The 72,089-nt window shown below is 45.4% G+C and overlaps 1 long non-coding RNA gene across 1 annotated transcript; it reads right to left on the bottom strand.

The window, feature by feature from the left end:
• Positions 1–15,695: 15,695 nt before the first annotated feature.
• Positions 15,696–52,565, bottom strand: LOC138299343 (uncharacterized). Its single transcript, XR_011204738.1, has 3 exons — positions 52,285–52,565; positions 49,467–49,553; positions 15,696–18,504 (listed from the first exon to the last, which is right to left on the bottom strand). It is a non-coding gene; the product is annotated as an uncharacterized lncRNA (long non-coding RNA).
• Positions 52,566–72,089: the final 19,524 nt, after the last annotated feature.

A 72,089-nucleotide genomic window follows, 5' to 3' on the forward strand; every position in this document is an offset into this window, starting at 1 on the left:
ACTTACTCACCTTACCATTCTCTAAAGGTGGATTTGAAGCACTGGATATGGAACTGTACTATCTCTGTGCCCAAGAACACCACATCACTCATTGATACAAATCTACCCCTTATATACCCCAAATTCAATAGCTAAAGATTATATGGACCCCATCCCACCGACACCCTACCTAGGATCACTAGCCATCTCTGCTGGACTGGTGGATTCTAGCGTGGCATGCACATCCATGGCATGGAGCAAATTAGCCAACAGACTCGGTAAATCATTATTGTCCCCCCCTTCTCCTGCTGCCCTATCATCCACTCCTGCCTGTTATGCATGAGTAAACATGCCGACAACTTCTTTATATGCGGGGTATCACCACTTGGGGCATCGTGATGGTTCATTCATAGACTGAGACACTTTTTTTGCAAACAAATCGACTACTCCACTCGAGTTCTTTCTGTACATTTGATTACAACATAACGTTAAAGCTGTTACCCACGAATTTCCACATGAACCCCCTACTCTAAATACTCTACACACTTTGCTTGGGTCTGAAAGTCCAAGACACCTCATTTCTATCCTGTATCGAATGGTCCAAATGGAGATGCCTTACTCGGCACAAAAGGGCTGGGCTAGATGGTAAATGGATATGGGGGGGTCATCTAATACAGATGAATAATAGCTCTACTGTGGTAACCAAATGGGGTGTATTGCCTCGAGTAGCAGATTAGGCACTATATGCTATACATTCTTACATATAATGTATTATACCTGTTAGGCTGCACCACTATAAACGTTATCCGGATGATTGCCTCACTAAGGGCCAGATGCAGCAAAGGTTTTTACCCATTCTGTGTCTATGGGAAAACGTGTTCGTACATATGGCCCTAGGTGTGGTCAGGCTGGGGCTGATTTTCTCCATCTGTAGCACCATACAAGCGTATTTGGGGGGACATTTGCTGTACCCTCACTGAAATGGTGGTCCAACACCTGACACTCACTCCCCTCATAGCCCTTCTAGGACACACTGGAGAAGTGGAGTCATGTTACGTAAAGTTTGTGGCACTAGGCCTTCTCCAAGTGAAACATAGAATAGCATGCAGATGGGAACAGGGCAGAGTGCCTAAATTCAAGGAATGGCTGTCAAACTTCATTTATTACAAGGGTCAATTGACCACATAAGCTGGACTACTACCTCCACGATCCTGGCTCAGTGATATATGGGATTCACTGCACACCTACCTGCTTCAAAGGAAACATGATGCAGATGATGTTCATACCACAGGCAACTGAGAATAAACATCTCCCTACAGACCCTCACCACTTCTCTAGGCACATTTGCGTTGTCGTGTTCAGTCACACTTGCCCTTTTTGGAACCATGTAGGTCGTAGTCTTCCTATCTATTTTCCCCACTCCATATCTGCTGTGGCAATGCCCCGAGGGGTGGCATCCCGAGCCTGCCTGGACACTACCCTTTTGGCCAGCCTTGCTTTCTCCCAATTGTGTACCTGAAACCCTGCCACAACCTGTTAGATGCCGTGCGTGTGATATGTATAAGATGTATCCTTACTTATGATGTGACACAATCTTTTGTTTTGTCATTTTTGCTTCTGTTATGTTCTAGTTATTCTATGTTACCGGAGTGGTAAAATTACAAACACATTTTTTTAAAAATGTTTTTTTTTTTTTTTTTTAGATCACGGTTAGAATGCTATCCTTTTTTGACATGGTTGGGGGAGCATGTAGAATCCAGTATCCACCTGCTGCAAAGTGATGCGGCTTCCTTGAGACCTATATTTGCTCTTGGAGGAGAACTGTGTCTCCTTCAATTTAGTGATAAAGTAAGCGATTTTCCTCCTATTTATAGAATGATTCATAACCTTCATATTCAGTCAAATAAATTTAACCTTAGTCATGTTAATTACTCACGCATGTATGGTGAGTCAAGCTAGGAGAATTTTTTGGGGTGCAGACTTACAGACTGATTTGAGTAAGTTTACATTTTTGAGTAAGCTTACTACTTTTCGGTATTCACAAACTGTACTTTTGTAGTAATGTACACTTTTGTAGTAATGTACACTTTTGCAGTAAGTGCAGCACTACACAAGGTCAACCACTGGTACTGCAGTACACTCCCACAGCAAATAACAGAGGTAGGGATTTGAACTAAAACCCCATGGAAAATAATGTTTCACTAAATTATTTACAATAGTTAAAATATAAATGACTGTTGAAAAAATATAAAAATAGTACACATTCCTTTGCCCAATTATAAAGTATTTAATAACCTATTTTCAGTTCATACTTTTTTAACATTAATTTTGATTTATTTACAGTTTTAACTTTTTTAAATAATTTAATTTAACATTATTTGCTATGGGGCTTTATTTGAGGAATTAGGTAAGGAGTAAGTGGCAAACATTTTTTCTTACTGAGTGAGAGGCCAACATGCTGCCTTCCTGCTTCTTATGAACATATCTCTCATAGTGTGGCATCTTCCATCCGACCAGTGCCTAAGTATTCCCTACTTAATCGTGGAGTAAATTCTGGATTACGGAAGAGGGCACATAAAAGTAGGGAAACGTCATGAATTTCTGATTCTTTGCGAAGAGTTCCTATAGTGGGTCGCAATATTTTGATGACATATCAGACTGGAGACCTAGCTGCTTTATTTAATCAGGGAATAGCCCATGGTGCTATCCCATTATTGCTGCATCCATGTGTATCCAATGTCTTACAGACTTGTGGGTGGCCCATTTGAACAACACTTGTGAGACTCAATAATAGTTTTTCACACCAGGCAGTACTAGTCCTCCTGGCTTTCTATGGTTTCTGAAGCCCCTCCTTGAAACTCTTGTTTGATCTCCTTCTTTGCCCCTTCCTCCGTCCCCCGTACAATTGTCAGTGCCTGTCTTTCATGCTTGTCCCTGTCTGGGATTTAACTGGGAGAGCTTAGAAAACATAAAGCAGTCTGAGTAAAATATCAAACTTAACTGCTTTTATTCTCCTAAGTATAGTTTTGCCAGGTCTTGTGTGAGTCCGTACAGATGTAAGGGCAAGTGTGGTGAAAGCCTATTTGTCAAACTGGGTTTGTGTCATGTTTTTAAGAACGCTGTTGGCCTATATGCCTCAAATTTGTCCTCAGGTTTACCTGCCTTATGAATTGGGCTCCTGGTTTTATGGTATTTATTTTTTTAACATTTCCGTCTGTATATATCCATATTTATTTTTTAGCCTTCATATTGGTATTTATCCATATTTATTTGATGTTTTGCAAAGAATTTCCACATTCATTTTATTGATAAACATGCACTCATACTTTGATGCCTGTCGTGTTTTATCAAATTAAGCAGACAACTATAACAAAACACTACACGAGAAGGTAAATATTAGCATTATATACAAATATATGTAATTGTAATTGTAATTGTAATCGTATTTATATAGCGCTTACTACCCCTGACGAGGCGTCGAAGCGCTTTTCGATGAGTAGCACGCTACTCCGGTACCCAACAAGAATTAGTGATGGATTAGTATAATTTAATAAGGAGTACAGTTTTAGTATTATTATGAGTTAATTTGAGTTGCAGATATGAGAGTTTGTTAGTTAGATTGACTGGAGTAATGGAGGGGTGGAGGAGGAAAGAAATCCAGAAGTGTTAATTGGGAGTTTATCCTTCATTTACTCAATCCAAAGGCTTGAGATGAATAATAGGGGAGCGGAGGGAAAAGAGGATGTGGATGGGTTAGGGAGAGCATAGAAGTAGGGTGAGAAGAATGCAGGAGAATTTAGTAGGGTTGTGTGGGAGGTCACAGAGGTAGAGTGAGGTTTGGTGAGTTAGATGTGGAGGTGGAGGGGAAGAGCTTAGGCAGAGATATTTAGGAGATGAAAGTGGTCGAAGGGATTTGGGATGAGTCCGAGTGAGAATGGAGGATAGTTAGATAGAGACATGACATAAGAGTGATGGGTAGATAAGTGTGATAAAAAGAGAGCAGAAATTCATAGATATCAGGAGCCATGCAATGATCCACAAACATGCCAGGCACAGAAACAACATATACACATACATACACATATAGATATATATTTATACACACACACACATGAATAAAACACACATATGCACATACAATACATAATTAGAATCATGGGTAAAAAATACTTAGTCAGACAGGTTTAAAGAGTGTGTGTGTATTTTATTGTTATTGGTTTAGTTTCTGTAAAATGAGCATCGTGGCCTACCCAACCGGAGTATTTTCTACGAGTATGTCAGTAAGCGTTACCTAGCATGTTTTATACGCCCCGTTTATATTGTACAGTAAGAGTACGTGATGGGCCATGGGGTAAAAAACATCTCCAGCAAACCTTGTGTGCCATTGGCAATGTGATTGTTACTAGTGCGTCTTTGTGGATATGTCCTCGTGCTTCTGAGCATCAACAACGCACCACCGGAATCGGCGGTAAACGCAGTGGGGTCGTTTGGAAAGCTGTCCATCATCGTGGTAAAAGGCGGGGAATTCCTTTACCTACTTCGAGGGTGGGCGGGGTGTGGCTCAGCGGGCGGAGCTTACAGGTGCTTTATAAAGGGAGAAACTTTCTACTCTGTGTCTCCAGCAGAGGAAGATAGAACCTGCGCGTCACAGTCAGATACAGATTACGCTCTAGTACATCATCAGTTCACCTCCAGGATGGATTCTAGATCTTTTTCTGCTATGGGATCTCTGAGCGCACAGCCTTGCTTTATCTTTGCCAAGCCCAAGAGTTAGGGTGGCTTGTCCTTTCCAGAAGCTGAGCTTCAACTGCGGCACCTGCTACGATTATATTTGTAAGTGCTTCTTTTGAGGTTTAGTTTCTGTAAAAATTGAGCATCGTGGCCTACCCAACCGGAGTATTTTCTACGAGTATGTCAGTAAGCGTAACCTAGCATGTTTTATGCGCCCCGTTTATATTGTACACTAAGGGTACGTGATGGGCCACGGGGTAAAACGTCTCCAGCAACCTTGTGTTCCTTTGGCAATATGATTGTTACTAGTGCGTCTTTGTGGAGATGTCCTCGTGCTTCTGAGCATCAACAACGCACCACCGGAATCGGTGGTAAACGCATTGGGGTCGTTTTGGAAAGCTGTCCATCATCCTGGTAAAAAGGCGGGAGTTCCTTTACCTACTTCGAGGGTGGACGGGGCGTGGCTCAGCGGGCGGAGCTTACAGGTGCTTTATAAAGGGAGAACCTACTACAAAAACGATTTTGTGTTTATATTGTACACTAGGGGTACGTGATGGGCCACGGGGTAAACGTCTCCAGCAACCTTGTGTGTCTTTGGGAATGTTATTGTTACTAGTGCGTCTTTGTGGAGATGTCCTCGTGCTTCTGCGCATCAACAACGCACCACTTGAATCGGCGGTAAAACGCAGTGGGGTCATTTTGGAAAGTTGTCCATCATCCTGGTAAAAAAGGTAAAAGGCGGGAATTCCTTTACCTACTTCGAGGGTGGACGGGGCGTGGCTCAGCGGGCGGAGCTTACAGGTGCTTTATAAAGGGAGAACCTTCAACTCTGTTTCTCCAGGAGAGGAAGATAGAAACCGCGCGTCACAGTCAGATACAGATTACGCTCCAGTACATCATCAGTTCACCTCCAGGAAGGATTCTAGATTGTTTTCTGCTTTGGAATCTCTGAGCGCACAGCCTTGCTTTATCTTTGCCAAGCCTAGGAGTTAGGGTGGCTTGTCCTTTCCAGAAGCTGAGCTTCAACTGGGGCACCTGCTACGTTTATATTTGTAAGTGCTTCCTGTTGAGGTTTAGTGTCTGTAAAAATGAGCATCGTGGCCTACCCAACCGGATTATTTTCTACGAGTAATTCAGTAAGCGTTACCTAGCATGTTTTATATGCCCCGTTTATGTTGTTACACTGAGGCTACGTGATGGACCAAGGGAGAAAGTCTCTAGCAACCTTGTGTGCCTTTGGCAATGTGATTGTTACTAGTGCGTCTTTGTGGATATGTCCTCGTGCTCCAGCGCATCAACAACGCACCACCGGAATCGTCGGTAAAACGCAATGGGGTCGTTTTGGAAAGCTGTCCATCATCCTGGTAAAAGGCGTGAATTCTTTTACCTACTACGAGTGTAGACGGGGCGTGGCTCAGCGGGCGGAGCTTACAGGTGCTTTATAAAGGGAGAAACCTTCAACTCTGTGTCTCCAGGAGAGGAAGATAGGACCCGCGCGTCACAGTCAGATACAGATTACGCTCCAGTACATCATTAGTTCACCTCCAGGAAGGATTCTAGATTGTTTTCTGCTTTGGAATCTCTGAGCGCACAGCCTTGCTTTATCTTTGCCAAGCCCAAGACTTAGGTTGGCATGTCCTTTCCAGAAGCTGAGCTTCAACTGGGGCACCTGCTACGTTTATATTTGTAAGTGCTTCCTTTGAGGTTTAGTGTCTGTAAAATGAGCATCGTGGCCTACCCAACCGGATTATTTTCTACGAGTAATTCAGTAAGGGTTACCTAGCATGTTTTATATGCCCCGTTTATGTTGTACACTGAGGCTACGTGATGGACCAGGGAGAAAAACGTTTCCAGCAACCTTGTGTGCCTTCGGCAATGTGATTGTTACTAGTGCATCTTTGTGGATATGTGCTCCTGTGCATCAACAACGCACCACCGGAAACGTCGGTAAACGCAGTGGGGTCGTTTTGGAAAGCTGTCCATCATCCTGGTAAGAGGCGGGAATTCCAATACCTACTACGAGTGTAGACGGGGGCGTGGTTCAGCGGGCGGAGCTTACAGGTGCTTTATAAAGGGAGAACCTTCAACTCTGTGTCTTCAGGAGAGGAAGATAGAAACCGCGCGTCACAGTCAGATACAGATTACGCTCCAGTACATCATCAATTCACCTCCAGGTAGGATTCTAGATTGTTTTCTGCTTTGGAATCTCTGAGCGCACAGCCTTGCTTTATCTTTGCCAAGCCCAAGAGTTAGGGTGGCTTGTCCTTTCCAGAAGCTGACCTTCAACTGGGGCACCTGCTACGTTTATATTTGTAAGTGCTTCCTTTAAGGTTTAGTGTCTGTAAAATGAGCATCGTGGCCTACCCAACCGGAGTATTTTCTACGAGTAATTCAGTAAGCGTTACCTAGCATGTTTTATATGCCCCGTTTATATTGTACACTGAGGCTACGTGATGGACCAAGGGAGAAAACGTCTCTAGCAACCTTGTGTGCCTTTGGCAATGTGATTGTTACTAGTGCGTCTTTGTGGATATGTGCTCCTGCGCATCAACAACGCACCACCTGAAACGGCGATAAACGCAGTGGGGTCGTTTTGGAAAGTTGTCCATCATCCTGGTAAAAGGCGGGAATTATTTTACCTACTACGAGTGTAGACGGGGCGTGGCTCAGCGGGCGGAGCTTACAGGTGTTTTATAAAGGGAGAAACCTTCAACTCTGTTTCTCCAGGAGAGGAAGATAGAAACCGCGCGTCACAGTCAGATACAGATTACGCTCCAGTACATCATCAATTCCCCTCCAGGAAGGATTCTAGATTGTTTTCTGCTTTGGAATCTGAGCGCACAGCCTTGCTTTATCTTTGCCAAGCCCAAGAATTAGGGTGGCTTGTCCTTTCCAGCAGCTGGGCTTCAACTGGGGCACCTGCTACGTTTATATTTGTAAGTGCTTCCTGTTGAGGTTCAGTGTCTGGAAAATGAGCATCGTGACCTAACCAACCAGAGTATTTTCTACGAGTAAGTCAGTAAGCGTTCCCGAGCATGTTTTATATGCCCTGTTTATATTGTACATTGAGGCTACGTGATGGACCAAGGGAGAAACGTCTCCAGCAACCGTGTGTGCCTTTGGCAATGAGATTGTTACTAGTGCGTCTTTGTGGATATGTGCTCCTGCGCATCAACAACGCACCACCGGAATCGTTGGTAAACGCAGTGGGGTCGTTTAGGAAAGCTGTCCATCATCCTGGTAAAAAGCGGGAATTCTTTTACCTACTACGAGTGTAGACGGGGCGTGGCTCAGCGGGCGGAGCTTACAGGTGCTTTATAAAGGGAGAACCTTCAACTCTGTGTCTCCAGGAGAGGAAGATAGAAACCGCACGTCACAGTCAGATACAGATTACGCTCCAGTACATCATCAGTTCACCTCCAGGAAGGATTCTAGATTGTTTTCTGCTTTGGGATCTCTGAGCGCACAGCCTTGCTTTATCTTTGCCAAGCCCAAGACTTAGGGTGGCTTGTCCTTTCCAGAAGCTGAGCTTCAACTGGGGCACCTGCTACGTTTATATTTTTAAGTGCTTCCTGTTGAGGTTTAGTGTCTGTAAAAAGAGTATTGTGGCCTACCCAACCGGAATATTTTCTACGAGTATGTCAGTAAGCGTTACCTAGCATGTTTTATACGCCCCGTTTATATTGTACAATTAAGGGTACGTGATGGGCCACGGGGTAAACGTCTCCAGCAACCTTGTGTGCCTTTGGCAATGTGATTTTTACTAGTGCGTCTTTGTGGAGATGTCCTCGTGCTTCTGAGCATCAACAACGCACCACCGGAATCAGCGGTAAACGCATTGGGGTCGTTTTGGAAAGCTGTCCATCATCCTGGTAAAAAAGGCGGGAATTCCTTTACCTACTTCGAGGGTGGACGGGCGTGACTCAGCGGGCGGAGCTTACAGGTGCTTTATAAAGGGAGAACCTTCTACTCTGTGTCTCCAGCAGAGGAAGATAGAACCCGCGCATCTCAGTCAGATACAGATTACGCTCCAGTACATCAACAGTTCATCTCCAGGATGGATTCTAGATCTTTTCTGCTATGGGATCTCTGAGCGCACAGCCTTGCTTTAGTTTCCAAAGAAACTATAAATGAATAGAAATATACATATAATCTGGAAAAAATAATTATCCACATAGGCATATGCAGTTCGTAGTTGCTTGAAAAAGGTGGTTATGAAGGAAAGAGCCAACTCTTGAGTAGTTTCCTGAAAACAAGAAAGTTATCTGTGGCTCTTATAGTTGGGGGTAATGAATTCCATAGTTTGGCTGCTTGGACGGAGAAGGATGTACCACCTACAGTCTTTTTCTTGTATGGTGGTGTTCTAAGGCGGGGTGCCAGTCTTGAGCGGAGGGTTCTTTGTTGGATGTATTTGGTAATTTTTTTTCTGATGAAAAGCGGTCCTGTTCCATGTATAGCTTTGTGGGTGATACAAAGCAGCTTGAAAGTGCATCTTCTGGCAACGGGTAACCAGTGTAGTGCTCTCAAGGCAGGGGAGATGTGGGCTTGCGGCTTTATATGTAGTAGTAGCCTGGCTGCGGAATTCTGGATACGTTGTAGTTTTTTCATAACAGATAGAGATGATCCATGGTAGAGGCTATTGGCATAATCCAGTTTGGATAATACAAGTGAGATAGTAGCTTGCACCTTGTGTGGAAATCCGAGGTGAGGGAAAATGCGTCGTAAAGTCTTTAAGGTGATGAAGCTTGTGCGTGCTAATTTGTCTACTTGGGCATTCATTGTTAGTTTGGAATCCATGGTGATTCCTAGGTTTTTCACTTCCTTGGATGATTGAGGAGGTGGTTCGAGATCGTCAGGCCAGACGCACAGAGGGTCATAATGTTTCCAGTCACCACATATGAGTATTTCAGTTTTGGAGGTATTTAGTTTGAGATGGCTCCAGGTCATCCACTGATCAACGGCTCTGAGGCAACTGAAGATTTGGGAGTTTTCAATGTTTTTGGGGTCTTCTAATTGAAGTAGTATTTGTGTGTCATCAGCATAGTTGTAGCATGTGAGATGGAAATCATTGATCAGTTCTGGTAAAGATATCATGTAGATGTTAAAAAGCAAAGGTGAGATGATTGACCCTTGGGGGACCCCTGTTTTTGTGGGGTAGGGTTCGGATGAGAAGGGGGGTGAGTGGATGATATTCGCTCTTTTTTGGAGATAGGAAGTAATCCAGTCGAGCGCAATCCCTTGTATGCCGGCTTCGTGGAGTCTTTGAGTTAGGGTGTCATGGTCAACCGTATCAAAGGCAGCTGAGAGGTCCAAGAGAAGTAGTGCAGCAACTCCATTTCGGTCAACTGTGTTTTTAAGATCGTCCCAGATTGCCATGAGTGCCGATTCAGTGCTTCTTCCTGGGCGGAATCCAGTTTGGGAGTCTGAAAGTATAGAATTGTCTTCAATGAATTGTGACATCTGGGCGAATGCTGCTCTTTCTATCAATTTGCCCAGGAAAGGTCCATTTGTGATAGGTCTGTAGTTGTTGGGGTCTTGTGGGTCTAGATTTGTTTTCTTTAATAATGGTCGTATGTATGCCTTTTTCAGGTCTGTAGGAAAAGTTCCTGAAGTTAAAGAGTTGTTGATGATTCTTCTTACAGGTGTGGCAGCGGAAGTAGATAGCAGGATGTTCTTGAAGATCTGTGGTGGGCAAGGGTCAGAAGGGCAACCAGAAGGTCTGCTTGCTTTGACCAAATCCATAAATTCATCCTGGGATATTTGTTTGAAGGACTGTAGAGGTTGGGATGGTTTATTCTTAAAGGGTATTTTAGTAAAGGGGTTGGTGCTGATGGTTTTCTTCTGTTTTAAATAGGAGTCCAATGTGTCTGCCTTGGTTGTGTAGTGAGTTGCCAATTTGTTTGTGAAATCTTGAGTGGTGGGATGACTTCCTTCCATGCATGTGGGTTTTCGAAATTCATTGAGAATTTTGAAAAATTCCTTGGTTGTAGATTGAGCATTTAGAATTCTGTCTGAGCAGTATCTTTTTTTAGCTTTTTTGATTGATGATTTGTATATCCTGTTAAGTTTGTGTAGCTGCAGTTTGTCTTGACTATTGTTTGTTTTGAGCCAGGTCCGTTGCAGCTTTCTGATTTGTTTCTTTATCTTTTTAAGTTCTGTGTTTCTCCAAGGTGTTGGTTTTCTTTTGTCATGTTTAGTTTTTCTGAGTGGTATTAGGACATCAAAAGCTTCCTGTAGCCACTTATAAAGTTTAGGTACAGAATTGATTGTATCTAGATCTGTGTTTGCTGTTAGTTGTGTTTCTAAGTGATCCAAATTGAGTTTTCTCCATGGTCGATAGGTGTATGTATGTAAGTGGTTGTGGGGTGTGTTGATTTGTGGAGTTGTCTGTTGGAAAGTTATCAGATGGTGGTCTGACCAGGTGGTTGGTGTAATGCTATGAATAGTAACAAGTTCAGGCTTTGCAAAAATTACATCTAGGATGTGACCAGCGATGTGTGTGGGATTGTGTACAATCTGATGTAGATTCAATGCGAGTAGGCCAGTGGTGATAGCTTTTGGATGGGGCATATTGGGTTTGTCAAACCAAATGTTTAGATCTCCAAGAATGCATAGATTGGAGTATAGTGTAATAAGGTTTGAGACTATGTCAAGAAAGGAATCTGGGAAAGTGGAGTTGTTAGGTGGAGGTCTGTAGAGGAGGAGAAAGTTACAGGTGGAAGTTGGAGTAGGGTGGCATCTGGTAAGGAGGGCTTCACAACCTTGTATGGAGATGTCTGTTTTACTGAGGTTTATTGCCTGTTTGAATATAATAGCTAGTCCACCTCCTCTCTTGCCTATACGGTTTTGTGTGATGGTTTGATAGCCTGGAGGAAGGGCTTCATGCAATACTGGTGCCATGTCATCTCCCAACCAGGTTTCTGTAATGAATAGTAAGTCAGGTTGTGTGTCTGTGAGAAGGTCGTAGATGTGGTGCTTGTTTTTTTAGAGTGATCGAGCATTTATGAGCTGGCAGTTTAGATAGGGTGTGTTAGTGGTGGTGTTGTTTTGTTTAGTAGAAGGGTAAGTAGTATAATGTGAGCTTGAAGCAGGAGTGTTGCTAGTTGTATTAACTGTTTGAGGCTCCCAATAGTCTTGCTTTTCAACATAGTGTTCCTCTTCCAGCAGGTTAAGGAGGCATTTTGTTGGGTCTGTGTGTGTGGGTGGTGAACTTGGTGGCTGAGAGAGCCATGAGGAGTGTAGTGTTTTTTGTAGGGTAGTTTTATTATGAAACAAACAAGGGGATGCAAGGTTGCTATGAGTGGCATGTTTTTTATTTTGTTTGCGTCTGTTTAGTGTGGATGGAGTATGGGTTAGGGGTGGTGGAGGAGCATGTGGATCATGATGTAAGGCTCTAAATTGTGCAATGGAGGAGAGGCGACTGAAAGAAGGTTGCTGGGATGGGGTGCTTGTGGTAGGTGTTTGTGAAGGTTGGGGGGTTAGGGGTGGAGATAGGGTGGAATTTGTATCCTTTGTGTAGTCTTGGGGGTGAGAGTGGGTATGATGATGAGTGTAATGTAAGTTTGTGTTGCTTTGATGTGCTGATGTTTGTGGTTGGTATTGTTTTTGTGGAATAATGAGAGGGGCTATTGGTGTAGTTGTTTTTGGTGAGGGACTTGTATGTGTGTTAGTGCTGTTAAGTGGAATTTGAGTGTTAGATGGGGTGTTGATGTGTTTTGGAGATGAATGTATGAGGTGTATATGAGGTGGTGGATGTGTGTCAGGGAGATGAGTATTAGTTGAGAAGACTGGAAGAGATAATATGTGTGGTGGAGTGAAATGTGGGGATTGTATGGTAGTGTGTAATTGGTGAGCAGAGGGGAAGAGTGTGTGTAGATGATGTGTTTGAATGCAGGGTTTGGGCATTGTTATGAGTTCAGGCGGTCTGTGTGAAGCGAACAGCGGATAGTGTTTTTGGTTAGTATGTGTAGAGAGTGTGTATCTGGGAGACTGAAACTGAGAGAATTGTATGTTGTAGTTTTGTATTGTGTGGGTGGTGGCAGGTAGTGTTAGTGGGAGGGGACAGAGTAGTGTTTGCTGTGAGTATGAAGGTGTTTGACTGTAGTAGTTATGGGGTGTATGTGTATATGTGTTGTATGTAGGGTATTGTGTTGGGTGGTGGGGCAATGTAATATGTCTATGGTCGGTTTGTGATGCATGAGTTGGATATCTTTGCAGATAATGTGTTTGCATGTTGAGGGATGTGTTGGGGCAGAAACCATTCCTGGTGGAATGGGAATTGGGCAGCATTTCTGGCCCTAGACCCTAGTCCCTACCTGTCCCGAACAGGCCCAAACAGACAACTGCCCTTGTCCTCTCCGCCCTTTGCCTCGCCGCCCGGGCTCAGACGCCCTGAATCCTAGCCTTTTATAGCCCTACTGGCCAATAAGAAGCTGGTCCTAACCCTAGCCAATCCAATTTTAAACCCTGATTTAGCCAATTAATGGGAGGCCCAGCCCTAATCACCAGTCACAGCCCTATTTCCTGACCCCCAATCACAGCCCCAGCCCTAAAACCAACAGCCAATCAGAATCCTAGCCCTATTCTCCAATCACAGCCCTAGTACCAACAGCCAATCAGAATTCCAGCCCTATCCACCAATCACAGCCCTAGAAACCAACAGCCAATCAGAATCCTAGCCCTATCCACCAATCACAGCCCTAGTACCAACAGCCAATCAGAATTCCAGCCCTATCCACCAATCACAGCCCTAGAAACCAACAGCCAATCAGAATCCTAGCCCTATCCACCAATCACAGCCCTAGTACCAACAGCCAATCAGAATTCCAGCCCTATCCACCAATCACAGCCCTAGAAACCAACAGCCAATCAGAATCCTAGCCCTATCCACCAATCACAGCCCTAGTACCAACAGCCAATCAGAATCCTAGCCCTATCCACCAATCACAGCCCTAGTACCAACAGCCAACCAGAATCCTAGCCCTATCCTCCAATCATAAATGCATCCCTGGAGCTAGCAACCAATGAAACACCATCTCCCAGAAACCAATCACAACAGCATATGCAACAGCCATGAGGAACCTATATAAGGAGCAAGTTAACTAAAGTCCAGTCCCTGGGGCCTGGGGGGAGGCTATTGTTGCTCTATTCAGTATCTCTCCCTCTCCCTCTCCCTCTCCCTCTCCCTCTCCCTCTCCCTCTCCCTCTCCCTCCCCCTCTCCCTCCCCCTCCCCCTCTCCCTCTCCCTCTCCCTCTCCCTCTCCCTCTCCCTCTCCCTCTCCCTCTCCCTCTCCCTCTCCCTCTCCCTCTCCCTCTCCCTCTCCCTCCCCCTCTCCCTCTCCCTCTCCCTCTCCCTCTCCCTCTCCCTCTCCCTCCCCCTCTCCCTCTCCCTCCCCCTCTCCCTCCCCCTCTCCCTCTCCCTCTCCCTCTCCCTCCCCCTCCCCCTCCCCCTCTCCCTCTCCCTCTCCCTCTCCCTCTCCCTCTCCCTCTCCCTCTCCCTCTCCCTCTCCCTCTCCCTCCCTCTCCCTCCCTCTCTCCCCTCTTGGGAGAAAGTGTATCCCCCTCCTTCTTTTTCCACCATTTAGAGCAGAGGTTGTCTCTTTTCTCTTTGAGTGAAATGGGTTTGTGTCTAACGTATGAATTCGTTTTTTATTATCCCGATTGATCCCTTGTGGATCTGATACGCCATTACCAGTCCTACATTTGGCAGTATCAGCTTTGTGAAGGCTGGTTTCCCATTGAAATCAGATCTTTCTTGAGGTTGTGTTTCAATTTCAGCTTCAGTTTCATTAGCCACTTACCATTAATGACTCCTAATTACCAGTTATCCTACACTATTTCACTTTGCTCTTGTGGGGATACTTTATGGGGTCTGTTCAGTGAGGGTCAGATCAGTAAAAAAATAGATGTACTCATATCGCAGAAACTATAATTGTTGCTCAGAACATAGTATCAGTATAATCAAGTAATTACATAGGTACCAGTATAACCAATTACATGTGTTACTGTTGTAGTTTGAAGCACCATTCACTACATATTGCACATGGGCTGCATATTGGATGAATGAAATTCACTTTGCAGCAGGAATCAAGCAACCTCTGGGGTCTGTGTTACTCAGATCGGCTAGCAATTCTCAGACAACAAAGCACTAGGGTGAAATTTGGTGCTTCTGATTATGACATGAATTAAGCAATTCTATGTGAGTGTTGGAAGGACTGTTTGGATGTAGTTAAGTATTTTCAGTCTTGAAAAATGCCCTTTGTAAGTGCCCAAAGTGTTACATGCCAAGAGGCAACTGATGAGATGTTCGGTAAGACTTGCACATTTACTCATTTTTTGAAGCTTAATTCCTTGATTCTTTACTGTGCTTGTTGTAGCACTCCAGACTAATATCAGACAGGCGGAGAACACACCTGTGCCATCCATAAGCCACGAGCACAGGATCAGGCTACGCATGCACATGTTGGGCCCAACTGAATTCAAGAGTGATAAGACGTATTTTTTATATCTCATAATCTTACTCTTGCATTAGACAAAGTAAGGGTGCTGATCTCCAGCCACAGAATGCCAGGTATTCGCTCGCTGAATTAAAACTATGTCCCGACTTTCTGGTGTTGCTAAACATTGGCACTGATAGCCCTCACGTTGAGGTTTTCAGCATCTCCACCAGCAGGACTTATTCAGTGAACCAATCTGTTTTGGTTAGGACAAAATAACCTTCTGTTTAAGAATGCATTTCAAGGGCCCATCTGTGAGTGGAGATATTCTCTGATCCTCCCTTGTTCCACTGAGCCTCCAGGCTTCTCGCCATCTTCCTTCCTTCCTGTGGCATGAACTAGGAAATTCGGATACCATAATGTCCTCAGATGGATCGAGTTTCACAACTGAGATTGGTCAACAAAACAAAACATTCAAAAAAAGTGTGAAGCACATTTGACTCCACAACAAGGACAAAGTGTATTTCAGTTTTAAATTATGAAGGTTTATTAAGTGTTAATAGTCTACAGAAAGCAAAAGTTCAGGTTAGTAACATTTAATGAGCAAAATGTGTATGCTCTGATTAATCCGCAATATAAAATTAAATCGAAATCTTATATATCAAAGGACGAACCAGCATGGAGTTACCTGAAAGGGAAAGACAAAGGAAATTAGTTCTCTCATTTGGGAGAGCACTCTGAAATTTCCAACTCTGCTCTGCTGTTTTCTAATTCTAATCCAAAGTCTGAATCCCACAACTCTGATGAAATTTGCTCTACATTAAAAACTCAACTCTAACATTTTTCACTCCTACACATACACAGTTCTAATATAGCTGTCTAAGCACATTAAAGCGAGATGGTACAATAACGTGCTTCAAACTTACACTGTCTGTATCATGATGAGATACATGTATTAAGCTGTACTCTGTAGGTGTCTTTTGAACACACCATACATTAAAACATTCCACGATTACCACAAATAAAACATTTTTTCACATAGGAAAGAAGGTAAAGTAACATTGCATTTGATAATTAGAACTTCCGCTTGTCTAGAAATAATAATGTCCACATGGTGCAAAGATGGCAAACAACGTTAGCCATGTTAAAATTGAGACCTACATTAACAATAGGTAATCTAAACATGATTAAACATACATTCTCTTTACAAATAATCTTTCAGGAACAGTCACAAAATTTTGTTTCAGAAAAGCTCTCTCCACTAACTCATACCTACACATACCTATGTGCAAACCTTTCTTCTTCAATATCTGTGGCATGTTAGATGAGAAAATCCTTAGTAAACTCTATGAAAATTAAAAACACATACAAAAAACTTGGAGTCACCTGAAAATATAAATTATTGTAGAAGATTGGTGATTTATAGCTACAGCAATCTTTTGAGAGTTTCATCAAAAATCCATTAGACGTTAGCAGGCGCTTAAGATACCCCATAGACTTTTCTCACATTGTTACTTTATGAGTTTAACCGGCAACTGATAGTTGTCAAAACATTGAAAAAACCTACTTGAATATGTGCTTCATGTCTTTCAACAAAACAGGAAATAGTGGTATTTTGTCCAAATTAATATTTACTCATTCAGGATGTTAGAAACGATATAATCCACGGAAACTTTGAAAAAATCTAACAGAATCACTGTTCACCTCTCACAGTGGCCAAGCATTGTGATAAATTCTGTTTTCTACTCATTGCCTGTCTTAATCCGAAACAATAAATACACCCCATGAAGATTCAGAAATATCACATACTTAAAACACTGTATACCAATCATTTCCAGTAAATCTATTGAGTTCCATACATTCTATAAATACACAATGCAAAGATGGAGATCCAAGGTCAGTTTTAGACACCAAACAAAGAAACAGTTTCCGAAAAGTGACAGTACAGTTGGACAATCCTGAAGAAGTACCTGTAATCATTCCTGAGGCATCCTTCTCAGGTTTTATTCAACACTAGTTCTACCCCAACAATTTTTACCAGTTTTGGCTCAAAAACGTCAAATCGTGTTCACTATGCCGAAACAAGGCAATTTTCTAAAAAACAAACTGACAAATGGCTGAAGTTATCCCTATTAGCCAATTATGTACGTCAGTGGCCCTTGGAGTCTCTTGGATTTGGTTGTACTCTGGGCTCCTTGAACAGGACGTGGCAGGCATAGTCCCTCTTCTTTGCAAGACACCAGGCAGTCCATGATGATACAACCTCTCGGCCCTTCGTTGGTCCTTTTTCCAGTCCAGTCAGATTTGATTTCAAGGTGCCCTACTTATGCTCAGAAAATATCCTCAGGGCATGATGCGGCTGATAACCAATGGTGTACCATGTTCCCTACCTCCTGATGACCACTTCCTGCAAAGTGATGACCATCTGGATGCACCATTCTGACAACTCCCAATATTTCAGGACCTCTTTCCTGGTGTGTAGAGCTCCCTCACCCAACCCAGAGGTGTAACTACCAAGGAGGCTACATGTCCCTGGAAAACCTGTTTCACAACTGGCTTCTCCTTCACTGTCCCTAGTGCCAGCCTGTCTACCTAGGTAAACAGTATCCCTGCTAAAGAGGATTCCGTGCATGCTTTTTACCTCCCCAGGCAGGACGGCACATAGGTGTTAACCCAAAAGGCAAGCTTCAAAGGTGAAGTCGCCTTTGAAGGGCAAACGGGGAACACTTGGGAGAGGGGCTGCTGTATTTTTTAGGTAGACAGCCTGGTCATCGTGTCTAAAAATGCATAAAAATACGTTCTGTTTTTATACATAAAAATACAGTCTGTTTTTAAACATGGCTGTCCGATTTCTTTGGCGTCTTGTCGACTTCTTTTTCAATTGTTTTTGTGCTATTTAAATGCTTTACACTTGTTCCTTTGTGAAATTGTTGGTGCTTAGAGCCACAGCTACCCAGGGTTGAGCTGAAGTTTGACACACGAATCCCATGGGTCCTAAGGGGGTTGGTCAATGTATTAAACTGTGAGGTCACACACTCACCATATAGTGCACCCTATTTGCTCACAGTCAACTATGCACTTATCTTGAAAACAGTTACCTTCTTGATACGTCACAGTCCAGATTCATCCCAATCCAAAGTACTGAATCTGCCCCTATACCAATTACAGATGATGGCAGGATGCTGCTAGACAAGAAACCCTCTTCTACACTAATTGTCTAAGATCTGTCATCAGATTTCGATAGTTTCTCACCTTCTCTTAATTCAAACAACTCTTTCATCTTGGACTCTGCAAGGACACTCTCAGATGGTTAAAACCGTTTTGTTGAACCAGTCAGTTCATAGGTTGAGCAATAAATCTGAAAAACACAAAGTTTCCTGTGGATTACCTCAAGCGTCATCTCTGAGCCCTCCATGATTTAATGTTTATATCTACCCATTTGCATCCTTAGTTCGCTCTTTTGCCTTTGATGGTGTGTCATATTCTGACGCACACCCATCATTGTGCCCATATTTGACCATGTTGACTTAACATGTGACAAGTTTTGTTCTTGCTTCAGCACTGTCTCCCAGCTGATGAGCAACAACTCCTTAAGAGTCGATAGTGATTAATCGGAGATTCTCCTATTCAGCAAGCAATCTGTAATCTAGTCTTCTTCTTGATGGCCAGCTAAGTTAGGTCTCTTTCAAGCTAAGGCTTTCCAGGACAAAAATGAAGACATTATTTTCTTTTCAAGACAAATCATCTGGGTCTCTAGCAGCCACTTTAATTTGAGGAAGCTCAGGCTCCCCAGGCCAAAAACATAGACATTCTCGTCTATTCTGGACAAATGAGCTGAGTCTCCAGCACACGCCTTAATTTGAGGATGTTGATAAAGCTTCTCCCTTTACTTCCAGTGACAGTTCAAAGAACTATAGTTTATGTCTTTATCACATCTTGCCTGGACTATGGCAATGTAATTTATCTGGATCTTCCTGAATATTTAACTCATCAACTACAGATTCTACAAATTCAACTGCCAGGCTTATTTTTAATTTGCTGGTCTTTGCTTCTATCACCTCCCAGCTAAGAGGTCTTAACTTGGTTCCAGTGAAGAAATGCTGCCAATTTAATTGAATTGTGTTTTGTTCTCCAGGCCATCTACAGCTCTGGACCTGCTGACCTGAAAGACACATTCAAACTCTACCATCGGACCTGGGTCCTCAGATGTTCCTCTGCTTTACTAGTTATGGTTTCATCCATCAAGAAGCCAAGAATGGGGGGCATGTGCTCTCCTTTGTAGTAGCAAAAGTCTTGAGCAGCCTCCGGTTCTCAGTTAAAACATATTTTAATTTTAGGCCTTTAGGAAAAAATTAAAAACGTGGCCGTTCTGCTAATATCTGACTCTCTACTCCCTGACGAATGGTGTTGTTGTATTTCCTTCCCTTAGCGGGAGAAGGCCCTCTGGATTATTTATGTGCTTTACCAAACAAATAATAAAAATTGCTCTAATTACTCAGCTTATCATAAGTAAATTGGTGGAAAACATACAAATTAACCAATTGCAGTGTTTTACTAACCAACATCCCTACATATCTCCTCTTCGGTTTGCCTTCAATTTATGGAACAACCCCAAAACAGTACTTGGAAGATACTTTGAGATTTATGAATGATGGTCATTCAGCCGTACTTGTTTTGTATGCTGGGCTTATCCTCTGCATTCAACACCATGGATCTCAATATGCTGCCATCAAGACATTCCTTTGTGGTATATAGTGAACTCTCCATTAGGTGATTTTATAGTTTCTTGCCTGTATAGTTCTACATCAACCAGCTCTATTTCACATCATCAAAGTCTCTTTGTAGAGTGTCAGTTTTATGCCAATGGTATGCAACCCCACATTTAAGTACAAGACAGATGCTGCATCAATGTCATCAATGAGTTTTGGAGATTAAGGAATACTATGGCATTCTATGCCATTCCATGCTTTGACACTCCACTTAACTCTGCTCCACGACCCTCCACTCTACACCACTCCACTCTACACCCATGTGCACCACTCTACTCCACATACTCCACAACACAGCACTTTACACTACTTGTCTCTTCTATACTCCACGACTCTCCGTTCCACTTTACCACACCCCACTCCACTCTACCCCATAACACTCCACTTTACGACAGTCCACTCCACTCTTCGCCACTCCAAAATGGTAGGCCATTCCACTCTGTTACACTCCACTCTGTGACACTCCATTCCACAATGCTCTCCTCTACGCCACTAACTTTTAGTAACACTGAGCAGCAGCCATGCTGGTGTGCAGCACGACTAAAACACATTGGCAAAACAAATACCTCTTGCATAGGCAAGACCTATTGGCTTTGCAAATGTTTTTTGTTTTCTGGCAGAAGGGAGCATTCAGTGCTCCCTCCTCCCAGACCGTATCTGCTCCTTCCCTCCCCTAAACCCCCCCCCCACTCCAACCTCTCCCCACCCAAATGTCCCCACAAACATTTACTATGGGCTCAAGGGTTCAACATGTATGATTCATAAGAATGGTTTTGGTGTTATTTATTCAGAAAAGGAGTAGTGTATGGTGTGTGTGTGTGTCTGTGCACAACCTGCAATACCAAGTATGCACACTTTTAGAGAGCCGATTTTATTCTTCAAAAAGTAGTTATTCTCACAGTGAGGATTTTAATTTTGAAATTGTTTGAGCTAAGAAAACAAGTTCTGAGGCTTGAACAGACAATGTGCTTGGCCATCTGCAGGGCTGCACTTTCCTATCATACTCAGCAGGGTCAGTTAGCTGGTTCACTTTCTTCTTCATAAAGCAGAGATCCCTGAACACTCTGCTGCCTTGTGAGGCTTTAATTTTTCTTCTAAACCTTGTTTTGGAGCAGGCGTTTTTAGCTTCACTGGATGTCTTTGGAGATTACACACTGTTTTCATTCATTTGTTAAAGTTAAGGGTTTTTGTATCCTTGTTTTGTTCTCTCAGATTGAACCTTTTCTCACATTCATTCTTACCAATATGCCAGATCCTTTTGGCAGATTCTTTTCCTGTCTTGGAATGTAGTTCTGGTCAGACAAATACACTGGTTGTGCGGTGCCATGATCTTTACCAAGAGATGCAGTGCAGGAGGCTGTAGGACAGGAATGGAGGGTGCTGGACCTGGCCCTCCTTGCAGGGTCATCCCCAGATGTTTTGCCTTTTCCCTCCACTTTTTCCTGAATTCGTTTTTATCGGCTTTAAGATTCTGAGCACTTTACCACTGCTGGCTACTGCTAAAGTACAGGCGTTCTGTACTCTAAACATGGTAACATTGGCTTATCCACAATTGGCATATTTAATGTATGTGTAAGTCCTAGTAAAGTGCAATATATGTACCCAGGGCCTGTAAATAAATGCTACTAGTGGGACTGCAGCACTGATTTTGCGACCCACTACAGTAAGCCTTCAAACATGCCTCAGGCCTGCTACTGCAGAGCCTGTATGTGCAGTTTTAAAATGACATTTTGACCAGGCAAGTACACCCATATGCTAGACCCAGACCTACCTTTTTATGATATGTTAACAAATGTATATATCGCATAGCTACCCGAGAGCCTCCCAGCGCTTCAACAAATCTTCCATAACACTTTCATACAAAAGGATCAGTATAGCCATGTTTTCAGTAGCCGCCGGAAGGTTAGTTCCTGGTTAGTTTGACGTAAGGAAAGAGGTAGCAAATTCCACAGTTTAGCGCCTAGATGTGACATAGACCTTCCGCCCCCATATGGCCTTTTTTACAGAGGGGATTACCGCCAGGGCAGCTGACGATTACCTAAGATGTCACGTGGGCTTATAGAAAGTGGCCAGGGAGCGCAGCTGTGGAGGCCCTTTAGCATGTAAGGACCTGTGTATATAGCATGAAGCCTTGAATTTTAGTCGCTGCTCCAATGGGAGCCAGTGCAGAGTAAAAAAAATGCCAATTTGACTGATTTGTGTTTAGGTATATTAAAAAGCAGTCTAGCGGCAGTATTCTGCACCAGTTGGAGTCTCTTTTTCACATAATTTGGGGACCAGAGAAAAAGGGCGTTACTGTAATCTAGGCGTGAACTGATCAATGCCTCTATGATTAATCTCTTTGCCACGAACGGAAGAATTTTGAACACCTTCCTAGGGAGTCTGAATATGCCAAAGCAAATGGCCGAAGCTTTCTTTGCCTGCTGATCCATAGATAACCACAGATCAAGCCAGACTCCAAGGCTCTTAATATGCTCCTTGGGAGCTGGAATATCTCCAAGAAGAGACAGGACCGAAGGAGAGAAATTTAATAGGGCTTGAGAGCCCAAAAACATGACCTCTGTTTTATCTCCATTAAGTTTAAGTTTACAATCGGACGTCCAGTTAGATATTGCCCTAAGGCAAGGACCAAATGAAGATTCCAATGAATTCTGTCCTAAGGTCAAGGAGACCACTAATTGTGTATCATCTGCATATGATATCAAGGAGAGGCCAAAGGGTTCGACTACCTTAGCAAGAGGCAACATATAGCTATTAAACAATGAAGGGCTGAGAGAAAAACCCTGAGGTACTCCCCATCTACTGTTAAAACATCTTGAATAAAAAGATCCATCGAGTACCTGAAATGATTGTGTATTTAAAAACTCACTACCCCAACTTAGCGCAGTCCCTGTGACTTATCTCCCTCATCCTCTGGAGTGAAATACTGTGATCTACTGTATCGAATGCGGCGCTGAGGTCAAGCAGCACGATTGCAGAAGCCAGGCCGTCTTCAAGTTGCCGTCTGACCTCTTCCATTACTCCGGTCAATGCCGATTCGGTACTGTGCATGGGTCTGAAACCCATTTGGGAGGGGTGAAGAATACTGTTGTCTTCAAGGTACGCAGACAAATGACTGTTGACATGTTTTTCTAGTATTTTGGCAAAAGCTGGTAACAGGAAAATCGGTCTGTAATTATTTATAATTGAAGGGTTTAAGTTAGGCTTTTTGAGGAGGGGTTTCACAATCGCGTGTTTCCATTGTGAGGGGAAAATGCCGTTTCCCAATGACTGATTCAATAGCTCAGTCAGAATGGGCGCTATTATTGTCGATCCTTAGGCTAGGATTGAGGGAGGCGCAGGATCAAGAGGGGATCCTGATTTAAGAGTACCCATAGATCGTACAACGCTTTCAAGGTATAGAGGGGGAAAATCTGATAACATAGATGTACCATTGAAAGGTTGTTCCTCCATGTTTTGAGGGCTGATGGGATCAATCTGAAAAGCTGAGTAAATGTCGATAATTTTATCCTGCAAGAAAGAGCATAAATCATTGCTATGCTTGTAGGAGGCTTCTACCTCTCCCGATTGTGAGTGTAGGGAGGCAATTTCTTTTAGCAGCTGAAAGATTACTTTGGGAGAGTTGGCATTCTGTTCAATTATTACCGTATAATAGAGTCTTTGGGCTGCTTTGATTTCCAAGTGAAACTGTCTGATACCCTTCCTATAGTCTTGTTTTGCAGAAGTACTATAGGACTTTCTCCATCTCCTTTCCAGTCTTCTGCAGTCTCTTTTCAGTGTCTGCAACTGTGAGGAGAACCAGGCTGCCCTTTTCTTTCTACAGGGGACCCCACATATTGCTGTGTAGGGTATCAGAATATACAGACTATTAGTAATCCATTTATTCAGAGATTCTAGGGAACTGCTCGTATTCCCATTCAGGGCAGGTTTAGTCCTAGCTAGTATGTTAGAACATTCAGTGACCTTAAGCATATGCCACCGTCTCTGTGATTAGGATGTGGTCAACGAAGATTTGCCAGATTGCATAGTCGGAAGACTAAAAGAAATTAAGAAGTGATCCGACCAGGCTAAAGGGGTAGGTGGTAGAGACGTTAAGGTAGCTATGTTGCTGACAATCAGGTAAATAGTATGGCCTTTAGTATGCGTAGGACCTGTAATTAGTTGTGTGAGGTCCAAGGCCCTCATGTCAGATAGAAAGTTTTGTACTATGGCCTTATCCTCATTTTCTGCATGTATATTGAAATCCCCCAAGATCGTAAAATTAGGCTTATTACAGATTAAATCAGCAACATATTCTTTAAATGAAAGTATAAAACGTTGCGCTGATCCCGGAGGACGATAAATCAGAACCCCTGAGAAGCTAAGGCTGGGAGTTAAGAGGAAAGAGAAAAGTAGACTCTCACAGTCTGGAATATCAAGGGGACATGAGGTCACCTTGACCATATCCTTAGAAATGATAGCAATTCGGCCCCCTTTCCCACCCACTCTATCAACCCTAATGATTGAATAGTCCTTGGTCAGGGCCAGTGAAACATCGGGTCCTGAACTACAGCCCTATTTCTCTTCTCCCCTTTCCCACCAAGGTCGCTGAGAAGCTAGTGAACGCCCGACTGTCTCACTTCCTTGAGGAAAACAACGCACTCAACACCTCCCACTCTGGAACCACAGCACTGAGACCGCCCTCATCACCTGCACTGACGACATCAGAACCAGAGTTGACAAGGGCGAGACCGTCGCACTCATCCTCCTGGACCTCTCCGCAGCCTTCGACACTGTCTGCCACCAAATCCTCCGAACACACCTCTTCAACGCAGGAATCCGACACAAGGCCCTGGACTGGCTCACCTCCTTCCTCGCCGAAATAACCCAGAAAGTTTGCCTCCCCCTTCCAGTCCCCAGCAACCAAGATCATCTGCGGGGTCACCCAAGGGTCCTCCCTCAGCCCTACCCTCTCCAACATTTACATGGCCCCGCTCTCCAACATCCTCTGCCCCCACGGAATCACCATCATATCCTACGCAGACAACACCCAGCTCGTCATCTCCCTCACCAGGAACCCCACCACCGCCAAGACAAACCTCCACGCCGGACTCCTCGCCACTGCCAAATGGATGACAGCAAGCCACCTCAAACTCAACTCCAACAAAACCGAAATCATCATCTTCGGCCCAAACAGGACAGTATGGGACGACTCCTGGTGGCCCACTGCCCTAGGACCACCCCAACACCCTCCACCCACGCACGCAATCTCGGCATCATCTTAGACTCCTCTCTCTCCATGACCAAGCAAATCAACTCTATAACTTCCTAATGTTTCAACACCCTACACATGCTGCATAAGACCTTCAAATGGATCCCCATAGAAAATCGTCACCCATGCACTCATCAGCAGCAGACTAGACTATAGAAACGCCCTCTCCGCTGGTACCACAGTCAGGCTTTAACAGAAACTCCAGCTGATCCAGAACGGAGCCGCACGGCTCATCCTTAACGTCTCACGCCACAAACACATCTCCACCCACCTCAGACTCCTTCACTGGCTACCCATCAGCAAAAGGATCTCTTTCAAAATCCTCAACCACGCCCACAAATCCCTCCACAACACTGGACCAGTCTACCTCAACGAATGAATGAACTTCCACACACCCACTTGTCTCCTTTGATCGGCTGACCTCGCCCTCACCACAGTCCCCTGCATCCTTCGCACCACCTCCGGAGGTAGATCCTTCTCCTACCTTGCCTCCAAGACCTGGAACTCCCTCCCCACCAACCTACGCAAGACCCAGGACCTCCTGACCTTCAGAAAACACCTAAAAACATGGCTTTTTGAACAGCAACTCGGCACCCCCCCCCCCTTTTTTCCCTCCCCCACCCCCAAAAGCGCCTTGAGACCCTAGCAGGTGATTAGCGCGCTTAATAAATTTGTTGATCGATTGTTTAAACCCTCGTGTAACCATGTTTCGTTTAGGAACAATGCTGTCGGTTTCTGCGTATCCAGAAGAAGATTAATATCTAGCTTGTGGGCAGCTAGTGATCTGCAATTAGCCAAAAGAAACCTACTTTGGGGGGGAATTCTGAGGGGAGATCCTAGTGTGAGCAGTTCCTTCTGGTACCCCCTGAAGGTCTAAACTGGTCCCATCTGGTGTCCCACACTCCTTATTTCTATTAGGTGGGGTGGGTCTGAGAGAGTATAAGAATTCCGGGTCATACGTTATCCTGTCTGACTTGCTTTGGGCATAACTACTGGCCCCTGGTCCCGGCTGGGCGGCGACGGGTACAGACGGGCTTGCCTTAGGCGTGCCTGGCACGTCCGCTGCGCGGCTGCAGCATCGTCGGCCTTCACTGGTGCCGGTAATGGGAGAGTCAGGCATTTAGAGCGCTGACCTCCAAGATGGCGTATGTTACGGTGACGAAGGAAAGGAGGAAAGATGGCTACCAATTATAGCTGCATCCCTAGGGAAATGCTGCCATAAGGGAATGCAGCATACAAATATCACAACAACTGCCCCGCCTCCGCAACCACCGGCCTCTGAACACAGACCGGAGGTGACCCAGGAGCCAGGCAGAAAAAAACGAGGAAAACAAAAGGTTAAACCGTAAAACGTTTAAAATCACACACTGACCTATTTATATTACAATAAAATTCCTGCTGTGCTCTACCTAAATTAAAACAAACGTGACCATAAAAAATCACTATAGTCTCGGAAAAATACTGAGGGCTACATCCAAATGGAGAAACTGTCTCCTACCAGTGTCAAGTGAGGATTAAGTTACCCCTGAGGTAGATCCTGGTTAGCCCGAAGGGCAGGGCGCAGTGTATTTAAAAAGTTGAACATCTACTCTTATGTTTAACATGTCCAGGTAATGAAAAACTATTGAATTAGTTTTTCACTACTGCAAGACCCATCTCTCCCATAGGTCAACATCTGGGTTAACTTGAAGCAACCTTTAAGTGTAACTTCCAATTTGGAAAAGATAGAAATCTGATGTTTGGTGTCTCTGGACTCACAATTTAAAATCACAATTTATGGTGAAATCGGAATTTAAATTGTAAGTCTGCAAATGCCACTTTTTCAGAAAGATGCAATTTTCTTACTTTTACCATTCAGTGCCTCTGCCTGCCTTTGAATACGTGGCTGGGGTGGATGACAGCTGGGCTTTGTGCATTTTCTCTAGACAGTCACACCCAAAGGGAGCTTAGGTGTGACATTTGCATCCTGCTGGCCCATCACCAGGTTGATGGGTCTTCCTGGGCTAGATGGGAGGGAAGAACTGACACTTACACCTGAATAGGTCTGTGTCTTTCCTCACACAAAGGGCTGCATAACCCCCTGTAGAGTGTCTGGAGCCAGGGAAGGAAGGGCAGGGGCCTCGTGCACTTCAAAGGCCTCTCTTTGAAGTCTCCCCCACTTCAAAGGCACATTTGGGTGTAAGTGTTGGACCCCTGACACCCCCAATTCAGTTCCTCACCTGAGAAGACACTGCCAAAAAGAGGAGCTGCGCTGCCAGGAGGGACTGCTACTTCGCTAACTGTTCTGTTCTGTTGGCCTGTTGCCTGCTGTTTGCTGTGCTATCAGGAGGGACTGCCTCTTTGCAATTAGTTCTGCTGGGCTGGCCTGCTGCCTCTTGAAGTCAGAAGGACTGAACAACCACAACCTCTTAACCTAAAGTAACTACAAGGGCTTGTTGGCTTTTCCCCTGTTACTGGAAGTCCCAGGGCCATCAAAGATTTCGCCGTACTGAGGCTGCCTTGGGACTCTGAGTCCAACAGCTGGTACTGACAATATTCATTGCTGCCCCGAACAAAGGATTGAGAGCTTTGATTCATCTGAAACCAGCGCTTTGTTCTGCAAGAGGCAAGCATTCCTGTCTGTGGGAGTCAGCACGTTGGGGGAACCTGGCCCTGCGCTCCCCAGACAGGCGCTCCATGCTGTGAGGACCTGTACTCTGTGGGTGGGAAGCGACCACCTCTAGGCTGGACACCTAGCGAGTTTGACGCCCCCGACCTGACACTTTGTCAAGGGTAACGCCGAGTGCAGCGACGATGTCATCACACCCCAGCCCCTCTCAGCACAATCAGTGTGACTCACCGCAGCCTGACCGAGGACATTGCCACCTCAGAAGCTTTGTCCTTGAGACTGGCGACACTAGAGGCGTGCCCCAACCCCTCTACCTTGTGTAAGGGTACTTTTGCTTGTGAATCGACCTGAGTGGTCCCTGTCAGTCGTGTTGTGCTCCTCGTAGACCTCTGAATCTAACACATAGTGATTTTCTTAAAGCACTTCTTGCATATTGCGCTACAGTTGAGAACATCGTCAGGTCCCAAGTGGGACCATAAATACCTGAATAGAAGTGCAAAGGTGCTCCTAAAACTGTAATAATCTACATACTTTGAACACCTATATTTGGACAAGTATTGACAGGATGTTTGCCGTTTTGGTCTTGTTTTAACCATATAAATATTCTCTATTTTGCTAAATTGCGTCTTAAGTTAAGCCTGACTGCTCTGTGCCAAGCTTAATTTAAGGTGTGGATCTGACTTACCCTAAATGTGATCCTTACCTGGACAGGGTGCCAACCTCTTCCAACTAGAAACTCAACATTAGTCATCAATGGTGAGGATAAGGCTTTTGTTTGTGCAGTACCTTATAGTAATTTGGTGTACACTACTAGGCTCATTCAAGACCATTACGTGTTTCTCATTTTTCTCTCAATTGGTAATTTTTTTCTAAATTTACTACTGCTTCATCTTCATCAACTTGGAACTCTGTTTTTTTGTTGCACCTGTGAAGCCTTATCAGAATGGAAATACATGTCTGGTACCTATCATGCTACACTATGAAGTAGCTCAAAGATTTCTGCAAGGAGCGGGGGCTGGCTGTAAAGAAGAAATCCACAAGGCAGGATCTTCAGACATCACTGTTTAATAATGAGGAATCACGCTGGCTATCAGCACACACAGATAACTCTGGGGAGGACCCAGCTTGAACTCTAAATGATGAATTGCCTTGGGACTTCATGGACCCCAAATCAGAGGCCCAAGAAGGCAGTGGCCTTGAGAATGAGAAATGACTGAACAGAGGTTCCAGAGGAGAGAGAGGAACCTACAGGGAGGGAGTCCCTGGATGGATCTACGACTGGGAGCAGTGTCTCTCTTCACACATCCTGTCCCCTAAGGAGTTACAGGACAGACAAGCTGAGAGGGACCTACAGCTGGCCCAATTGGCTGCAGATGAGAGAAGAGCTGAGAGAGCCTTAGCCAAGGAAAAACCTGCCATGGAGGCAGCTGGAGCTGAGAAAGCCATGGAAGAAAGAAAGATCTTGTGGGCTCATGAACTGAGTCTGAAGGAACTGGACTTAAAAGCAAAGCAAGTAGAGCCCAGTGGTGGCAGCGAAAGTACCATGTCCAGTGCTGAAGGAAAGGTCCACACACCCAGAGATTTGGTGCCTGACTTTACAGAGGGGTATGACATAGACAGGTGGTTTGAGGTGTATAAGGGCACTCGAGTAATGCACAGGATCACTGAGGACGATTGGGAACTGTCCCATGGAGGCATATACTTGGTGATAGATGCCCTAGACGGGGGGATGGGCTGAGGTATGCCACAATGATGGAGACTCTTGTCAAGAGATATGGCTTCACCCCAGAAGAGGGCAGGTTGACATATAGTCCTGGAAGGATTTTGTGGGTCGCTTTGGCAGGGCACTGGATGGTTGTGTGAAGGGTAGTATGGTGAACACACTTGGGGGGCTGTACAGTTTGATTGCTAGAGAGCACGTGTTCAGTCACTGTTTTCCAGAGCTGTGCCAACACCTGGTGGTTTGTAGGTTCTCTAACCCGAGGGAACTTCCAAAGGAGGCAGACCTTTGGGTGAGTACCAGCGTGTCTGGGATGGCGTGGCGGATGGGGTGATCTTAAGGGTGTGTTGCAGGTTTTCCCCATCAGTGTGAGGGGAATGGTCACCGTGACCCAGACAGGTCCCAGCGTGGTGAGAGTGAAAATGGTCCCATGTCCTTTGCTAGCATGGGGAAAGGAGTGGGTGTGGGCAGACGCTGAGGGTGTCTTATTTCCAGCCCCAGAGCTTGGGATGCTCCCAGATGGGGCATAAGCTGGGAGACCTGGTCGGTACCGAGAGACAATACACTGATGGGAAGCTCAGGAGAGCTGGGAGGGGCGGCTTCCACAAGCACCCTACCAGTTCTGTTTTTACTGGGGGTACCACTCCACAGTGGAAACAGTCCACAATGGGTCAGGGGTTGCCCGTTCTGAGAACAGAGCACTCCAAGACTGGCCATGATGAGGCCACTTCTACTCTGGAGAGGGCTCCATGCACTGTCACAGGAATAGAGGACTGAGGACCTGCGCCAAGCTGACTCTTGCATAACACATACAGGATGTGTTTCTCTTTGGGGGTAGTTCAAATCAAATCAAATCAAATCAAAAACATTTATAAAGCGCGCTACTCACCCGTGAGGGTCTCAAGGCGCTAGGGGGAGGCGGTTACTGCTACTCGAAGAGCCAGGTCTTGAGTTGCCTCCGGAATGCGAGGTGGTCCTGGGTGGTCCTGAGGTTGGTGGGGAGGGAGTTCCATGTCTTGGCCGCCTGGTAGGAGAAGGATTTCCCACCTGCCGTGGTGCGGCGGATGCGAGGGACGGCGGCGAGTGCGAGGTTGGCGGAGCGAAGTTGACGGGTGGGCATGTAGAAACTGAGGCGACGGTTCAGGTATTCGGGTCCCTTGTTGTGGAGGGCTTTGTGTGCGTGGGTGAGGAGCCGGAAGGTGATCCTTTTGTTGACGCGAAGCCAGTGCAGGTGTCTCAGGTGGGAGGAGATGTGGCTGTTGTGGGGTATGTCGAGGACGAGGCGGGCGGAGGCGTTTTGAATTCGCTGCAGATGTTTCTGGAGTTTAGCGGTGGTTCCTGCGTATAGGGTGTTGCCGTAGTCCAGGCGGCTCGTGACGAGGGCATGGGTCACGGTCTTTCTGGTGTCGGCGGGGATCCAACGGAAGATCTTTCGGAGCATGCAGAGGGTGAGGAAGCAGGAGGATGATACGGCGTTGACTTGTTTGGTCATGGTGAGAAGTGGGTCCAGGATGAATCCGAGGTTGCGTGCGTGGTCTGAGGGGGTTGGTGCGGTGCCAAGGGCCGTGGGCCACCAGGAGTCATCCCAGGCGGACGGGGTGTTTCTGAGGATGAGGACTTCCGTTTTGTCTGAGTTCAGTTTCAGACTGCTGAGTTTCATCCATTCTGCGACGTCTTTCATTCCATCTTGCAGGTTGGTCTTGGCGCTGGAGGGGTCCTTGGTGAGGGAAAGTATCAGCTGAGTGTCGTCAGCGTAGGAGGTGATGTTGATGTTGTGTTTGCGTACGATGTCGGCGAGGGGGATCATGTAGACATTGAAGAGAGTCGGGCTGAGCGAGGAGCCTTGTGGGACGCCGCAGATGATCTCGGTGGGGTCTGAGCGGAAAGGTGGGAGGTAGATTCTTTGGGAGCGGTTGGAGAGGAAGGAGGTGATCCAGTCCAGGGCTTGTCCTTGGATCCCAGTGGAGCGGAGGCGGGATATTAGGGTTCGGTGGCAGACGGTGTCGAAGACAGCAGAGAGGTCGAGGAGGATGAGGGCGACTGTTTCTCCGTTGTCCATCAGAGTTCTGATGTTGTCTGTGACTGAGATGAGGGCGGTTTCTGTGCTGTGATTGGCTCGGAATCCGGACTGAGAGGGGTCGAGTAGGTTGTTGTCTTCAAGGAAGTTGGTAAGTTGCTTGTTGACGGTCTTCTCTATGACTTTGGCAGGGAAGGGGAGGAGCGAGATGGGGCGGAAGTTCTTCAGGTCGCTGGGGTCCACCGTAGGTTTCTTCCGTAGGGCGTTGACTTCTGCGTGTTTCCAGCTCTCGGGGAAGGTGGCAGAAGCAAACGAGCTGTTGATGATGGTCTGGAGATGCAGGGCGATGATGTCGTCGGCTTTGTTGAAGATGAAGTGTGGGCAGGGGTCCGAGGGGGCACCGGAGTGGATGGAGTTCATGGTAGTTTTGGTCTCTTCCGTGCTGATGTGAGTCCAGGCGTTGAGGGTGATGGCTGGGGTTGTAGGTTCTGTGGTGGTTGGCTGGGTCTGGTGTCCGAAGCTGTCGTGTAGGTCGGTGATCTTACGATGGAAGAAGGTGGCGAGGGAGTTGCAGAGGTCTTGTGAGGGCGTGATGGCGTTGGCGTTGGTGTTAGGGTTGGAGAGCTCTTTGACAATGTTGAAGAGTTCTTTGCTGTTGTGAGTGTTCTTGTCCAGTCTGTCTGTGAAGGAATTTCTTTTGGTGGCGCAGATCAGTTGGTGGTGTGCGCGGGTAGCGTTTTTGAGGGCAGACATGTTATCTGCGGTGTGGTCCTTGCGCCAGGCTTTCTCGAGGGTGCAGCAGTTTTTTTTAGATTCCTTGAGGGTGTCTGTGAACCAGAGAGGTTTCTTGGTGTTGGTCTGTCTTGGGAGGCGTCTGAGGGGTGCGAGGTTGTCTGCGCAGTTGGTGATCCAATGCGTGAGGCTGAGGGCTGCGTCGTTGGGGTCGGTGGAGAAGGTGGGTTGGTTGTCGCTGAGAGTGGAGAGAAGCTGTTCCGCTGGGATTTTGTTCCAATGTCTGCGTGGGATGGATTGTGTGCGGAGGTGGCGAGTCTTGCGTTGGAAGGTGAAGTGGACACATCTGTGGTCGGTCCAGTGTATTACGGAGGAGTGGCTGAAAGATACGTGGTTGCTGGCGGAGAAGATGGGGTCGAGCGTGTGTCCGGCGATGTGGGTGGGGGTGTTCACCAGTTGCTTGAGACCGAGGTTGGCGAGGTTGTCGAGCAGGGTGGTGGTGTTGGGGTCGTTGTTCTGTTCCAGGTGGAAGTTGAGGTCACCGAGGAGGATGTAGTCCGGCGAGGCAAGGGCGTGCGGGGAGATGAAGTCAGTGATAGAGTCGCTGAAGAGGGCGCGTGGTCCAGGGGGTCTGTAGATGAGAGTTCCTCTGAGGGTGGTCCTGGGGTCTGTGTGGATCTGGAAGTGCAGGTGTTCGGCGGCGAGGGGGGTGTCTTCGGTGGAGGTGGTGACGTTGATGGAGTCCTTGAAGACGATGGCGATTCCTCCACCGACTTGGTTGGTGCGGTCGCTCCTGGAGATCTTGTAGCCGTCGGGGATGGCTATGGCGATGTCGGTGGCCGAAGAGGCGTTCATCCAGGTCTCAGTGATGAAGGCTACGTCCGGTGTGGTGGAGTCCAGGAGGTCCCATAGTTCAATGGCGTGCTTGTGGACGGAGCGTGCGTTGATCAGGATGCATTTGAGGTGGTTGTTGGCGCGTGGGCTGGCGGGCGGGGTGGTTTCGCGGTTCCAGTTGTACATGTTCAGCCTAAGGGTACACATGCTAGGTTGAAGGACTATTGTCAGGATGCCACCCCTAAACTGGTGGGAGATAGAGTGAACAAGGGTGCAAGTCACCTGGGCCTACTGCCCCCCACTCTAAGAAACAACAGAGGTCAGAGACGTCAGGATGGCCTGGGGCCTGGTTGCTGACACTGACAGCTGTCAGTGCCTTCTGTTGGTTGTTGTTCTTGTGGACAGAGTTTTCTCTGCGTTGGGGACAGACGTCAGGCCTAAGGGATAGAGTGGGACACATCACTTTGTTGGTCATGGTGGTACTGCCTGCCTTCTGGGAATGCATCTGTGAGCAAGTTAAAGTTAGATGCAGCACAGATGGGGTCCATAGATGAGAAGGGTTCAGTGGCTCAGGACGGAATAGACAGATGGATCCAGCTGTATTCAGAGAGGCGTAGAACTGACAAGTGCCCCTGCAGTAGGGGGTCAGTGTACATGTTCATGCCTTAAGTAAGGAAGCACTTCAAGGTATTGATTAGTCTACCCTGGCCGTAGGTGGGAAGGTGGGTTGTGTTGCAACTGGCCCTCTCTGCAGGGTCATCCGCAGACCTTTTGAGTTTTCCCTACACTTTTTGCTGAATTCGTTTTAGTTGGCTTTAGGATTCTGAGCACTTCACCACTGCTGGCTAATGCTGAGGTGCAGGTGCTCTTTACTCTAAACATGGTAACATTGGCTTATCCCCAGTTAGCATATTTAATGTACATGTCAGTCCCTAGTAAAGTGCACTATGTGCGCCCAGGGCCTGTAAATTCAATTCTACTAGAGGGCCTGCAGCACTGATTGTGCCACCCACTAGAGTAGCCCTTCAAACATGTCTCTGGCCTGACACTGCAGAGCCTGTGTGTGCTGTTTGAAACTAGAGACCCAATTTCTAACAGATGGAACCTGTAGACTGGAGTGAACCTTCTCAGAAAGTGCCCCGGAACCTCTCCTGCGCGTTTGCAGTTCAGTAGAGGAATAATACCATTTCTGCTCAACTTAGAGGTACTCGACTACAATTCTCAGTTAAACATCAAGGCACTCGAAGCATTCAACATCAAAGCATTGCTCTGCCTTAACACTAGGATACTTGCCATCCACCTTAATTAAGACGTTGAGGCACTATACTCCTTAGGAGTCCAGCCATTCTTGAGCTTCTTCTTCTGCCCCTAAAGTCCTGACATGGAAGAGTTCTTTAGTGCAGAACAAAACGTGAAATCTGTGGTTGATGCCCTAACACTATATGAGTTCCCCACATGCTCAATCACAAATAATGGTTTTCCGGGGACAGGAATCAGTAATGCCTCTGACTGAGGGCATCAAAGACTGGTATCACCCGTTCATTCATCATAACCGCCCATTCCCTCTCCAGAAAAAAAAGTTCAACCATCAAGGTACAAATTAAGGTTTGGAGAGAGACCTTACCCTTCTCTGGTCTACCCTCACAGCACACGGGATGGATTGCAAAGGCATCACTAAATTCTGGACTAGATTCTGGACTAGGTTACTTTGATTAGTGCTCCCCACAGGGACCCAAGCTAACTTACATAGGAATGTCTCCAGGAGACAATGTGGTTTCATTCTATAAAGCATAAAACAGCAGCCATCAAGGTCAATATTACTATAGCTATTACTCAGCACGAATGAATGTTTATTTAATTAATAGGGAAAGTTGTAGATTTTCAGTTGCCTAACAGCACTAGGTGAGTAACTTGGTTAGAGCATAAAGAAACGGATGTCATTTCAGTAATACCTTCACCGTGATCAAGGTTACAAAAGGTTCTTCAAGCAAAGGTGAAGGGATGACCATTAGTGTTTTGGTCCTGTTTTTAGTTCAGTATTTTATGGAGACTTTCCTATATCTATCTTTCTGAGCCACAGTGACACTCAGGGAGAAGCTCAGAGTCCCTCACACTCAAGTATTTAAACCCTTTTCCAAAGCCCTTGTTGCTTCAACCAGTTTTTATACTCTACTGCTTCTCCTCGCAAAGTGAGCCTTGGAATAGATTTCATGGCGAACAATCCATGCTAGACACCCTATACCATTCTCCACGCCACGAACATTGTCTGACCTCTTGGGACGTTACCCAGATCACCTGGGTAAGGACAAGAAAGCATATTTTCTACCATTTTAGAAACAACATTTTGTGATGAATTCCTCAATACCTCTGAGGATGTGTCATAAATGGTTACTGCTATGGCCCAGTGAAGCATCCGGGTTCAAACACCGATGTCTCACTTCTAATATTCAGCAGTAAACCATGGATTTTCTGTACACAGGATCACCTTTTTTTAGTTCCAATGCTGAGAAAAACTTTGAGAACATAAAAACCAGTGTCAAAACTAGTGAATCAGTTAACAAATTGAAAAGGGAATTTTTAAGACAGAATCCATCGGGACCAACACAGACTGATTACTGATAACTTTACTGACTGGAAATAGGACCTACGTAGTAAAACAGGCAGCAAAACTATCACTTATTCAAGAGTAATAAGCCAAACAAGGCTTGAGAATGCCATGAGCAAAAGGCTGCCTTGGGAAAAGCCCCTCCCTTGCACTGCCAATGAATTTCTCTTTGGTTCACATTTGAGCATTTCAGTGGGAAGAAGCATAACATTTCATCTTACTGCTCAGCAAAGAATAACAAATAAATATGTGCTACATGACATAGAATTCTGACAAAGTCAAGTTCAAAAATACTATTTTAAAAAACTGCAATACTAAAAGATCCTATGCAATTGAGAAAAAAAGGCGTATTACCTATTAGTGAAGAAGAGCAGACCAGCAAATGAATATCAAAATACTTCAAAATGTATAACAATTGCTAAAGCAAGAAAAATCAGTATGTTGTTACTTCATCAGGTTTACTAACAGGCAGTTACTAGATGTCTGGATCATAAAGGCTTCCTCTCACCACAAAGTTCTAAGATTCGTAAACTACAGTGGAAGTCCTTCTTGATCAAGGACTGCAGCTATATCAGAGAAATTTATGTTGACACTACTCCCAATAATTCAATACTCAGGTGCTATTCTAGATGCAGAGGGGATGATTCACAAAGGGCCTCTGCACTTGCACCAAAGGACCCACACTTGAGGCGGGACCGCCACAATAGGTAACTGCAGTATGGAAGTTCTGCCACAAATGCGCTCCTCCCCCCCACCCACCATGACTGCGGGTCATCAGCCACGAGTATGGAGGCCCTTTGTGAATTGGGCCTACAATGTGAAAGAAAACAGACACTCAGGAAAAAAATCACAAAAGTTTACAAATTTCATGCACAAATAGTTGGCAAGCACTAAAAGTATTTTAAAAATATTCTAAGTGCAATTTGTTATTTCCACAGACCAGTGATCTGCTGTCTGATCGCTTGGAGCATGTAATGCTAAATTCTGATAGAGACTTCTAACTGCAGAATCCTCACCTTGTGAATTTCCCCAGGCACCAGACTGGATCAGGGAAACTTTTCCAAACAATTGCCTCTTGCATTGGAAGGTGGGTTCGTGGCGCTCTGTATCAGATCTGTTCCACTCTGGATATATGCGTCACTTCCGCGCTGTGGCTTCAGTTCCTTTTTTCCTGCGCCTTCAGACACGGATGCATTGCTTTCGGGTCCTGACTTTCTGACAGATATGTTTCCCTCTGAAACACGTCACTGTGCAGTATGTTATCCACTGAGACAACAGGCTTTAAGCAATGTTGTGACTGTCATCGTCAAATGACATTGACTCACATGCACAATGTGTGGCTCTGATGCCTCAGCTCCAAGCACGACTCAGCCTTGTGAGACTGCTACATCAAAATGAGCCATTAGGCTTTGCGTGACTGCGAAGCAAAAGTCGCTGACACTGAACTTCGCAAGTCAAAGAAAGAATCCAAGTCAAAGTCGAGGGCGCGGACACACACACGCTCCCGAGGCGCTCCCATGACCACGCGTTATCAAAGTCATGGAGTTTAGGTAAGTCAAAAAAGGGCAATAACATAAGAAGTCCAAGCATGAGTCTCTACTGTTCCTCTACTCACACCACTTGGAGTCACGCAATGCGCTAGGCACCTCAAGGTAGCGAAGTTGATCCTCCATATCAGAACCGATTTCAGCGCTAGGCCCGATGCGCCCCAAATTTCCCAGCCATTCAGGATCCCCACAACAGTTCCAAGAGTTGAAACAGACCTTTGACACCATTTTGGGTGCCCTACAGGTGCCTCTGGTGCGTTTTTGGGCCCCAAGGATCCGTGGGGGCCTCCAGTTGGGTTACCGCTCACAGATCTGTCTGTGACTTCAAGAAGGATTCCTGGTCTGGGAAATGTAAGAAGGCCAGACGGCCGAAAGATACCCCATTCCTGTCACCACAGCGAGGTCTTGTTGGGCTAAAGAAAGGAAGAACAGTAGCACATCAGACAACTGCACATTCAAGGGTTGAATATTGTGAGAGGAACACCAGCCAACAAACTTCTCACAGTGTCCTGCATTAAGTTTGGCAGATGGACACCTAGCTGTCAAGGTGACTCCTAACACTCCAGAAGGTAGATCAACGGTCTATAACCATTTAATCTCCAAGCATGCAAGTGTAGGTTGCGCAGGCTCAGGTACAGGACCCTTCCCTGCTGTTGAGACAAGATATCCTCCTGAAGAGGAAGCCTGATTGGAAGACAGGTGCTCACGGCCAGAAGTTCCAGGTACCACACACTCCTCACACAGTCCGGAGCCCGAGTATAACTTGGGCCCGGTCTTTCCTGATCTTTTTCATCAACACTCTGAACAGGAGAGGCAGGGGTGGAAAGGCACACAGGATTGCTGTGCCCCAATTCAGAAGGGCAAATAAATTGAGCCAGGGGACTCTCCATTGTTGGAAGATGTTCTGTGCCACCTCCAAGTGCTAATGCCATTCTTAATCCACTCAGCAACACTAGCTGAGTTTGTCTGCCCTGGTGTTTAGACATCCTACCAGATGTTGACTAAGCAGGTAACTGCCCTCTTCGTTCAGCCACTTCCAGACTTAGAACCTCCTAGCACAGGACCCAGGCCCCCACTTCACCTTGTTTTTTTGCAGTACCACTTGGCAGTCGCATCGTCTGTGAGAACCTGAGGTTGAGATAGGAAAGGTAGGGGGTAATCCTGTTGCATAATCTTGAGCACTCATTGGTCTCATAAGTCGGATGTGATGCTTCTCTATGTGTGGAGATGAAAGGTGATGTGCCCGCTGACTGGGTGATCATGTGCTGCTGAGAGCAAAATTAAGTAGTTTCGCGGAGGCTGTGTGTGTGTGGTGGGTCTGGGACACCGATGCGGTCTGTCTGATCCTCAACCTCTTCCCCAAAAGGACTGGGACGCCTGCTGCTGCTGCTGAGGCATGTATTGCAATTGCCTCTGCTGACGCCTCAAAAGAGACGTGGTTGCCGAGGAAAATGCAGAGGAAGCTGGACTAGGCCCAGAGAGCAAGCACTGGCCTTGGCTCTCTCTAAACCTTTTTAAGGCTGAGTCAGCCTTCACTCTAAACAGCCTAGAAACATCGAAGGGCATGTCCATCAAGGACTGTTAAATGTCTGAGGAAAAGCTAGTGCAGTAAACCCAGGCATGGCGCCGAAGCACTATGCTCGTCCAAACTGCCCTACCCAGACAGTCTGTGGTATTCATGGAAGAGCGAATAGAGTAACTACTTTGCAGCATCAGTGACCATGCAAAATTAATCTTTGTAATAGTGGTTGAATTTCCTATGGGACAGCTGGCAAAATGTCTGCTACTCTGACCCTCAACAAGTGTTAGTACCTTCTCAAGGGGCACAAGATATTTACAGACCTGAGGGTGAAGCTGGCAGAGGAGCACATTTGCTTGACAAATGTTTCCATCCATTTAGATTCCCTATTAGGGAGAGTCCTGGATAATGAATTGTGGCTAAGGTGACCACCAAGCTCTTTGGAGTGGAATGCTGGTGTAAAAAATCCAGATCTCCAGAAGCAGGTCTGTGCAGCCTTAATACTTACCTATTTCCTGAAGGGCAACATCCTGGTTTCGCCCAGGTGCCCACCAGGACATCTGTCAGGGCCTCATTAAATTATAGGAGAGCTATGTGCAGGGTTGAGGGCCTCAGTAAGTATATTCTTTATCACCTCAGTGGTAGGTAAAATGAAGTGTAACTCCTCAGCTGCCCTTCTGATCACCATGATGAAGGAGGTGGACTCTATATTGTCATAGCCTGAGTCAGGGATGAGAGGCCAATCTCCAAGGTTGTTTCCAGATCACTGACCTCTTCAAGTGTTTTGCTTTTCGTTAATGACCGAGCTGAAATAGTCATGCACTGACAAAAATCTCTGGAATGCACTTCTTAGTCCAAAGAAGACATTTATTATTTCCCTACGCAAGGTTCCTAAAAGGAGATTAGCATGTTGAAAGCACACGTTTATAAATAGTCACAACAATGAAAAGAAAACATATACGAATGATTCTCCACTGCAATATACACAGCAAATATGTGTATCTATATTATAATGCAAAGCAAATAATGAATTAAAAATGCATCACCGTAGGGCCTCTCAGGTGCTTCATCTTTCTCCTGCCAACAAGCCGATGACCCCGTTTGACTGCGAAAGAAAAAGAGAGATCTCTACCCTCACAGGAAATCTACATCAGGCATCCGACGTCTGAATCCTGATTGAGGTCTCTGAATCTCCTACTGTTGAGCTGCGTCTCTTTTATATCTTAAAAAACAAAGAAAGAGCTTTCTGGAAAAAACCCTCCAGTTGTACAATAAGTATTAAAAAATGCTGGCTAGTTTAGGTATGTTTTCAAAATAACACGTTGGGATTTGGCCACAATCCCAAGATGTCAAGTCAAAGCAAGGCCATTCGCTGCCGTCTGAGTACATTCTTATCAACCAAAGCCCTTGGTGAGAAAAAAGCACGAAAACAGACAGACAACATGGAAAATCATTGGCAGCCTTTAACATGGCAGTGTCTAATGCAATGATAAAGTCAACAGGCAGAATGAAGCTAAGGCTAAACTGAATACAAAATGGAGTCTGTAACTGGTAAACACTGGACAGCTAAGCCAGGTGCAAAGTGGTGCAACACAAAGTCAGTGGTCAAAACACACATTTCACTACATCAAGTCACGGTATGTGATGCGTTTTTTAAAGGTGCTGTTCCACCTTTTCCTGCCCTCACCATTTAGCATGCCACAGTGGGACCTCACTTTCCTTATGCACTCCCTTTCACCCAGTGCACAGCTGCCCTCACCATCTCTTAACCATTAAGACGGCATTACTTATCGCCATTACATCTGCATGGCGATTCAACTGACTTCAGGCGTTGTCCGTGATACAACTATACACTTCATTCTTAAGAGACAAACTAGTTCTCAGGACAAATGAGGTGTTCCCACCAAAGGTAGCCATGCCCTTCAATGTAGGACAATGTAGAGCAATCCATCACAGTACCAACTGTTTTATGCACTACCCCATTCCTCCAAGGAAGAGGAACGACTCCACAGCATGGTCCCTAAGGGGACCCTTAGTTTCTACATTGACAGGACCAGAGACTAGCTTCACAAAGACCACCTATTCATCTCTTTCTCTGTAGCGAAGGAGGGCAAAGCAGTGCAAAAGAGAACCATCTCCCACGTGGCAAAAAAGCAATCTCGAGATAGTGCATGGTGTGCCAATTCTTGACATTTATCAGGCAACAACATGGGCATCAATTCATACATTCACAAAGTACTACTCCTTGGACAGTTCGGTCTGGGAGGATGAGCATCGCACACACTCTGTCCTGTAGGATTTCCTGGTCTGAGCCATTTTACAGACCCACCACCAGTGGGATACACCTTTCTCAGTGACCTTTCCACTCTCCCCACTCAGTGGATTCAGTCCATTTGTATGATTCCAAATCTGAAATTTGCACACTGCCATATTCCAATTTCAGTGGCTCAGTGTCTGATGGTACAGACAGAAACCAGAAAAACTGACGTTAGGACCAAGAGGTGATGCATATATGTGGTTCCCGCTGTCACATCCAGAGCAGGACGGCTCAGACGTTGAGCCACACAATGCCACCTGCTGACGTGCAAGGAAATATCTAGCAAATGTTTCCAGATCTAGTCTGGTGACTGGGGAAATTCTCAGGGTAAGGAATCTATGGTCAGATAGAGTCTCTACCAGAAAAGGTGCTACCAAAGGTAAGTAACTTCTTCTATACATTTTTATGCTACCTTTATACAATTTTCTCAATGCAATAAGCAGAGGTAGGATATGTGATCAAACAGAAACTCCAAATAGACACTAACAGGCAGGTGTCAGTCTTTTCTAATCGGAGGAATGTGAGAAGGCCTTGAAATAGATACTGGTCTACGATAAAAAAAAAGGCTGGTGTCACTAAATCTGTAGTACTCACTTTGTTGCACCAACTTCAGAATGAGACTACAGTTACTTGAACGGTATGGCGACATGGATGATGTGCTACACAGGGTAACAAGATGGCAGCACATTTAAAATATGCAATGGGCAATAATGCTAAGGCCAAACTAGTGCTTTAAAGCCTTCACTGCTAGGCCTCGCCCCACCACCGCTGAGCACCCCCCAATGTGCTAAGCCTTTTTTTGGATATTCGGAGTAGTTTGTGCTTAGGGCTCCATATCTTTTGTCCACATAAGCTATCCATTTCAACTTAGAATCCTTTTTTCTCCAACATCCTGGGGATTCTAAAGGTACCAAGGGTTTCTGAACTGTCCTGAAGAGGACCAAGAAATTAGCCGAAATATAACTAAATATTGTTTTTTTTTGGGAAACATTTGAAAAAAGTGCTGCAGAAGAAAGTGCTTGTTTTTGTCCTGCAAATGGCATCAACACAGGGTATGTTTTGCTACAATCATAATCTTCCTATCAGGAAAAGCCAGACTTGATTCAGAAAACCAATTTTTACCACAGTTTTAGCATTGTACTGGGACATAACCAATTTTTCCTATTTTTTTGTGCTTTCAACCTCCTTCCTCTTTGTGGTGGAAACATTTCTGGAAACTAGACAAAACTCTGAATTCAGCAAAGGGGTCCTTTGTGTACATACTTCAAGGTATTCTAAAAGAAACTTAAGGCATGATTTAGATATTGGCAGACAGGTTACTCCATCACAACGGTGACAGATATCCGGTCTGCCAAAATCAAAATCCCATTATATTCTATGGGATTTAGATTTCGGCGGACAGGATATCTGTCACCGTTGTGACGGAGGAACCCACCCACCAATATCTAAAGAAGGCCCATAGAGCTGAAATAAAAAAATATTGCAAATTAGTAGGAAAAGACAGGCATGTGTGACAAACTTTTTATTTCTACCTTCTCATATCCAATGTCCTATTTACAAAAGCAATATACCATTACACCTGCTAGCCCCTTCTGCTTAGTGGGGATATATAGGGTTTGTGGGGTTTCAATAAGCCAATAACTGAGCTGTACCTTGCAATGGTTTTTCATTGTGTACCAGATATACAACAATTCATATGGTAAAATATAAATATTGAAAAATCGGTATCAATGAAACCTATGTATTTCTGAAATCGGCACAAGATATGGAGTTTAAAAGCAGTTGTTATGTGCACATCTCTGAATTTGTGGGTACCCATACTAAGGTGAATTAGAGGGAAATTTTCAAATTGACTTCTTTCTTACACACTGTCTTACAATTAGAAGGCTCAAATGCAGAGAAATACTATTGGTTATAACACTTGTTCTACTATTCTGTGTTCCCGTAAGGCTCCTGATAAATATGGTATCTTACTTATGTGGGTAGGCTTAGTACCCCAGGGATGTGGAATTCCTATCGCCCGATGCATCTTGTTTGGGGTCAAGGGCAACAAGTTTTTATGTTTACTTTGTCCTTGGGACAAGTAGGCCCAACCCTCTGCAGCACAAACCCTTTGGCTGCCTGTTTACAGAGAGTGGAACTCTCTGCAGTTGAGGTAATGTGTTTCCAAAAGATAATGCTGTTCGAACTTGTATTCATGGTTCATTATTTGAAAGCCTTCATTATTAGGGTGAGTGCTGTAAATAAATGTTTTAAGGTCACACTTCACTACTGACGTTGGTTCCAGTACAAAAAAAAAAAACGTGTATACACATGTTTGAAAAGTTTAGGCTATGAGGCTAAGTATAATGCTCCCACAATGCTCTCTGATTAGATGCAAATGAAGTGTCATTTAGTAAAATGTGTTGATGCATGCTAGTATTTCCCAAACATATTTCTAATGGAAAATCAGTGTAACCATTTTCAACACGAATATGGGAAGCATGAAAATAAACAAACACTGACAAAGCCAACTGATCTGACATTTTTATAAGTCTTTTAGTTTCATCAATGCGTGTCTTGTTTTGACATGGCTTTTGTAACACTTTATTGTTGTGGGAGCTACCAGGCCCTCAACATTGTAACAAACACTGGCGCAAAGAAAAAAGTTTTTGAACTCTAAAAGCACACATTGCCACCAGTGGCATAACAAAGGCCCCGCAGCCGCCCTCCAGGGGGCCCCATCAGCACAGCACCTGCCCTGAGTGAGTCTGGAGAGGGGGCTCCTCCATGTTCTTTGCAAAGGGGCACCCTCCAGTTTCGTTACGTCACTGACTGCCACTGTAGTTCCTGACACTGAACAAAACTTCTTTGTGTGCCAATATGCTCCTTGTGGAAGAGCAGAATGCGATCTCTCACAGTAAAGCCAGCCGAAAGAGAGAGAAATAGAAGTTTAATAAAAACAAAATGTCTTTGTTAACACCAGACCTAATTAGGGACCAAGACCCACATGTAGGTAGCTTTTTGCATGTCGCAAACAGCGACTTCGCGACGTGCAAAAAGCACATGGCGATGCACAAGCCCAGTTTTGTGATTCAGTAACCTGGTTACCGAATCGCAAAACGGGTTTGCGACTCGCAGTTAGGAAGGGGTGTTCCCTTCCTAATTGCGACTCGCAGTGCAATGTAGGATTGTTTTGTGACCGCGAACGCGGGCGCAAACCAATCGCAGTTTGCACCCATTTCAAATGGGTGCTAAGACTTTCGCAAAAGCGAAGGGGTCCCCATGGGACCCATTCCCCATTGTGAATGTCACTGTAAAAAAAAAATTCAGAGCAGGCACTGGTCCTGCGGACCACTGCCTGCTCTGAAAAAATGAAACTAAAACGTTTCATTTTTCGTTTTTGTAATGCATCTCGTTTTCCTTTAAGGAAAACGGGCTGCATTACAAAAAAAAAAAAACCTGCTTTATTGAAAAGCAGTCACAGATATGGTGGTCTGCTGTCTCCAGCAGGCCACCATCCCTGTGAGGGCCGCTATTCGCAAGGGGGTCGCAAATTGTGACCCACCTCATGATTATTCATTAGGTGGACATTTGCGAATCACAGATGGTGTCAGGGACACCATCCTACATTCGGATTTGCGACTTGCAAATTGCGAGTCCCTCTGACTCGCAATTTGCGGGTCACAAATCTGAACCTACCTACATGTGGCCCCAAATTCTTAAAGAAAGTCACAAAAGTGCACCCATGGTATATGTCGTACCCCTATAAAATATTTGTGAACTGTATTTTAGCATGGGTAAATACGCATGTGTAGATTTGCTCATGTGAAAATCTATTGAGCATTTGCAAGTTCATTTTTCCTACGGCCACTTTCTTCCCAACCCTGGAAGAAGTTCTAATTCTGCCATTGTCAGGAGTAAATGTCCAACCTTTCTTATTATGGGAAAATATTAGAGAGAAGCTGGTGAAAATCTTTAAAACATGCAGGTTAGTAGGTTTGCAGACTCAGGCATTCCAGCCCTGGAACTATTGCTTACTGCTTCCTCCAGCCCCAGTATGCAGATCTGCAGAAAGGTGGCAAAATAAGGAAATTGCTACAGTAGGGATTGAAACTGCAAGTATTCAAGCCCTACTATGGTAGTAGCCCTGGCATAATCAGAGAGGCTATTATCAGAGCTCTTACATAATGATATTGCTGCCATAATTTGTCGCCACACTACATGGCACCAAAGGGACAAGTAGATCTTTTTACAGGACAAGTAGATTTGAGAAGCAACCTGTCCCCTGGACAAGTAGATATTTTAATAAATTCCACACCCCTGTACCCGTGACAGGAAATGGCCCAAAACACACCATGAACACATCAAATGTTTCCACTGCAAACTGACCTTTTTTTGCAATGTCCCTCGCTGTGGATTTTGATAGCTACCTCAGCCAGCATCTAGGGAAACCTAGCAAACCTGCACATTTTTGAAGACAGACACCTAGGGGAATCCGGGATGGGGTGACTTGCGTGACTCTCATCAGGTTGTGTTACCCAGAATCCCTTGAAAACCTCCAACTTTGACTAATAAAACACATTTTCCTGACATTTCTGTGATGAATAGTTCTGGAATCTGCAGGGAGCCACAAACTTTCTTCCACCCAGCATACCCCCAAGTCTTCTGATAAAAACGATACCTCAGTTATGTGGGTAGACTTAGAGCCCTCAACAAGAAATGGCCCAAAACGCAACTTGGACACATCATATTTTTCCATTTAAAAGGACACCTTTTTTTGCAGTGTGCCTAGCTGTGGATTTTGAGCCCCAGCTCAGCCAGCACCTTAGGAAACCTAGCAAACCTGTACATTTTTTTAAACTAGACACCTACGGAATCCAGGATGGGGTGGCTTGAGTGGCTCTCCAGGTTGTTACAAACTTCAAACTGTGACTAAAAAACATATTTTCCTGATATTTCTGTGATGGAAATTTCTGGAATCATTGGGGAGCCAGAAACTTTCTTCTGCTCAGCATTGCCCCAAGAAGTCTTCATGTTAAAAATGGTACTTCACATGTGTGATGGGGCCTACTTTCTGTGCCAGAACAAATCAAATCAAAGTCAATGAGGGTCCCTTTGCCAGGACTTCCACTGATGTTAGTTTGATCCAGTCCAGTGCTTAATTTGTGCTTGTTGTTTCCGGTGCTGAGCACCGGCACTTATTTGTGAGGGCAGGGGCTTATTCTTATGCCTCAAGCATTTGCTGTGAGCAAAATACACATAGGGGAAAGACGGAAGAAGGAAAAACGAAAAGCGTCATAAAAGGGAGAAAGTAGAAAGTTGCAGGATGAGCTGAAGGGGCATGGGTGGCTGTAAATGGATTGAAGAGGCCCAAGATGGCTTCAGGATTACGCTGCCTCAGTATTCAGTGCTGACAGATTTAAATTACAGCAGCCTCGTGTTTAAGAGAAGGGGTTTGAGTACCGGCACCTCTTTATTTACAAATTAAGCACTGTTCCAATCCTCTCGCAGGCACCAGACTCAGCCACAGAAGTGGGCCAGCATTTTTATTGGGAAAAGTGAAGAATCACTGGGTGGTAGGAATTTTGCGGTTTCCTTCTGATTCTGGAAGAATATGGCAAAGAACTGCAAGGAAAATGTGTGATTTTAGCCAAGTTTTGAGGTTTGCGGGGCATTGTGGGTAAGACACCCTGATGGGATCCACAAGAGACACACCACCCGGTACTCCCCTGGTTGTCTAGTTTACGAAAATATTTAGAATTGGCAGATTTTCCCTTGAAATACCCTTGCAGAGAAAGACAGAAAGGACAAATATTACTGCACAACCATCTATTCCTCAAGTACACCTACATACTGGTTTGGTTTGGCACAAGGGTGAAAGAAAGGTTAGAAATGTAAATTTTATTAACAAGAGATTTCAGAAAAATGAAATACACTGTTAATAACTGAAAGTAAAAAAAAAATGAACCAATGATTGACACCTCATGAGCTGTAAAGCCGCAACAAGGTACCAGCCGCTTTACAGGCCATTCACACATCTTTCATATGTGACACACACAAAACCATTCACACCGCCAGCCGTGGGCCCAGCACATTACAACATTCACATCAACAGACAGCGTCATTCAATGGCTCATCACTTTCATATGCCCACATGACTGACACAAAAATCACACTGGCTGGTGACTGACAAAGTGTGTGGACTGGCAATTGTATGTAGTGACCAGCAGCAAGTCACTACACACACACTGCCAGCCAAATGCCAGCTCACACACACCACCAGCCAAGTGCCAGTCCACACACACAGATAGCCAAGCACCAGTCCATGCGCACCTCCAACCAAGCACCATCCTTGCACACTGCCAGCCAAGCGCCAGCCCATGCACACTGCCCGCCAAGCGCCAGTCCATGCACACTGCCAGCCAAGCATCAGTACACGCCCACTCCCAGCCAAGCATCAGTACACGCCCACCACCAGCCAAGTGCCAGTCCACACACAGTGCCAGCCAAGTCAGTCCTCACACAGCGCCCGCCAGGTGCCAGTCCACACCCACTGCCAGCCAGGCGCCAATCTACAGACAGCAGCATTCCACTTGTTTTTAACAAAAAAAAACACAAACCAATTTGGAGATGAAAAACCAACTATGAATACAGATTCAACAGGTCTAACTAAATACATCAAACCACTGCCAAACGTGAAACTAAACAAAAAATATGAAACAATACATTCCAGTCAGTTGACTTTTACACTCACGGTTGCTCCAAATAACTCCATTGCTTGTGGTACGATTTGAGACATGCGGGCATACATAGCCCAGGAACAGAAAAACACATGGGGCACTATATACTACTCTCCTTCTGTACTCCTCTTCTGACACAGATTCTACATCTCCTAATGGGAAAGTGTTTTGGGACGTGGGAGGAATGTAATCAGGAAAGTGGTGATCTTTCAGTCTAGCCACCACTCCAAGTCTAGGAACAATTGCCTGCCCCACTACAACAAGGCTGTCTATCACAGACTGCTGAAACTAAACAAAAGTCATCTTTCAATCTGGAGAACAATCTTTGAATACAACAAAAGCATTGAGGGTTGTTAAATGAAACAAATGGATAGCCAACTTCTTATACCAAATGTAAGCCTTACGAACAGCAGTGTAAGGCTCCAACCGCTGATCTACTCTACTCATGTGTTTATTGCAGAATAAAATGCAAACAGGTTTGCATGCTTCAGCAACCTGAACCCAAACAGTCACAGGTGAAGTACTTTCATCATGAATGGCTATCAGCATGTGGACACCTCTCCTGCCTGACAATTTCACAGCTTGAAGTTCATCACTGAGCAAGGCACCTCCCTGTGAAGATTTTTACATACAAGGTCTTTAGAGTAGCCTTGACGGTTAGGGCAGGTTGTGCCCCATGCAACTATTTCCACTTTGTACAATTCCTTTAACAAGTGCACACCAGTGTCGAAGTTATCTACGTATGTATGGTGTCCTTTGTTAAAATGTCCTCTACCAAGTTCCCACACAATTTTCTCACTGACTCCAAAAGTGGACGGACAACCACGGGAGTCAAGAGAATAATTCCTACCAGTGTACACCCTGAAATTATAGACATATCCAGTACTATTGTAAGACACCATATACATCTTAACTCCATAACATGCCCCCTTCCTAGGAAGGTACTGCCTAAAAACCAAACTGACTGTGAAAAGGACCAAAGACTCATCCACAGCTATTTCTTTCCCTGGAACATAGATCTCTGAAAAGCGATCGACAAAATAAAAAAGGATAGCCGTAATCTTGAAGAGACGGTAACAATCAGGGTGACTTTGTGGCAATACTGAAGCATTATCAACAAACTGCAGCATCCGAAGCAGAAACAAATACTGATCACAACTCATGTTTGTAGAAAGTATAGCTGTAGCCATCAAGAGACTAGTAGACCAGTATGAAAACAGTGACGGCTTCCTTATCAAGCCCATCAAAAAAGTTAAACCCAAGAACTTTTTCAACTCATACTGATTTGTGGGAATTCATCGGCTAGCTCTAGAGTGGGGCTTAAGTCTGGCACTGTTGCATATAGTAATCTGGAAGGAAATGTCAATCAATACAAAGCACACAAAGACATATATACTCAAACAAGATACCACTCCCATGCCAGAGACAGCTAGACTGAGGATCACCTGCCCCTATTCTCCACAGGGACACCAAGCACCAACAGTATCCCACTAGAAAGGAAAAACAAAAGAAAATTACACACAAGACAACACAATACGCATCTTGCACAAATCCGAAGCAAATTTGGCACACAATAAAACCAAAGCTAAATATGCTGCATTTACTACACCATTTAAAACACATTCATGCAGGGCAATGATACTCATATGAAATAAACAGTACAAAAAACGTTTTCTTACCAAACACATGCAACTACACAAACTCCAGACCTACCAGTGCCGATGCCACAAGCAGGAGCCACCAACAAGGAAATCAAAAGCTTTGCACTAGAATAAAAAAGAGAAATAAAACATTAAGATCACAAATGCAAATGATGTCACAAAATTAAACAGACAAACGTCTGACCTGCCCCCAAGGAGGGCACAAAGCAAAGGCAAGAAGTTGACACCCTGAAGTGGAGTGACCCGCATCCCAGCCAAACACCACTTCACACACACCACCTTCCAAATGTCAGTCACACACATTGCCAGGCAGACGTTAATCAACACAAACTGCCAGCTAGAAGCCAGTCAACACATACCCCCAGCAAAATCCACAGTTCAAACACACCATTAGCCATACACTAGTCAGCACACTGTCAGCCAAATGCCAGTACACATACAGCCAGCCAAACAGCTGTACACGCAGACCGTCAGCTGAACTCCAGTTCACACACACAAAAACACAGAAACATTCCCTGCTGCCTAGTGGTTTTCTGCCCATCTTGGAGGTAGATGGGCCTAAAAATATAGCTGATCTGCCCCCAAGAGGCAGAAAACTTCCAAAATATTGCTGCAATAAAGGGGAGCAACCCTTGCCGATGGGACAACGCCCAACATACAAATAACATTGTCCCTAGTGTAAAGGATAGCTACAAAACATTTAGCTTTTCTGCTAACTCCTCATTCTACAGCTTTGAAATGTGCCACCTGGAACAACAGGCTGAGGGCAGTGGCAAAGAGAGAGGGGCCATATCCACAAAGGGATCCAGTATCTGATAGATGATTATTATTCACCTTGGACGAAGGAGGTGATAATGAAAGGCAATGGTGCATCATAACGTAGCAGCAGAGGAGCAAGCCAGGTGGGCTATCTCCTTCCAGGACCAAAAACTGCTTCAGCATAAGGCTATGGCCTAGGGCATGCTGCAGGTCTGTAGATGAGAACTGGTGGGCAGGCGTCTTGTGCAGTCATGGCTCTCGGGTGGCACGTGGTGGGGGCAAAAAATATATTTATTTTTTTAAACGTACTTTCCTCCCCACCTCTGTCACGCTGTGCTGCTCCTCGGTCCTCACTGCTGGCACAGGCTCCCAGCCTGCCCTGCGGCCAATCCTAACGCTGCTTTCATGCTTCAGGCAGCATGAAAGCAGCATTAGGACTGGCCGGGGCGCCCTGGCTTGGGGCTGTGAGGCAGAGTGGGAGCCTCTGCCTGCTGCCTCCAACCCAGCAACACAGTGCCAGGTTGGATAGAGCCCAGTGCGCATGTGTGTTTGGCTGGCCCAAGTATATATGCTGTGCACTACCCAATAGTCCCTGTCACACCCCATGGCCCCCTCCTTTTTACAATTAAACAATAATAAATGTAGTTTAGTAAAAGATGTGCAGCAGCTGCTGCTGGCGGGGTGGGGCGATGCTCTTCCGCCATAGCGGAGGAGCCGCCGCTGGTCTTGCCAGGTGCAACAGGCTTGCAATGGGAGGAATGGACCCACATCTTCAGTCTGTGACAGTTCACAGCTGTGTTGGTGATGAGCATTTCAAGATATGGTCCCTTTCAATGGTGCTGAAGTAAAGCCTTTCTCTGGTGAATCTTCACATACACCCAGTCACTTAGCTTTGTGTGTCAGACTTCGGAATGGGAATTTTAGGTAAAGATGCTTGAACCCGGGAACGGAAACTCTAGAAACAGCAGATTAATTTTCAATAGCATTGGAGAATTGTATCATCATTTAATTACAAGTCTACAATAGCAGCTCAGACAGGTGAGTTGGAAGGCAACATCATAGAGCATCCCATAACTGTTTTGTAGGGACGCATTCTGGTTTTTGGGGATGATAATGGCCCTGATCGACTACACTGTTAAAGGTGAGGTATCTGGCATCTTTAGTTGGATCTCAGAACACATCGTTGCTATAAAGTTCTTAAGCATGCTGTATATATTTCTCTCTATCCTGATGATTTGGGGTGATAGACATAATGCCAGTGTTAGTTGGTTGCTAAGGCTTTGCAAATCTCCTGTATTGCCGCTGCAAAGAGGTATGTTTCTCAGTCGCTCGAGAGGTGACTTGGGATTCTGAAACGGGGACTGCAGTCCCTAAGTCGGTACTCAGCTGTGGCATCTGCCCCTACACATGGATACGCTTTACCCCCCACTAAAAACATACAATCACAAGAACATATCTGCACATTTTGGCATCTGAATAAAGTCCATTTAGAAGTGGATAAAAGGGCCCCAGGGAATTCAGGTAGCAATGGGGTTGGTCTTGTTTCCCTGACCAATATTTTGTGACAGGCAGATGACAAAGGAGTGGCCATAGTTCTGGGCAATAGAAAGAAGGAAGGGTGTGTACAAGGGAGTTGCAACAGCATTGTAGCAGGAACACTGATCACACGCAACACTGTAGGTAGTGGTGACTATTTTTTTATTGAACTGGTAGTTATTGTTCAGAAGAAAAATTAAGTAAACACATCAGTTAAGACTTATTTTCATTCGTGCTCTAGTCTCGACAAGCCGCTATCCTTGGAAGGACACAAAAACTAATGAGAAGCAATTTTTATTTTATGTCTCTGACCCACCACCAGTGCCGAGCTTAATGTACTTTTAACACGTCCTTACTATGCTCAACCTTTTTCCTGTGACTTTTCTCTAGTGCGTTTCTATTGTACTTTTGTTGACTATTTTTGCGCCCTCCCCACTCATGTGACACTCTTGTATTTGTCTCCTGTCCTAACTACTCCCTCTCACAAATGTAGTTAGTTGGTGTTATGGATATTGCTTTAAATATATGAACAATCACTTGCCTTGTGCGGTGGTCCTGAAAAGGGGCTGCAGCGGACTGGATCACGACGCCTTCTCCATTCAGGCCACTGGGTAGGAGCATGTCTTGACTGTGAAGTCTGTCGTTCCCTTGTACTCCTAGCTGCCTTGTACTTTACACACTTTGCTCCTTCTGACAGTCTTTCCGTCCTTTCGATCCCGACTTCTTTTCTCTCACGTCCCTCACACGCCTCCAATGTCCTCTCCGTCTCTTTTACGCCTTCCCGAATGTCCCACACCGCTTCCATCTTCTCCGTGCCTTCCTCCTCGCACTCCAATCGGTTCTCTGCTTTTGACAACATCTCCAGTGTCGGCCCCTCCTTCCAGGTTCCCATCTGCATTTGAGACACTAGAACTCCTCGTGTTCTCTTGTTAAGGCTATCCCAGGCAGCCATATTGGACTGCGAGCAAGCCTGCTTCATCTCCCTTTCACAGGAATGCTGGCGGCCCATCCCTACCAACACGAACAGCTCAATGACTGAGCAAAGCTGAGAAGCAGAAAATTCAGGACAACTACACATCGGGAGCAGTCTTTCCACACCCCTCCATGTTCTCTTGTGCAATTCTGTTTTCTCTAGTACTGTTTTTCAACTTCGGAGACTTTCCCCTTTAACAAGTGCAAATCTTTTAGGGAATGTACAATAAATAAATTGGTCTGTTCAGCGTACATAGTAAAGTCATTGGCTTGATGCAAAGCAGCCTTTGTAGCTGGAGAGTCAAAGAGGGCATTCCTCAAGTCACTTCAGCTTTTAACAACTGTAGTTCTCTGTAGTAAAAGTAAAGTGTTAAACGTACAGCCCATATTAAATAGGTGTACCAGCCAAAATTAGGAAACGTCCACTGCATCCAGAGATGCCATATGTCATATGTGACTCCAAATGCATACTTTGAGTCTGTGAACACAGCAGCAAACCTTTTACCTACAAGGATGCAAGCCTGAGAATAAGAGACAAGTTCTGCAACCTGGGCACATCTCACATTAGGCAGGCAGCAACTTTTAACAACTTGATATACAGTGCATAGAGTGTATACTGCAACTAGCTCCCCTTCTTCAGTGCTAAGTAATGATCTTCTCTCAGAATACACTATTTTGCAGTTAAGTATCGTGCATCTGTAAGATCAATGCAGGGCTTTGCTACATGTTAAGGTTCAACAAAAAAAATCATGAGGTTCTCCCTCATCGCTGGTAGGTAGATGTGGGGTTCAGAGTGGGATAACAGACTCAGGGGATTTTGGACGATAAAATAATTTCGTATTGGGATAACCTGGCAGTGGGAATGTTCTTGGAAGTGAGGATGAGAGCAACAACCACCTAAGTGACAGCCACAATCAGGTCAAGGTAGCACTCAATGAAGTGTTTTCAGAGGCTTCGAAATTATGGGCAGCCGAAGCTATGAGCAGAGACATAAAGAGAGCCCCCTCTTCTGCTGGTTCTAAGCAGAGCAGTGGTATGCTTTGGGCGTTTCCTAATTAACTTCATCCTGTATGAACAGCTCAAGAGCAAATCCAACTTGTTCGTGCTATACAATGCAAACAGTTTTGCATACTTAGGGAGCCAAAACCGTATCAGGGGTGAGGATCTTTTTATTTGCACAAATGCATGGTCAGCTTCTTTAGACCACTGCAAAGTTTCTTGGGTGACATTTTTTATATAATTTTGCAGGGGCTTTGCCATAGTGGCATACCCACGGATCCACTTTCTACAGACCCCAGCCATACACAATAAAGTTTACACCTTGGAGATTGTTACCAAATGGGATACTTTACAGATGACTTCGATCCATTCTGGTAATTAGTGTTGCTTTCCAGCAGAGATCTCATAAACAGTATAGCACACATGAGGAAGGCAAAATTACATTTTCTACTTTGAAGCCTTATGCGCGTTATTAGACAATTCAGTGAAGCGGTAGAGGGTGATAGACTGGTCTAAAGGGTTGCACTGGTCACAGAGGCAAGCAAAAGATTGTCAACTTACTGCACTAAACTAGAGTTACCAGGAAAGACCTAAGTGTCTAAATCTCTCTTTAAAGCTTGGGAAAAGATTGAAGGAGACTCAGTAAATCCTGGAGAAAATCTCTGCCAAGCAAACTGAGATTTGCCTATGAGAATGCATAGAGAAACTGACTCATTTCTTTACTGGGTATGGAGAAGAAGGAGACACCCAAATCTACTACTGTAAACCATTGGTCATTAATCGGGATAAAGGAAATGATGGTAGAAGGGTTGGGGATCCTAGGGAAGCACGTAATAATCACATTGTTAATGGCCCCAAGTCCAGCTCAAATCTATACACATCAGTATTTCGCACCTTTTTGTAAGGAAGTATTACATATGTTAGCTATAACAATCAAAACACCTTGGATCTGATTTAGATATTGGCGGATGGGTTACTTCTTTGCATTGGTGATGGATACCTCATTCAATTAAATATAAATCCCAAAGGATTTAATGGTGTTTACATTTTGGCAAATAGGATATGCATCACTGTGCTGATGGAGTAACCCATCCACCAAAATCTGAGTCAGGCCCCTTGTACGATATAGGTCTGGTAGAATTCCTGCTTTGGCTTCATGCTTTAGAGGATATTGTGGAATTCATAGGAGCTTCTTTAGAGGGCTGATCCTTGTCTTTACCTGTTCTATGGACTGAATGCCTCCCAGGACATAGCACCCAGTGGACCATAAAGTGGATGACACGAGCCACCAATTTTGACCAATCTTTAGATATTTTAGGGTTCACAACAACAGTGTGATAGTTCATCTCACATAAAAGGGCAAAGACCTTGTTTCCCTGCTCTGCGGCACATCTGGTGCACGGAAAACAGTACAATTCAATTTACGGAAATTTTTATCTATCAATAGATTCGCAGGTGAGGTAAGACTTAAAAAGAAATTATATGTGTCCATGATGGGAGAAAGAGTTAAAGAAACAGTGTTCAAAATGTGGTGTGGAACACATTGATTTGAAATACCAACTGCGTCTATGGACAAGCCTGAGAAAAGTAGTGATTCTGAAGTTTTCAAGGCAGAGATGCTTGCACTAGTATTGACGAGACAAGTATTTGATTTTCCATTTATTATCCAAACAAAGTAGAGTCCTTTCTGACTAATGGTATGGGACAGGGTATATAGGATACATTCAATGAACTGAATAGATTTCTTCCTAAGGAAAGCAAATTGCCTTTTATCATGCTATAGCCTGAGATAGCCTTGACGTTTGGTGAAACCAGATGTAAGTGTATCACCGACAGCAAACACAGTGCACCAGGTTCGGTGAAACAAAACAGATTCATGAAATTCGAACACATGCTTAATGCAAAAATAGCAGGCAAGTATAATTTCACATTTCAATGGATCAGTGCTCTGCCATCTGATCAGTTGAAGTGTGTAACATTATAATCCATACATGTTCACATACACTTTATACATTTTTTCCTCAGTGCAGTAAATAGAGGACAAGACACATGATCAAACAGACACAAACGAGCAGTTCCCAGGCTCTTCTCTAGGATAAATGTGAGAAAGTCTTGAAATAAAGATACAAGGTGCTTTAGTAAAAGGATTTACTTCACTAAATCTTCAGTTCTCTCTTCATTGCACCTGCTTCAGAATGAAGCTATGCTTACCTTAACAGACAAGCTAAATGTGCAGAAGATGATAGTACATTTTAAAAAAATAGGCAATAATGCTAAGGCTCAAGTAGTGGATTAAGCAGTCAAGAAAACAAATACACAAATGTTATTAGAAACAAGCAGGTCTACACAAAATGCCTAACATAGCTAACAGTGCCTAAACTCTATGCCACTCTATGCCCTCCACTCCACTCCACTCTATGTCACTCTATGCCACTATCCTCTACTCCACTCCACTCTACTCTACACTGCTGTACTCCACTCTGTGCTACTGTACTCACTCTGTGGTACGTAACCCACTCTGTACCACTCTACTTTACTCTGTGTCACTCTACTCTACGCTAGTCTACTCCACGCCATGCCACTCTATTCTGTGCCACTCCACCCTACAACACACTATTCTATGACACTCCACTCTACGATACTCTACTCCACTATGTACCACTTTACTCCAGGACACTCTACGCCACTCCACTCTACTCTGCTCTGTGCCACTTTAGGCCACTGTTCTCCACTCTATGACACGCCACTGTACGACATGCCACTCCAACGTATGACATTCACTCCATGCCACTCTACCCCACTTCACCCTACAGCACCCTACATCTCTGTATGTCACTCTACTTACATCACTCTATGCCCCTTTACTCCACAACACTTTATGCTACTTCAGTCTAAGTCACTTTGCTCCTGTCTGTCACTCCACACTATGACACTACACTCTATACCACTCAAATCTATGCCACTCAACTCTACGACACTCTGCCACACTAGGGCACTCCACTCTGTGCCACTGAACTCCACTTTATGACACTAAACTCTAAGACACTTCACGCTACTCCACTCTACGATACTCTATGATTCTCTGTGCCACTCTATGCCACTCTGTGACACACCACTCTATGTTCCAAGCAATTTTACTCCACTCTACACCAGCCCACTCTATGACATCATGCCATGCTACTGTAAGCCACTCTGTGACACTCCACTTTACGCCACTTCACTCTACACCACTTTACTCTACAACATTCTACACCACTCCATTGTACGCCGCTGTATGCCACTCTGAGCCATGGTACTCCATTCTGCAAAACTCCACTCTATGACATTCCACTCTACGACACGCTGCTCCACTCTATGACAGTCTACTCCATGCCACTCTAACTCACTTCATGCTACGACAGTCTATGCAACTTTACTTACATCACTTTACGTCACTCCACTCTATGGCACTCAACGCTACTTCAATCTAAGTCACTCTACTCCTCTCTGTGTCACTCCACACTGTGACACTACACTCAATGACACCACACTCTACGACACTCCACACCATTATGTGCCACTTAAGTCTACGCCACTCCATGACACTACACTCTATGACACTCTATGCCACTCTACGACACTCCACTCGGCACCACTCAACACCAGTCTATGACACTCCACTCCAGAACACTTCACGCCACTCCACTCCACTCTGCAACACTATGACTCTCTATGCCACTCTGGGCGATACCACTGTGCTATTCTCCATGCCACTTTACTCCACTCTACATTACACTGCTCCACTCTATGGCACACAACTCTATGACACTCTACTCTACGACACTCTATGCCACTCTGCTACATTACACCCTAAGCCACCCTACGACACGCTACTCTACAACACTCCACTCTGTGACACTCCACTCTGTGCTGTTCTACACCACTCTACTCCACTCCCCTCTACGCTACTCTACAACACTCTGTGCAACTGTACTTTACTCTATTGTACTTTATGCCGCTCTACTCCACTCTATGCTACTCTACTACACTCTACGCCACTCCACTCAACTTTATGCCACTCTACTCTACAACACACTGCACTACTCCACTCTACGACACCCTACTCCACTTTACTCTAGGCCACTCTTCTGCACTCTACGCTGCTCCACTCTATGCCACTGTACTCCACTGTGCGACACTCCACTCAACGACAGGCCACTCCAGTCCACAACATTCTACTCCATGCCACTCTCCCTCACTCCATCCTTACACCACTGTACGCCACTCTATGCCACTGTAGTCTATGACACTCTATGTCACTCTATGCCATCCACTGTACGACACTCTATGCTACTTTATTTTAAGTCACTCTGCTCCTCTCTGTCACTCCACACTACAACACTACATTCTACGACACAACACTCCAGGCCGCTCTACATCACTCAGGTCTATGCCACTCTACTCTATGATACTCTATGCCACTCTACGACAGTCCACTCTAAGCCAGTCCACACCACTCTATGACACTTCACGCCACTGCACTTTATGCTACTTTATAACTCTCTATGCCACTCTGCCACACCACTCTATTAGGCTCCATACCATTTTACGCAACTCTTTGCCACTCCATGGCATTCCACTGTACAACACTCCACTCTGTGCCACTCTATGTCTCTCTATGGCACTCCACTCTGTGACACTCCACTCTTCTACACTCCATGCCACTTAACTCCACTCTACGACACTCCACACTACATTACACTACACTACTCCACTCTACTCCTCTCCATCACACCCTACAATAATCCACTCTATGACACTCTATGCCACTCTGCTATATTCCACTTAACATCACTCCACTCTACGTCACCCTGTGACTCTCTATGACACTCTCTGCCAAACCACTCTGCTACGCTCCATGCCACTTTACTTCACTTAATGCCACTTCACTCTACAACACTACTCCACTCTACTCTGTGCCACTCTGCACCACTCCACTGTGACGCTTCTCTCCAAGATCCTCTATCCCATTCAACTGTATGCCACTCTACTCTATAACACTCCACTTCACAACACTCAATGCCACTCTACATCACTCCAGTCTATGCCACTCTGTGACACTCCACTCTACGACACTCTATGTCAGTCTATGTCCCCCCTTTCTACTATAGTCCATGCCAGTTTTGTCCACTCTATGAAACTCTATGCTTTGCCGCTCCACTCTATTACACCTTACTCCGCTCCACTCTACACTGTGCTACTCTACTGTACTCCTCTACAATCCACTCTGTGGCGCTCCGCTCTGTGCCACTCCACTGTACAACACTTTACTCCACTCCGTGATACTTTGCTACACTCTAAAACACCCTAAGACACTCCACCCGATGCCCCTGCGCTTTATGCCACTCCACTTGACACTCTATTCCACTCCCACTCTACACCCCTCCACTCTATGACACACTACTGTACTCCACTCTACTGCACTCCAATCTACAGCACTCCACTCCACCATAATCTACTCCACCCTACTCCACTTCACTCTACGCCACCCTACCTCACTCTAGGCCACTCTGTGACACCCCACCCCATGCCACTCTGTGCCACTCCACTCTGTGACACTCTATGCCACTCTACTCTGCGCCACTCAAAACCACTCCACTCTTCAACATCTCTACGACACTCTAAGCCACTTCACTTTAGGCCACTCTACTCCCCTATATGCGACTCCACTCTACTCCCCTATATGCAACTCCACTCTATGACACTCTAGTCCATGACACGCCACTCTACGCAACTCAACTCTATGCCACTCCATGAAAGACCACTCTACAGCACTCTTTTCCACTCTTCTCTTTGGCGCTCAATGCCACCTTACGACCCTCCACTCTATGCCACTTTATGCCACTCTATGAAACGCCACTCTTTGACACTCCACTCTATACCACTCCACTCTATTACAATCTATGCCACTCTATGACACTCCACTCTATGTCACTCTGTGCCACTCCACTCTACAACACTCTATTTCATTCCACTCTACTACACTCCACACCACTTTATTCCACTGTACGCGACTCCACTCTAAGTCACTGCACTGTATGACACTTTACTTTACTCTTCTAGACCCCTTCACTGTGCGTCACTCCCCTCTATGACACTCTACTCAACACCACTCTACAACACTCTACGAGACTGAACACCACACTATGCCACTTAATTCTACTTCACTTTACACTACACAATGCTAAACCCCTCAGTGATACTTCTTCACCCTAAGACACCATACCATGCTTCGCCACTCCACTGTATTCCACTCTACGGCAACTCTACTCCACTTTATATCACTCTACTCCACAACACACTCCATTCTACTCCACTGGGCTCCACTCTACACCATGGCACTTCACTCTACTTCACGACACTCCTGTCTACTACAATCCATGACACTTGACTCCACTCTACGACACACACTTTATGATACTCCACTCCACGACCCTCCTCTCTACCCTGACACTCCATGACACTCCTCTCCACTCTACGCCACTCCACAACAATCCACTCCATTCAACAACACTCCATAACATTCTACGCCACTCCACTCTACGACACTCCACAACACTCTATGCCACTCCACAACAATCTATGACACGACATCCCACAACACTCTATGCCACCCCACTCTAGGACACTCCACAACACTCGACTCCAGTCCACTCTATGATGCACCACTCTACTCCATGCCATTCTCCCCAATGCCATTATCTTTTAGCCATGCTGAACAGCAGCCACGCTGGTGTGCAAAATGACTAAAGCACATTGACAAAGCCAATTGCCCTTGCATAGGCGAGACCTACTGGCTTTGCCAATGATTCTTTCTGTCAGCCTAGTCATTCCCTCTTTCAATTTTGGGATGCCATAACTTCTATATTCTACAGTTTGCGAATATTAAAAAAAATCCTGGGTGGTAAACGGAATTGCTTATTTGTAACCCAGGTTCTCCGTTATTGGTTTAGTTTTTTTTTAGTTCATAAACATTCTGCTCATCTCCATATGGATCCGGGTTTACAGAAAATTCTGTAAGGGTGAAACCCTAATGTGCTGTCAGTCATGTAAAAATACATTGGCTGGCTATCCCAGCAGAGAACAGTGGAGGAGTGCAACTTCTAAGTTGTTTTACATGAACAGGGTCAGATTCCGCACCGGTGGTAAAAGCAATGCCCCAAAGCACCATAACTGCTTTGTCTTTTTCTCAGCCAAATCTAATTTCTAGTGTTGACTTACTTATTAAAATTGAACGTTTCAGTGGTTCTTCCTATAGGCATATAATATATGTGCCATATGTTTTTTTAAATAAAAATGTGACAATCTAAAATGAGGCAGGTTAGAGTCATAATAAATGACTCTAACCAGATTAGCGTCATTTTTTGACACTAAGGGGCATATTTATACTCTGTTTGCACTGAATTAGCGTCATTTTTATTTACTCTAATTAGGTGCAAAACAAACTCCATATTTATACTTTGGTGCTAGACCCATCTAGCGCCATATTTATGAAGTTAAAGTTATTTTTTGGAAGTGGACCCCATACATAGCATAGGGTGCAATGGCCATGCACAGGGGACCCCTGTCCTCTGTGCTGGCCATTGGGGAGTCATGTGGCATGGTAGGTTTAGCACCATAAACTGATGCTAATCTGGTTAGAGTCATTTATTTTTACTCTAACCTGCCTAAAGTCATTTTTGGGTGCTAAACCCCCTTCTTCAATACTGCCAGCCCCACCCGACTAAAGTCATTTTTTTTTACTCTAGCCTACCCTTTGCACCAACTTGCACCATTCCATAAATATGGTGACCGGCTGGTGCATAGAAATGGTGCAAGCCGGTGCTAAACTTTTTGGTGCAAAACGGAGTTAGTGCAGTTTTGCACCAAAAAGTATAAATAAGGGCCAATATTTTGTAAGTCTGTGCCACTTTTGCATAAAAAAATGACGTAAATACAGCACAAAAAAAGTATAAATCAGGGCCTTGGTGCTAGATGGGTCTAGCACCAAAGTATAAATATATGTATAAAAACAATTACGCTAATTCAGTGCAAACAGAGTATAAATATGCCCCACAGTATAAATATGCGACTAAATATGGCGTTAAGGCCATAGAGTCATTTTGTGCACAGGAACGCCTACCTTGCATCTCATCAAGGCAAGGTAGGTCTCCACTTCCATAAAATGACTTTAACTCCATAAATTTGGCGCTAGACGGGTCTAGCACCAATGTATAAATATGGAGTTAGTTCTGCACCGAATTAGAGTAAAAAAATAAATGCCGCTAATTCGGTGCAAACAGTGTATAAATATGCCCCCTAATTCTTATGCTATCTGCTTTCTCTTCATACTCTTCTAAGTAAGGCTAGTACTATGTGCTTTCCCATCCTTATCTCATCTGAATGGTTTACACTTTCTGTCCTGTCATCTTCTTATCTAGCAATTTGTACTTTCCAATCATTTCTTTATTTGTAGCTTTTTTTTCTTTCCTGCCACCTTCTCATGTAAGCTCTTTCTCCTGTCAGTCATCTTTTAATTTACAATTCTGTGCCTGTCAGTTATCTTTTAGCTAAGCCTTTTTCACTCACCCATCATCGTTTCTCCTAAACCTTGTGTGCTGTCCCATCATCTCCCTATTTTAGACTTTTCATTGTCCATCATCTTTCTACCTTCATCTTTATCACTAACCTGTCATCTTTTCCTTAAGTGTTTTTCACTTGAATGTTCTTTCATCTTCTTATCTATATTTTCATAGTCCTGTTCTCTTCTCAGCTAAATCTGTTGTATTGTCCCATCATCTTCTTATCTAGGTTTATATGCTGTGCCTTCATTTTTGTTTACACACCTTATTGACTGTCTTGCCATTTTCTTATTTAAGCCATGCGTTCTCGGTCTTTATTTTTCAAATTGATGTGCACTGTCTCATCCTTCTACACCTAGCCTTTTGCATTGTTTCTTGGTCGTCTCGTCTAAGCCTTCTGCACTCTTCTGTGTTTATCTTTTCGAAGCATTCTGCAGTTTCCTGTGGTCGTATCATTTAAGCCTTTGACATGTTTTACAGCGGTTGTCTCATGTAAGCTTTATAGTCTTTCTTGTGGTCATCTCATGTAAGCCTTTGGCACAGCCTCATGGTCTTCTGACATAGGCCTTCTTGCTTCCTTATCCTTCCATTCTTCTCATCTATGTCTGGGGTATTTGTTCAAAGCCCTTTGTCACTACCTGCCTAAAATTACCTTCATTTCACTTTCACTCCAGGGACGATTCATGGTAAATCAAAAACCAATAGCATTGCAATAGTGTATGCTCAGATTTCTCATTCCAGCCTAAAATATCAGTGTAGTCAAGAGGCACTGTTGGGGCCGAGAATTCCCTTGAATGGTAATGTACCGCTGCCCTGAGTGCCCAGCCTCAGTGATATCTGGATCCTTGGGAAGAAATGGCGGTCATAGGCAAACACAGATCATGCATGTGCACCATATTCTCTGCCTGTGTCATGGATTGTGGTGTGGTTAGACCTGGAGGGGTGCACAATGTGAGACCCTTATAGTGATGAAGAGCTACCACCCTTACCAAGAGCTAAGTAGCCCGAGCATTGTGGTGGCAGCATACCATTTTCTTTATGAGTAATAAGTATGGGCAGGCCCGTTTACGCATGCCATGAGAATGAAGCTTACCAGCCCACTCAATTTAAATGCTGTTACTGTGTGTGTCTAGATTGCCCTTGGCCTCCGTCAGGGTGAATGGAGGTCCAAAAAAGTGCATGCATTGCACAGCACTGTTATGTACTTATGCCTGTGGCAGCCGTGTATTCAGGCCTGCACTCATATCTTTACACTGCTTGCTGTTATGTATATGTGTTCATGGCAGCAGTGCATAGAGGCCTACATGCGTGTTTTACATAGCGCGTTGTTATGTATGTATGCCTGTGGCAACAGTGTATGGAGGCCTGTGTGTGTTTAACTCTGTGCACTGTTATATATGTGTGTCTGTGGCAGCAGTGCATGGAGGCCTGTGTGCATTTTTACATGGTGTACTGTTATGCGTGTGTGCCTGTGGCAGCTGTATATAGAAAGATACACATGGGTTTACTCCAGTATTGGAACTTTCATAGATTCACATGCTTGAATCATTCCCCGTCGTCGAGATGGGAATCCCCGGTACCAAACACATAACATCTTTAACAAACAAATTCTCTTCATTTTAATAACCCATCCAAGTCTTTATGTAAAAAAGGCCAAACTTAAGCCTTAGCCAATCAGAGAGTACCACCCTATAGAACCCTCCTGAGAGAAGCTCCAGCACCTCAGATTTTCTACTGCATCGTCATGCTAGGGAGTCTCCTCTGAGCTCTGCTCAGTTTGTTTCTGTGAGAGACGATTTCTCAATATCTCTGAAGTCTTTTTGCTTGTGGGGTGTCTCTGATTTACACCCATACTTTCTAGAACCTGTTATACCAGCAGGATGTCAGACAGGGAGAGTAAAAGTCTTTTTAGAGCCTGCAGCACATGTGGAAAGAAAAGGCTCCATTCAGAAGACCCTTATACAGAGTGTATATATTGCCTCTACCCTGAACACTCTGCTGCTGATTGTAAGGTATGTCGTACCTTTTCATCAAAGACTTTGAATGATAGAGAGGGGAGGCTGTTGATTTGGCTCCAAAAGCTTAAAACAAGAAAGAACCCTGTCTCAGACTCGGACAGTGAGGAGTCTTTATGGCCTTCTAGAAAATCACAAAAGAGGCATAGATCACCTCAATCTGAAAAGGGTTTCAGACAGCCCTCAAAAACCTTTAAAAAATCTCACAGGGGTCTGGTGAAGGCGGCAGTCTCTCATCTTCACCTCAGGAAAAAAGATCCTCCTCAAAATCCAGCCATCGGCCTTCAACATCGAAGGAGGTGCCAAAATCCTCCTCAGAGCCCCCCCTCCAAAGGAGTTGACGACGTTTAGAAAGCCTACTTCAGCTTCTGAAGATAGACCGTCGACGATGATTCCACCGTCAACGAGGTCGTCGTCGTCGACCCCGTCGTCAACGAGGACGTACACGGCAGCTACATTGGCGGTGACGACGGTAACCTGCCTGCCGATGGTAACTTCTTCCTCGTCCACGACGACGGTGACAAAACCTAGACCGTCGACGCTAAAGATCAAAACGTCTTCGACGATGGTTCCGACAACAACTCTGTCGACGACACTGTCGACACGTGAGGATCCCTTTGTCTACACTGTCGTCGACGAAACCGTCAACGGGAGCCCTTGGTTTGCCGAGACGACTTTGTCGATGACCTTGTCGACGGTACCGTCGTCGACACTGTCGACGAAGAAAAAGAAAGTGCAGTCTGCAGCTGGAAAAGCGAATATCACTCCAGGGGCTACATCCCCAAGTAAGATTACTCCCATAATCCCAACGCATCTTCTAGAAGAAGATTCAGATGATGATGGGCCGTTCGGTGCAGCCCATAGCCCTTCGCAGATTCATGTAAAGTGCCAAGAAGATGATGATGAATATTATCAGCAGTTTATTCTCCTCAGCAACAGCAGACATATATTCCAGAGGAGATGGTGTGTGTTCCGAGTTCTCTTATATCTGACCTACAGTCGATGTTGTCAGATTACAAGAGGAGATTTCCATCAGTGCCGCAGCCGGACATACAGACGGCGCCTCCTCCTTCCATGCCTGCTACTCCAGTGCCACAACCTAGAGCATCCCCTTGATCGACTAGAAGTATCCCGCAGAGGTCCGTCCTACAGGTTACAGACTCTTCGGATGAACAGAAAGAAGAAGGGGAATTGCAGGACAAATCGGATTGGGACAATTATATATTGCCGACACCCTCTTCTCCGTCACCTACCCCTGTAGATTCCCCCCTGGAGATATTGGGGGTTTCCATAATTTGCTTCAAAGGGCAGCAAAGTGATTTGGGATACCCATGCCATCTAAATAGATTGATTGTTTTTTATACGACTTCAAGGAGCTGTATCAAAAGAGTGTTCGCTCTATACCTATAGTTGGATACATCTGGGAGGAAGGTCTCAAAGTAATGCAAAATCCAGCTACGGTACCTGCAGTCTTGCCCAGGCTGGATAAAAAGTATAAGACCCCAGAGGACGCACCAGCGTGCCTTGCTAGTCACCCGAAACCAGACTCCGCTTTTACCCAGGCAGCACAGAGGCATTCTAAAAATCTAATAGCGCCACTTTCAGCCCCTCCGGACAAAGAGGGTAGAAGACTAGACAACAGTGGAAGCATTTCTCTTCCATGTCTGGCCTCATAGTGAGGGCAGCAAATTCGCTGGCAATCCTGGGGAGGTACAACAGACAGCTGTGGGCTGACATTGCCCCGTATCTGGATCACGTCTCGAAAGACTCTAAGGCAGAAATAAAGAAGATCCTCTTGGAGGGTAAACGCACCTTGGCTGAGGTGATTGACTGCGCTATGGATATCGCAACAACAGCTTTTCGGCAACTAGCTGGCGAAGCAGTGCTGCGGCGTCAGGGTTGGTTGAGAGCAACATCCTTCCGCCAAGAGGTTCAGAACATGGTGTTGGACCTCCCTTTTGATGGGGAAGCATTGTTCGGCAAGCATGTGGATGAAGCCTTGCAGGCTATAAAAACAGATACGGACACCGCAAGGTCCTTAGGGACACTCCAATTTAAGAAAGTTCCCTTTTGTGCTTCCAGAGGTCCAGGAGTCTCGACACATTGAGGGGGTTACCAGAGTTTTCGTTACCCCTCCTATACTACGCAGCAGTTTCGGCCTCAGTATACCCAAAGGCAACCACCTCAGGCGTCATATTCCAGACCCCCTCCTAGGAGAAGACCGCGCCAGGGTAAAGAGGCATCCAGACGTCAATGACAACTTTCAGGCCCCAGCTACAGCCTGGCCACAGAGCAGGAAGATAGGAGAAGGGATATCACACTTCTACAAGAAGTGGGATCAAATTACATCAGACCAGTGGGTCTTAAACATTGTTCGATTTGGCCAGACTTTAGAGTTTGTTCAACGCCCACCTTCTTGTCCTCCTCATACCTTTGTGCAGAAGCATCTAAAACAACTCCGGCTGGAGGTTGTGACCATGCTCAGAAAGGGGACAATAGAGAGAGTTCCTTCTTCGGAGAAAGGCAAGGGTTTTTACTCCCGCTTCTTCCTGGTACTCAAGAACCGGGAATCTTGGCGTCCCATTCTAGATCTTAGGGGCCTTATCAAGTACCTCAAACGCCAAACCTTTCGCATGGTCACATTGCAAGGTATTCTTCTCCGCATGAATCATGGAGATTACAAGACGTCTCTGGACCTGCAGGACGCATACTTTCATATTCCAATTTCACTTGCCCACAAGAAGTATCTCCGCTTCGTGGTAGCCGGGCGCCATTTCCAATTCAAAGTCCTTCCATTCGGCTTGAAGTCTGCCCCCAGGATCTTTACAAAGTGCCTAGCTCCGGAGGCGGCTTTTCTACAAAATCCAAATTTTTCCCTACTTAAACGATTGGCACATCAAGGCGCGGTCGTCTCAAGCAGCCCACGACTCAACAACAGCTGGCATAGCATTATTCTACAAGCTGGGTCTAACTCTGAATCACAACAAGTCAAACATCTTACCTACAAGGGTAACAACCTTCCTAGGAGCAAAAATCGACACCATCAGAGACAGAGCATTCCCGTCGATGGAGAGACAAGCGAAACTCGTTACCTTGGCAAGCAGAGTGCAAAGAAAAAAGTATCTTTCTGTACGCACTTACAAGTCATTTCTGGGGATGATGTCTTCTTACATACAGTTAGTACCCTTTTGTCGCCTAAGAATGCGTCCCCTGCAGGAGGAATTAGATCTCCAGTGGATACAGAGAGACAATTTGTTTGGCGATCTCATGATTGTCACTCCTCGGATGGTCCAGGATCTACACTGGTGGAAAAGTCAGCGGAACCTAGCAGTAGGTCTTCCTTTCCTGCCACCTCGACCTCCATTGGTCATCACCACGGACGCCTCCCTAGAGTGGTGGGGAGCGCATCTTCAGGATCTTCAAATCAGTGGGAAATGGAGCAATTCCTTCCAAAAGTATCATATCAACTTTTTAGAGTTGAGAATGATCTTCTTGGCCCTGCAGGCTTTCCTTCCAAGGATAGAGGACACAACAGTTCTCATAAAGACCGACAATACTGCAGCGATGCATTATTTAAACAAACAAGGGGGGAACAAAATCTCTCCTCCTGTCTCGTGATTCCCAGGCGATTTGGGATTGGGCCATTTGCAATGGCATCAGTCTAGGAGCAAAACATTTACCAGGAAAGCAGAACGAGACAGCAGACACTCTCAGCAGACTAATGTCCTCCTGTCACGAAAGGGAATTGAATCAGGGTGTGCTCAACCAGGTCTTCAGAAGGTGGGGGAAACCCAAACTGGATCTGTTTACAACCTCGCAGAACAACAAATGCCGATATTATGCAAGTTGGGTTCACCATCCGGACTCTTGCGGGAATGCATTTTCGATGGCATGGTGCGGAATATTTGCCTACGCTTCTCCACCCATTCCTCTGATATCAAGGGTGCTTGCGAAGATCAAACAGGAACATTGCAGACTCATCCTGATAGCTCTGTTTTGGCCCCACCAACATTGGTTTTCGGAGCTCCTCCTTTTCTCTGAGGCGGACCACATTCCGCTGAAAGTGTCACCACATCTCCTGATGAGGAACGAGGGCCAGATTTTGGACCCAGACCTCAGATCACTCAAGTTATCTGCCTGGCTCTTGAACACAATGAGTTTGCCCATTTAGACATTCTCCCTGAGTGTCGGGATATTTTGGCAAAGGCCAGGGCTGGGAGCACCAACAAATCGTACTCGTTGAAATGGAAGAGATTTTTTTGTGGTGTCAGAAAGAGTTCATTGATCCGCTATTAGCACCGCCGGAGTGGATACTACCCTATCTCCTCCATCTGGCATCTACAGGCTTGGCACATGCATCCATTAGGGTGCACTTGGCAGCGATATCTCCTACAGGCGTTCGCCTACGGCACCATCTCTGTGGTCATCTAGATTAATTAAGCAGTTTCTCAAAGAGCTCTTTGGAGTTTTTCTGCCAGTAAGGCCTCCTCCACCGTCCTGGCAACTCAACACGGTTATTTCTCAACTTATGAAACATCCATTTGAACGATACACAGAGCAGATCTGAAGAATTTATTGTGGAAGGTGGCTCTGCTTCTAGCCCTTACTTCTTCCAGGCAGGTCAATGAGATCCAGCCGTTCACTGTTCAGGAGCCTTTCATCCAATTTAAACAAGATAAGGTCATACTTCGTACAAACCCCAAGTTTGTGCCAAAGGTGCCATCAGACTTTCATATTAACCAACCAGTGGTTCTAAAATCTTTCTTTCCGAACCCAAAGTCTCCAGCGGAGAGAGCTCTCCATTCATTGGACATCAAAAGGAACCTCAAATTTTACTTGGAAAGAACCAAGAGTTTTAGAAGGTCTACTCAATTGTTTGTGGCATATAGTGCCCCTAGGAAAGGACAGGCCCTTTCTAAGAGAAGTATAGCCAGATGGATAGTAGCGGCTATAAACTATTGCCATCAAGCAGCTGGAAAACCTTTAAAATCCTCAGTAAGGGTGCATTCTACGAGAACTGTCTCAATGTCCATGGCACTGTTTGCAGGTGTACCCCTGCGGGACTGCAGAGAAGCCACCTGGAAGACGATTCACACCTTTACGAGGCACTATTGTCTAGATGCCATTCCTAAAGGAGATGCAGCGGTGAGTCAGGCGGTCCTGCGGCATCTGTTCCAGTAACGGTGAGCTCACATAGCCTCCCTCCATCCTTTTTCTTCTTTGCCCATCGCATCGTTTTAAGTTTGCTTTGTTCTCTTTGCATGTATTCCTTTGCCATAATATATAAGTATCTGCAGAATTTAGAATGTTGTATATACGGAGCATAATGTTTTTTCATGCTATTAAGTATAGTTCGACAATCTCCGATTGAATGGTTGGAATGTACAATTAATGCAATGTGCTCTTAGTACTGCTTTTTAGTCTGATTCAAGCATGTGAATCTATGAAAGTTCCAGTACTGGAGTAAGAAAATAATTTACTTACCTGTAACTATAGTTCTCCAGTATTGGAATCTTTCATAGATTCCCATGCGACCCACCTGCCTCCTGGGGGAAGCTCACCTTTGCATATCATATGTTTAACCCCTGATTAGTGCACCAGTGCTTAGAAAATCTGAGGTGCTGGAGCTACTCTCAGGAGGGTTCTAGAGGGGGGTACTCTCTGATTGGCTAAGGCTCAAGTTTGGTCCTTTTTTACATAAAGACTTGGATGGGTTATTAAAATGAAGAGAATTTGTTTGTTAGAGATCTTATGTCTTTAGGACATTGTCTTTTTTAAGGTACCGGGGACTCCCATCTCGACGATGGGGAATGATTCAAGCATGTGAATCTATGAAAGATTCCAATACTGGAGAACTATGGTTACAGGTAAGTAACTTATTTTCTTACATGCAGCGCTAGGGATGCATGTCTGGGAGTTGTACAGTGCATGAGGCTAGTTATAGGAAAATGTGGATGTAAAGGATTCTCTCAGACACATTTGTGGACTGCTGCTTTCTGGATAGCTGGGCATTATACACACTGAAGAAATGAAGGGCCAGGCTCATTCTTATTATACTTGAAAAGGGGCTCTTTAATTTTGAAAGAGGGTCACTGGTCAAAGGGGGCTTAGGCACATCTCAGGAAGGAGAGGCACCGGTAAGGAATTCATAAAGAGTAGGACTGGAGTCCTTTGAAAACTTTTTGATGTACATATCACTGAGGCTGACATCTAGTTGTGAACCTGTACTCACTCCCACAAGCTTGTATTTGGGGCTATCAAGATTGAAGACTATTCTGCTGTGATAGGCTGCTGTCTGGAGGAAGGACACAACAGAGGAATGGGCACTTCAAAGTGGTCGACACCTAGAACATTAACTTTAAAGACAGAGGGGGGGATGCGGGAGCACCGCCAACAGGCTGGCGGTGCTCCTCAGGACATTCTGACCACGGCGGTTCAGCCGCTGTCAGAACAGGAAAACCTGCGCCGCCATGGGGATTCTGACACCCCATACCGCCATCCTGTTCCTGGCGGGTCGCCCGCCAGGAACAGGATGGCGGTATGGGGTGTTGTGGGGCCCCTGGGGGCCCCACTTTGTATTTCAGTGTCTGCTTTGCAGACATTGAAATACGCGACGGGTGCCACTGCACCCGTCGCACATACCCACTCCGCCGGCTCCATTCGGAGCCGGCTTGCTCGTGGGGAGGGGTTTCCCGCTGGGCTGGCGGGCGGCCTTCTGGCGGTCGCCCGCCAGCCCAGCGGGAAAGCCAGAATGGCCCCCGCGGTCTTTTGACCGCGGAGCGGCCATATGGCGGCTCCCTCCAGGCGGGCGGCGACCGCCGCCCGCGGGGGTCAGAATGACCCCCAGAGACTCTTAATCACATTTGTGTCTGGAAATGGTTTAGAAAAAGTGGAACTTGAGACTCCCAGATTGTCAAACTAAAGCTGTACACCAGCGTGGAGAAGCTCAGTATGCATTTCGCCTTTTGTGACCAGGACTGGGGACTAAGGGTCTGCTGGTCGCCCATGCGGGGTAAGGTAACGTCACCTGGTAGAATGAAGAATACTTGTCTGCTACTCCAGCTTCTTCCAGGTCAAAGACAAAAGGACCGGTGAGAAGATTTCCTGGAGGAAGCAAGGTCCAGTGGGAACCTGCTTAGTGGATCCCGGGAGCGGAGTGTGCAGTTCAGGTCCATTCGGTACCACTGCCTCCTCGGTCTGCTTGCCCATATGTGCTGTTGTGACCCTTGTATACCAGATGGGGCTACGGTGAAGAATAAGGGCCTTCAACCCTTGATGCAGTTCTGTAATGAGAGAAAGGCCTTTGCCCTGTGCAGCACATGACCTGGCTATCGTCTTATTGGTACTGCTCGTGACCCTCAAATGCCAGGAGGGCGTCATAGAGGACACTGAGGAGCGTCAACCTGGTGCATCTCTGGAGGCCGGTCACCCTGTGCAGTACTGTGACCTGAAGGGACTGTCATTCTGTGAGCTGCTGGTGGCGACCCCCTTGTATGCCAGGAAAGGGTTGTGGTGAAGTGAAAGGGCTGTAACTTGAGGCAATGTGCTTACATGAGGAAGGAGTGGGCCATGACCTGCAGAAGAACAGCAACAATTCAATAACCCAAGCCCAGGTGAACCCAATACCTGCTGCCAGATTCATGAAGACTTACTGTGTGACTGGAGGAGCGCCGTAAAAGCCTGCAGCTCCGATTGCAGGATCCAGATCTCTGCTCATTGCCAGGCTGCAGATGGGCTGTCGAACACTCCACCGACACACT

This window comes from Pleurodeles waltl, chromosome 6 (assembly GCF_031143425.1).
Source record: "Pleurodeles waltl isolate 20211129_DDA chromosome 6, aPleWal1.hap1.20221129, whole genome shotgun sequence".
Classification (NCBI taxonomy): Eukaryota; Metazoa; Chordata; class Amphibia; order Caudata; family Salamandridae; genus Pleurodeles; species Pleurodeles waltl.